Source organism: Ixodes scapularis, unplaced genomic scaffold (genome assembly GCF_016920785.2).
Source record: "Ixodes scapularis isolate PalLabHiFi unplaced genomic scaffold, ASM1692078v2 PGA_scaffold0__279_contigs__length_252992795, whole genome shotgun sequence".
Taxonomy (NCBI): Eukaryota; Metazoa; Arthropoda; class Arachnida; order Ixodida; family Ixodidae; genus Ixodes; species Ixodes scapularis.
The window spans coordinates 72,108,085-72,179,332 of NW_024609835.1; the positions used below are offsets into that span (position 1 = coordinate 72,108,085).

The window sequence follows — 71,248 nt, forward strand, 5'->3', positions numbered from 1 at the left end:
AGGGCCCTTAATAATGAAAAATCTAAGATATGTAGAAAAAAATTTCAAGTGCCACGTGCATGGTCGAATGCTCCAAAACTAAATCTAGTCATTACGCCAATTCAATTTTTGTTAGCAAATGTTGACTTTCCTAACAAAGTCAACACTTTGCTCATTTGAACTCATTTAATATTTATGCCAGTTTCACCTTTGCTAGCGATGTGTTGACGTTGTTTAAACTGGTTGTGTTTTGTTACGAACCATTTTTAGAAGAAAAGACCGCCTTCTTATTGTGTGGTTAATTTCTTTTACAAAATCTTAAACTTGCCACCAAGCACAATTTTTCTAATATACCAATTGTTGTATGTTGTAGAAAAATAACAGCAAAGAAGTATGACACGACACAGTTATCACTGCGTAGCTGCAAAACATATGGTAACGAATTATATATTGATATTTTTACTAACATTTACTGAAAAATATATCCTGATTCAAACCCGCTAAAAATTCAAAATATTGACATTCGTTCATAGTTGTTCTATTATACTCATAGTTGTTGAAGTTCTTAGCAGTTAGTGCGCTTTATACTTTTTAACGGCTTATTTGTACAAAAAAAAAAAAAGATTTTATAATAAAGAGTTTAGCCCCGAAGTTGACATTTGTTTGCCTTTCGCTATTTAGTTCCTTTTGGACTGTTCCTTCATGTAATTGGAGCCTGACGAGATCTCCCTCTCTCTTTCTTTGGGTTTTTAGACGCCAAAGATAAGTTTCCTAAAATCTTATACAAGTTGCACAGCTGCAAACAGCTTGCAGCTACTTAGTGCAATGTACCAGGCGTAACATGATTCACAACTGCCATTCGTATATGTGCGTAATTAGACATGAAGCGGCAAGTTGATCTTTCTTGAACTACTAAATTCGCCCAAAGCAGTACTTAGAGAGATTTAGTAGATCATTTTAGAGCTCCTATAACGATATCCGATAACGATATGATGCATGGGGGGCCGTGTGTTCATACGCTTATTACCGGCGTGCGTTTTCTTCACTCTCAAATAATGACGCCTTCTAGGCGCGTGAAATGTGCGTCATGGTTGAAACCTCTGGCCGCTGACATTGGGCTTTCTCGCATTTAGTATATCGTCCCAATAATCTTCGTTATTGGGACGATATACTAAATGCGAAAAAGCCCAATGCCCACGGCCAGAGGTCTCCACCGCGACGCGCATTTCACACGCCTAGGAGGCGCCATGTTCTAAGCGTGGAGAAAACGCACGCCGTAATAAGCGTGTAAACACAAGGGCCCCCTCACGCCTGCCAAGCGTTAAACCATAGCGCAGTTCACGCTTAGGGAGCGTGAATTCTAAGCGTTGAAAAACAGCACGCTTAGAACAAGCGTGTAAAAATTCGCTTTGCGTCACGCCTGCAAGCGTTAAACCTATGCACAGTTCACGCTTAGGGAGCGTGAATTCTAAGCGTTGAAAAACACCACGCTTAGAACAAGCGTGCAAAAAATCGCTTTGCGTCACGCTTGCTCTGCGTGACCATTTTTAGAGTGTGTTGATTGCGTCTTGAGATGTCTTAAATTCCAGAGATATTTTACTACTGAGAGTTTAATAGCCACTCTATTCACCAAAGGTGAAGCTGTGTTTGCTCTATATTCGTCACGTAAAGAAAAAAATAAGGTTTGAGCATTATTAACGCGCGTCATGATGTAGTTTTTAAAAGATTTGGTCGTTAAGGAAAGAATGATGTTTTAGCGTTCCAAACGTGTGCGTCTCGACAAGACGGCATAAAGCTAACGTAGGATGCTCCTAGATATATCCTAATTTAACAGATGACTCAGAAAATTAGTAACGTTTCGCGAAAAACCGATATTTTCTTACTATGGTAGTATAGGTGAAAGCGAGTGTGGGTGCAAATACATTTCGAAGAGGAGTGTACAATAACAGTGAATAATCTATATATATCGAGACAAAAGATTACTCGAGCAATGGTTAAACAAATCTTTTTTTTTTTTTTTTTTTTTTATTGACGACAGAGGACGCAGTCGAAATAACTCTGTTTATTGTGGCACTCCCGTCTGAGAATAATCACTGTTGTGGGAGTTTCGTTCTAGTCTAGCCATGTCGTTACTAGCGATCAGATAGGTACGTATGCATTACTAGTAACCAATTACTGCTGTCTAGTTACTGTTCCAGTCACGAGTAATGTATTTAGTTGCATTTGAATTAAAGGAATGAGTAACGTACTTAGCGACTTTTAGGGTCGGTAACGACGTTCTAGGTTACAAATGTTTTTTTTTTCGATTACTTTAGCAACTGCTGTTGTACCGGGCAACAAGTTGTTTGGTTCATGGATATGAAGATTGACAGCTACGACTTTTTGTCTTGTATTGTAGTAGATCTGGAAGAAATCGCTGCAGCCCAAGAAAATCTAAAATGAAAATTGACTTCAGGGGCCGACTCTATCTTATCCTTTATCATCAAGGGGTGTGGTCAGGTGTTCATACCCGTCTTAGGGCACATTTTTAACCTTTCTCTTAGTTCTGGAATTTTTCCATAATTATGAAAATCTTCGGTTGTTGTACAAATTTTTAAAAGGGGTGATCGATCTATTTCTAGTAACTATCAAATCACATTTTTATTGTGGGTGTTTTCCAAAATATTCGAGCGCGTTACACAGAAACGAATTCTTTTTTACTTCCTCCGGAAATTCAACACTTCCCAGTATGGTTTTCTGACTGGACGGTAGGTTGAAACTAACCTCGGGTGATTCTTTATTGATTCTGTCCCTGTTGTTACGAAAAGAGTGCAAATTGATTGTATTTATTTTCATATGTCAAAAGCATTTCATAAAGTGAACACCGAGTTGTTATTACGCAAATTGTCTTTATATGGTTGTTGCTCACAGGTGTGCAAATGGTTCCAAAGTTACCTGTCATGTCGTCCCAACAGCGTTCGCACAGATAACAGTCGCTCAAATACTTTCTTTTCGAATTCCGGTGTTCCTCAAAGGTCTATTCTTGGTCTTCTTCTGTTTCTTATTTTATTAAACGATCTATCGTCTAATGTGAAAAATGCGAGGTCTTGTTGTTTGCACATCACGTTAAGATTTTTATGAATGTTCGTACTCTCGCCGACTGCGATACTTTACAGCTTGACGTGTCGCGAAGAGTTCAGTGGTACAAATTGAATGACTTGTCTAGAAAGAAAGAAAGAAACACTCTAGAAAGAAAGGTTTCAACTTTGCGCAAACGTTATAATGTAATGCGTGATAGTTATCTATTCGAAGAGATTCCTATCGAACATGTATTTTCTGTAAGAGACCTTGGCGCGCGTATAGTTAGTGCATTGACGTTTATTCCACACGTGTCATCTACTGTTGCCAGAGTAACTAAGATGCCGGGACTGACATCTCCCATCACGCAGCAGTTTTAAAACCCAGGTTATATTATTCGTTTATTTTGTTCCCTAGTGAGATCAGAGCTGGAATTCGCATCTGCAGCATAACTCAATATCTGGAACGCAGTCAGCGAAAATTGAAACTCTGCAAAAGCGTTTAGCGCGTATTGTTTATGACCGCCATTTCCATGGTTGGTTTTGTTATGAATATTACTTTTTCGTTGAGAAGATTTTTCTAAAGGCCATTGCCCGAAAGAAGGGCCGAGCGTGACTTAATTTTTCTACATAAGGTAGTAAATGGGATGAGAGATACCGATATGCTTTTATCCAGAATTTACATTAATGTCCCTTCTCGGTTAGCTAGGAACCTTACTGCTTTTTACGTCAATACGATGTGTATATCCTCGCCCATGTCACGTATACAATATTTATGTAATCGCCTTAATGACACAAATATTGATATATTCATTGATATATCTGTGTACCCGATGCATTTCGAAGGGCTTTCAACACACCTTTGACCTGTGCTTTGCTTTGCTTGTACTGTGTTACTTTTTTTCTGTTCGATTAAAAATATAGATTATTATTATTACTATCATTATTAAGGACAAGTGACGAATAATGGTACTCCGTTGCATTTGGTGAGTAATGTGTGGAACGAAATTTAAACAGTCTCATTTTAATTCTAACATGGGAATGCGTCTACGAAAGCAGATGGTCAACCCCCCCCCCCCCCCCCCCCCCTCCAAAAAAAAATAGACTGAACAGTATGAGAGTTTAGCAATGTTTATCGCTGAAGACATAAGTCGAACTGTAGAGCTGGAATGTCCTTCACCCAGCAAGCACAATAATGTTCGTTGGTTGAACATTGTGGAATCGTGTACAGATCGAATGTAAGCCCAAACGGTAACATTCGATCAGAAGCGGGGAAACATATCTGATCAAAACTTCGAGAGTCAGCGACTGCTTAAAGAAGCTGTGCAACGATTTTAACGTTGATAGAATTGGCATCTTCTACTTTTGACATTGTTCACCTTGTCACAAATGACATAAAACACACCTCCTTTCATCGAAATGTTGCGATTCCGCCGCGTAATAGCGAGGCAAAAATTAGAATATTCCCCGACCTGCAGCCGCAAGCGGCGGCCATGAGAAACACGTGGCGTGACATCAATGGGATTCTTGTCGACAGATAGCAAGTTGTACGAATACCTGCTCGGTAAAAGGTAACTTTAATATAAATCTTGTCGTTTCAACACAAATATAATTGCGTCAAAAACCTGGTATCATCGATAAAACTTTTATTACACTGAGTTTTAGTGGCGCCATCTATTCTAGGTCCACAAAACCGTCACCTCTTTCGCCTACCGCGAACAGTCTCCAGAAGCCGGAGGGGGAGGGGGACAGGGCCGGACGCGTATGGCCGGACCCGTATGACACTTTCCTCCTTTCACCATATTTTTCGCTCTGCGCGCGCCAGCACGTGGTCACGCGGTCGCGAGCGGAAGAGTTCTCGCTGCTCGCTAATGGCTCTAGAGAGAACTTTACGGGAACCCCGCGCCTACCCCCTCGACGTCCCTGCGCACGTGACCCGGAAGAGGATGTAAGAGTTGAGAGGGGGCAAAAACCTGGATCTTTTTCATTTGTTTTAAATTAAACTAGGGTATCCAGACAAAATCTGTTTCCTGTAGTTCACTTCTGCAGTGTCAGGCATCAACTTTCACAATTATTTAACGAAAGCCCTAAAATTGTTGCACAACTCCTTTAAATGCAACGACTACTGAAAAAAAAAACATGCAACGAAAGGCAGTTGTGTTATTGGTTGTCTGAATAACGACAAAAGTTACTGGCTACATTTGAGGTAAAAATTGATGCGTTTCTTTTGAAAATCAGTAACGAGTAACGTATTTAGTTTCTTTTCGCGCGAGTAACGAGTAATGGTATTTAATAAACTTTTGGAGTAACGTGTACTTGTCTACTAGCGATATGTTACTAAGTTTAGTATCGGCACTTACAGTTGCTTTTGACACATATTAATGATCAAACTAATCAATTAAGATTGTAATTCTAAATATACACTTTTAAATGACAAATCGACCGTTTCTGTCACTGCCCACAGGTGCAAACATTTGCCATTCACGAGTCGTTTTCAGACTCGAACTTGTCCAACGATATAGCTCTGGTCAAGTTGGTTGACCCTTTTGACTTTACCGAGAGCAAGGGGCACATCGGCGCTATCTGCCTTCCCGCCAAGGATCACCCGTTTGAGAACAACCTTACTGTCACCGGCTGGGGAGACATATCATACGGTAAAGAAGGCTTCAGTTGTTACACCTATTAGATTGATGCCTATTGAGACAATGCTGCGGTTAGGTTTAGCACCTCCATTACTAGCCATTAAACTTTTTTTTCTTTAAGATAATATTGTAAAATCTCACAAACTGGGGAACGGGCGAGGCACAATTCTCACATTGAAGGCTTCCTAGATTCGGAGTTGTGCGACTGGCAAAGTGTAATCCATATAACATTTTATGTCTTGATGCAAGTGTGGTCAATGAGAGCATAAGAAAACCGGGGCGTGACTTGTCATGAGAAGGTTCTTTGGTTGTCAACTTTGCGAATTTTCTGCGCTTTGAGGTACGTAGACCTTGAATTACTTGCACGCCAAGGAGGCGCCCCAAAAAGACAAAATTTGGCGCTGGTTTTTTGTTTTTAATTTCTTGCTGGCGTGAGTTTAACTAGAATTTATTTTACATCACCAAACGTATGTAACCCGTCGGGAAGAAGCTGTGATGCCCCTATACTGCCCCATATTACGCAGCAGTAGATCTTCTCAGCGTCTCGGACTCATGTTGGACCTTTCAATAAATTCGCGAAAACATATTGTCACGATCTTTCTCGAACGTGGACGAAGGGGGCCGAAGCACCCGCCAAGGAGAGACGACACGCAGCCTGGTTGTGAGGGTGGACGATGTCTGGCCGGAGCACGTGCGCTCAACGGCGTTTATTGGTGCGGTGAACAATGTTGCCCGCCGAGCCAGGCGGCCGCAGACGGGCGGACTGGAGGGGGGCGCCACTAACTTGTCACACTCCTCCCCCCCCAGTTTGTTTCTCTAAAAACAAAATAACTAAATATACGACGCGCACGGCCGACACCAACTCGGCATCTGGTCGTGAAAAGTCCTGGCCGGTCGATGATGAAGATCACCCAGGCGAGTAGCGGTCAGGTGGTCTTCGCTGCCGCGTACTCCGCCTGGGCACTGGAGTTGACTGGCCAGGTGTGGCAACGCCGGGCGCTGCCTGTACAGGTCGCGCTCCACCCAGTAGAGCCGCAGGGACTGGATTTGGGTGTGGCACCGGTCCAACTGGTGCCACAGGACTGGCGACACTTGTCGCCTCCGGGGTGGATGGCGCTCCGCTGGCCGCTACTGGTGCTGTTGTTGGGCCCCATCTGCAGGCTGGTCCTCCGAAGCGACGGCCGAGGTTGGAAACCAGGTCCCGAGGCGAGGCCTGATATGGTTGGCGTGCCGGTGCCAGGTGGTCCCGTCGGGCATGCGGACGAGCAGCGATGAGGCGCTCGCTGGTGAAACCACATGTCCGGCAGACCAGGGTGGGCCAGGACGGAAGTTCCTGGCGTACACCGACGCTCCCGGCTCCGGCAAAGGCCCGGGACGGCACCCTCGGTCAGCAGCCAGCTTCTGCTTCAGCTGCTTCAGGAGCGCCGAGGACCGGAGGTCTGGGTGCAAGACGTTCAGGGGGGTCTTGACCATCCGGCCCAGCAGAAGCTCGCAGGGGGCACGGCCAGTGACCTCATGGGGTGTGGTCCGGTACTGAAACAGTACCCGGGCCACCTGCGTCCGGAAATCCCCGGGCTGGCTCCTCTTCAGCTTGTTCTTGAGGGTCTGTACCACCCACTCTGCTGCACCATTGAAGCGGGGTGGTACGGCGGATCCCATTCCTCTGTAGCCAGTCGAGGTACTTGGCGCTAGCGAAAGCGGGACCATTGTCGGACACAATAATGTCCGGCAATCCCTGCGCCGCGAAGACTGGCCGCAGCGCCGCAATGGTCGCGCTTGCCGAGGGACTGGTGACTGGCAGTGCCTCCACCCACTGGGAGAAGTCGTCCACTACCACCAGGAAGTAGTGGCCCTTGAAGGGTCCCGCATAGTCCACGTGCAAGCGGGACCACGGCCTCTGTGGGAACGGCCAGGGGGTGATCTCCACGTGGCGCGAGGCTCGCTGGTTCTCCTGGCAGACCTGGCAGCCTTGCACCTGGAGCACGATGTCCTGGTCCATGCCAGGCCACCAAACGTGCGACCGTGCCACCATTTTGGTCTTTTCAATGCCAGGATGCCTCGCGTGCAGCAGCTGCAGCACCTTGGCCCGCAGACTTTGTGGAATCACCACCCTGGAACCCCACAGGAGGCAGCCTTGCTCCAAGCTCAGCTCGGCGGTCTTGTGGCTGTAGACCTGGTGACGCAGCTCCTCCCCTCGGGCAACCGCCTTGACCACCTGGGACAGGACCGGGTCCCGGCTGGTCGCCTGCGCCACCGCAGTCCTGGTGAGCACCCCCGGGTAGGCCCGCTCCAGCAGGAACACGTCAGCTGGCTCTGGAACGGCAGCAGGCACCTCCGGCAGGGGCAGGCGGCTCAGGGCGTCTGCAGGTCCTAGGTCCTTCCCAGGGCGGTAGACCAGCTTGTACCTGTAGGCTGCCAGCGTCAAGGCCCAGCGTACCACACGAGGCGAGGCTTGCACTGGAACTGCCTTGTCAGGTCCCAGCAGCCCCAGCAGCGGCTTGTGGTCCGTGACTGCCTCGAACTGCCGGCCCCACAGGTACTGATGGAAGCGCTGGACCCCGAAGATGAGGGCCAAGCCTTCCTTGTCGAGCTGGCTGTAGCGTTGCTCTGCAGCATGAAGCCGACGAGAAGCAAACGCCACAGGGTGTTCCTGACCATCCTGACCCCGGTGCGACAGGACGGCTCCTACCCCGTACGGCGACGCATCCACGGTGAGGACTACAGGCTTGGCCGGGTCGAAGTGCACCAGCACTGGAGCCTCAACGACCAGCTCCTTGCTGCGCTGGAAGGCCAAGTCCTGCTCCTTCTTCCAGGCCCACTGCTGACCGTCACGAAGCAGTCGATGCAGCGGCTCCAGATGCGTCGGAAGGTTGGGCAGGAACCTCCTGTAGAAGTTGATGAGGCCGAGGTAGCTCTGAAGCTCCTTCTTCCTCTTGGGCTTCGGCGCCTTGAGCACGGCCTCAATCTTGCGGGGTGCCTGGGCCAGGCCAGCCTGGGAGATGATGTGTCCCAGGTACTCCACGCTGGGGGTCAGGAACACGCACTTGTCCAGCCTCAGCTTGAGACCGGCGTCCTGCAATCGTGCCAGGACCTTGCGCAGGTTCTGCAGGGGTTCCCCGTCGTCGGTACCGGTAACCAGGATGTCGTCCAAGTACACCGCCACGTGCCTCATGCCCCTGAAGAGGTTGTCCATCTCCCTCTGGAAGATGGCTGGGGCTGAGGCCACGCCGAATGGTAGGCGCGTGTACTGGAAGAGTCCCATGGTAGTCAAAATCGTGACATACTTCCGGGCGGCATCCTGGAGCACCAGCTGCTGGTAGGCATCTCGAAGGTCGAGCTTGGAGAACTTCTGTCCCCCGGACAGAGCCGACCAGAGATCTTCTACCCGAGGCAGCGGGTACTTCTCGATGGTAGCGACGGGGCGGATTGTGACCTTGAAGTCCCCGCAGATCCTGACGCGGCCGTCTCGCTTGAGGACTGGAACAATCGGTGCGGCCCACTCGGAAGACTTGACTGGCACCAGGATTCCTTCTCGCTGCAGCCGTTGCAGCTCCTGGGTGACCCCGTCCTTCATGGCGAACGGCAGCGGACGCGGCTTGAAGAACCGAGGCCGGGCTCCCTCGGGTACGTGGATGCCGACCGTCGTGCCGGCGAAGGTGCCTACCCCCGGCTGGAACAGGGACTGGAAGTCGGTCAGGAGGCTCGGGACGTCCTTCACCAAGTGCAGCGCAGCTTCTTGGTACTCCGACAGCCGAACACCCAGCGAGTGAATCCAGTTCCGGCCCAGCAGCGTCGGCGACGACCCCTTGGTTAAATAAAGGGGAAGGATTGCCTCCCTGTCGCCAAGGCGAACGCTGACTTGGGCCCGACCCTGGACCTGGGAAAGCTGCCCGGAGTAGCTGCGCAGCATGACGTCAGACGCCTCGATAGACACGCCGGGGAAGGTCCGCTTGAACAGCTTCCCGGTCATGACCGACACGCTGGCCCCTGTGTCCAGCTCCATGGTGATGGGGTTACCGCAGACTTCGACTGACACCAAGTAAGGTGGCACTGACGATGAAACTCTCCTGGTGTGCCACACGTCGAAAACCTGCGGGTCCTCGGCCACGACGTGGACCCTGGCTGAAGAGGTACCCGGACCTGGTGCCGCTCGTCCCCGCCGCGTTTTCTTGCGACGACCACCCTGGCCGCGGGCTTGGCTGGAACCCGGGCTTGAACCAGGCTGCTGCTGCTGGCCGCCGCTCGTCCTCCCCCCTCGGCAGACACGTGCGAGGTGCCCAGTTCTCCCGCACGTGAAACATTGTGCGTGGACGAACTGGCACTGTGAGGGGGAGTGGGCAGCACCGCAGCGGCTGCAGGCACCGCTCCTTGTCGCCATCTTGTGCACCGCCGCTTCCGTCGACGGTAAGCCGGCCGCACGCGCTATCTCGCTGGCGTCCTTCGCTGCTGCTTCCATCGCCAGCGCTGCCTTCACCACGTCGTCAGGAGTCGCGTCTGCATGGCAGGGTTGTTGATGCCGCAGACGAACCGGTCCCGGAGTAGCGAGTCCAACTGGTCGCCGAAGGCGCAGGTGTTCGCTAACCCTCGTAGCGCAGCTACGAACTGCCCGAGGGTCTCCCCGTCCTGGCGGCTCCGGTTGTTGAAGCGGAACCGCTCCATCAGCGTGGACGGCGCCGGGCTGAAGTGCGAGCGCAGCGTGGCGAGCAGCTCACCCAGCGTTTTGACGTGCGGCGTGGCCGGCTTGAGGAGGTCGAGAAGGAGGCTGAAGACGCGGGTCCCGCAGCTGGCCAAGAAGATGTCCCGTTGTTTCACCTCGGGCGTGTCGTTCGCCCGGAAGAACACGTGGACCTGTTCTTCGTATGCCGGCCAGGCGGACCCATCTCCCTCGAACGGCTCGAGCCTCCCGTACAGCGGCATGGCGACAGGAGCGGGGGGCGGTGTTGCGACTCTCTCGGCGGCGTGGGCCGAACCGTGCACGTCGGTGGCCTCCAGTGCCACGGTTCCTCGTCGCCAGTGTCACGATCTTTCTCGAACGTGGACGAAGGGGCCGAAGCACCCGCCGAGGAGAGACGACACGCAGCCTGGTCGTGAGGGTGGACGATGTCTGGCCGGAGCACGTGCGCTCAACGACGTTTATTGGTGCGGTGAACAATGTTGCCCGCCGAGCCAGGCGGCCGCAGACGGGCGGACTGGAGGGGGGCGCCACTAACTTGTCACAGATATTAATCTAACTTGCAATACGGATTGTTAGTTCAGGTCTGTCAGTAAATACGTGGAAGCAGTTTGAAGTAAATGAGTGACTAATAAAAATTTGCCAGAAGTAACGGCTGACGTAAACGCTTACGCTCAAGCTAGCGATCGTTCTGTGTGTTGACAATTTCAGGCAGTTGTATTTTGATGCCATTACAACTTGCCTTCACGTTTTGTTGCTGTCTCTTCTGGTCGCTTCACCTCGTCACAGTTGGCATACGAGAGCCCTTTCTACTCAGCATTGTGTTCCTATGCCGACGCTACGAGATGATGGGACAAATCAGGCAGCGTCAAAAGAGCACCATCATTACGTTTGTTATGTTTCTCCACGCGTTCTATCATCGCTGAACTAATGAGAAGCGGGTGGTTTCATTTGAAATCGAACACGCTTGTCGGGGTGGGTCTTTCGATTTTTTTTTTAAATATATGTAATCGCCCTAATTCTGGAAAAAACAAAACCGCTTTTCAAGATTTTTTTTTTTTTTTTAATATTACGCTTTACAAAATAATATTGATTGGAGCAGGGTGAAAATCTGTTTTTTACTCCGTGATTTTTCTACCCGATTCTGTACGCAGGTACGAATACGGGAAGCATACAAAACTCACAGTAAGTTTTTGTGCTTTTGTATGTTATTTGGACTATTTTTTAGTTTAAAAAAATACTTGTGTATTTTTGTTTATCGAGGTAAAAAAATTCCAAACATCGTCTCTTTTACAATCCAGTGACATCTTCAGAGCCTTTTAACTTATGAGTTATTATATTTGTCACTTATTAAATACTATGCGGGTGTAGCCCTATACATGAGCTATCGACGGGTATAAGTTTAGTTTATTTTATTTTCACTGAATTTTTTATATAAAATTTGAAATATCGTCGAAAATGAACTTAATTAATATTTTGAACCCACTTTATCGAAAAAGGTCATTTTTCATTTCTTTCATCTTTTTTTAATATTGCTGCCGATTATATGACATTTCAATTGGCTTCATGCGATCTCCCGCTTTGTTTGTTGTATCTTCTCTAGAAGTGACCGAAATCGCTCCCATGTGACAATAGGGTGACAACTTCAGAGCCTTGTAACTCATAAGTTAATATATTTGTCGCTTACCAAATATTATGCGGGTGTGGCCCTATACATGGAATATCGACGGGCATAAGTTTAGTTATTTTATTTTCACTGATTTTTTTATGTAAAATTTGAAATATCGTCGTAAATGAAATTAATTGATATATTGAACCCACTTTATTCCAAAAGGCCATTCATTATTTCGTTTAATCTTTTTTTTTTAATATTGTTGCCAATCATATGAAATTTCAATTGGCTTGATGCGATTTCCCCTTTTCTCGTTGTATCTTCTCAAGAAGTGATCGAAATCGCTCCCACGTTCTCTGGACGGCCAAACGCAGTTTGCGCAGGTCGGCTTCGCTACAAAGACTATACTGCTTATTTGTGTGTTCAAATGCAGCGGGTAAATTCATTTCGATTTAGAACACTCGTGCTTGGCTATATTGTATTTTATTAATTTTTAATGATGGAAACTGACATTCCTTAGTCTGATATTTAGTGTTGCAGCGGATGTTCCATTATCCAATGTTTAAAGCCAGGGCACAAAGGGCGGAGAAAACGGAACGAGCTCCTCATGTACTCAGACCGGGGTTATTTACCTGTTCGTGTTATACGCAGGTTGTAAGGCTTGAAGCACCTCGCCACAGTACACAATTTTCGTTCACAGGACGGCTCCTTAAGGCGGACGTCAAAGGACTTCGTTAAAAAAAAAATATTAAAACAATGAAAAGAAGCGCTCAGCTTTCGACTTACAGGAGAAAGAAATCGATATAGACAGGAAGCACAAAAAAGAGGAATGGGCCTCAGTAGGTGCTCGCACAGTATTACGTACCTCTCATGTGTGGTGCACAGTTCACGAGCGGGGCCAGGAAACTAAGGGGACATTAGCACGAGATGTACAGTCTCCGGCAATGTGAAAGACAGATTCGCCGATGCTGTTTATGCAGCGGTGCCAAGCCCGCCTTGGCCGAACGGGCTTTATTTCGAAGGAGAAAATAGAACAAACCTTTATTTATGCCCAAACCAAAGCAATGTGTGCCTAGCCAAAGCAAATCTACCGTAGCCACCAAAGATAAAATCGTCAAATCGCTTTTCCATATTCCCGAAGGCTGTACAATCTGTGCATTAAGCTGGGTGCGACAAAGTGGAGAAACTAAAAGTCTACAGATACATTAAGTGACTGCTTTCGCTGCCTTCTGTGCATGTGGTAGTCCTTGTTTCTTGGCATCAGAGATATAAATCAGTTTTGAACAAAACCCAACACTTCTATCTTTAACTGCACACGCTCGTTCAAACAGGAGGGCCACCGTCTCGGGTTCACCGCCCGCACGCATTGGCTTCAGTTATCGTTCTGTCCGTCTCGACTTACCAGGCTGTTGAACTTCTCGGCTGCATCCGACCGCTGTGGTACGAAGTCCAGCTCGCTCCCGCGCTCGATCGTCTCCACAGGCGAGCCGATACCGTTATCAAAGAGTTCCAATATTGCGTTGTTCGTGAACTGGACTATTTAAAGCACAACAACATATTGTTTTACAAGTGCATCCTAAATATATTAGCGTTAATTAATAAAAGTTACTATTTATCGCCAATTGGTGTTACTGCTCTGTAAAAAATTTTCTTCGCTTCATGTAAACTCAGTCCGTTTTCCTTACTTTTTTTTCTCCAAACTGCTTTTCCTTCTTAAAGAGGGGCATGCGATATTACATATTTCTGATATACCCACTGACAATAAAGAACAGGCGATTATATGATTATTTGATCGCACGCGACAAGACACATCATGGATTGGCGCCCGTGCCGGATGCTTCCTGGGTGTAACGGAGATGGGCCCATAGCGCGAAGGGTACGTGCCTTACAAGCTGTGCGAAGCACAAACAGATATATGACCCCGGTCTGGCTACATGAAGAGCTCGTTCCGTTTTTTCCGCCCTTTGTGCCCTGGCTTTAAACATCAGATAATTAAACATCCGCTGCACCGCTAAATATCAGACTAAGGAATGTCAGTTGCCACCATTAAAAATTAATAAAATACAATGTGGTCAAGCACGAGTGTTCTCAATCCAAATGAATTTACCCGCTGCATTTGAACACACAAATAAGCAGTATAGTTTTTGCAGCGAGCCCGACTTATGGAAACTGCGTTTGGCCGTTCAGAGAACGTGGGAGCGATTTCGATCACTTCTACAGAAGATACAACAAAAAAAGAGGGAAATCGCATCAAGCAAATTGAAATTTTATATGATCGGCAGCAATAATAATAAAAAAAAAACTAACGAAATTATAACTGGCCTTTTTCGATAAAGTGGGTTCAAAATATCGGTTAATTTCATTTTCGCCGATATTTCAAATTTTATATAAAAAATCTATGAAAATACAATAAAATAAACTTATGCCCGTCGATATTACATGTGTAGGGATACACCCGCATGGTATTTGGTAAGCGACAAATATAATAACTCATAAGTTACAAGGCTCTGAAGTTGTCACCGCATTGTCTCGTGGGAGCGATTTCGACCACTTCTAGAGAAGATACAACAAAAAAAAAGGGGGGGGGGGGGGGAAATCGCATCAAGCCAATTGAAAGTTCATATGATCGGCAGCAATAATAAAAAAAATTGAACGAAATAAAAAATGTCCTTTTTTGACGATATTTCAAATTTTATATAAAAATTCAGTGAAATAAAATAAACTAAACTTATGCTCGTCGATAGCCCATGTATAGGGCTACACCCACATAGTATTTAATAAGGTACAAATATACTAACACATCAGTTACAAGGCTCTGAAGATGTCACCGGATTGTCAAAGAGACGAAGTTTGGAATTTTTTACCTCAATAAATAAAGGTAAAAAGTATTTGCCTTTTAACTAAAAAATATTCCAAATAACATACAAGAGCACACAAAATTACTGTGAGTTTTCTATGCTCCCTGTATTCATACCAGCATACAGAACTGGGTAGAAAAATCACGGAGTAAGAAACAGATTTTCACCCTGCTCCACTCAATAATTTTTTGTGAAGCGAAATATTAAAAAAAAGAAAAAAATTGGAAAGCGGTTTTGTTCTTTCCAGAAATGGGGCAATTACATATATTGTTTCAGAAAAATCAAGTGGAAGTGGAAGTGGAAGACAAAGTTGACCTCAAGCATCGTTTTGAGATTGCGCTGCGAACAACGTACAACAAAATGGTGTCCAGTGAATATCCCTATAATAATACGATCTGTGTAAGTGTGTTATACGGCCAGGGCCAGGGGGATATAACATCGTCTTGATAAGCTGCTGAATGAACTATGATTCGTTTTTCGACTTCTTAATTATAGAAGATAAAGAAATAGTTTCAACCAGACACTTGCTGAGCATCGTCTAAAACCACTAAACAATGTTAGAAAAATTTGAGGTGCACGGCTAGCACGGTGGTGCGCTGAAGGTACCACTCCTGTAGCAGGCGCAAGGCTAGTGGTGCGAAAACGCGCCCGCGCTTTTTCCAGCGGGGCTGCATACGAGTCGTTGGTCAGGTTTCTTCGTCTTCGTCAACAGAACAGTAGACGACAGATCCAATAATCAAAAGAAACCCCCCTGCGCACCTTGTCACCGTTAGAGCGCGCCTTATCTTTTATTATGTTGTTTTATATTTGTTTCCACAAGTAAACCACTAAATAAGTATCAAAACCACGTGATAAACCACCTCTGTGGCACCGAGGCGAAGCGCCATTCTGCGGATTCACAGGTTGCGGATTGAATCCCTGCCGAGGTGCCTGCAATATGAGGAGGCTTATTGCGGAGAAGACGCCGTGTGACCGAACTTTCGGTTGCACGTCAAAAGACCCTCTTGTTGTGCAAATCAATCCTCAGTCCTTCATTGGGATGTGCTAGATGCCCGTCGTCGGTTTCGCACGTAGAACCCCCTTATTTGCCATAAAACCACGTGATAGATGATAAGCACGTAACTGCTCCCAGCATGCATCTCTCGCTAAAGATAGCGGTTGCATAGCTACCGCGGCAACGGCAGTGTACGAAGTCTTTCATATATTAAAAAGTATTGGTATAATGAGTTTACTTTTATTTCATCAATCATTTGGTATAGAGCCTGTTGAGATTTCATATGTCACCAGTGCTAGAAAATATAAATGCTACATGGACAACAAAGTTAGAGAATTAACGAGGGTCTTCGGCAGTACAATATTACATCTTGGAGGAGACAAGTTGTTTTACAAGAATACTCGAAACATTTTAACAGATCTCGCACTTCTCCGTTCCTTAGGCGTTTACCTGGACAATTGGTGGTTAAGCATCTCATCTTCATTTCAAACAGCGCTGTTGAGCTGGCCTCGTTGCTAAGTCAACTCGTCGTTTATTGGTTTTATAAACAGCAAGTTATCTGGGGCGTCAAAGACTAGAAACCACATAATGGTGGTTTTGCTAAAAAAAAAAAAAAGGTTTTATAGTGCAGTAGGCAATCGTTCCAGGTGATACCACAGCTTGGCTGTCCAACTTCCTTCATTATGTTAATTTGGAGCATTCATGTTTTTCCGTCTCTTACCATCCGCAGTTTCGCTCCACCAGCATTGCACTCATTGCACGATTGGTAATTTTAGCGCACCACCGCACTTCCTACGCGGCCCATATGTTTCTAATCTTTACTTATATAGTGGCTTTTGCAGACGCTAAGCAAGTTTCTATTGGAGACCATATGTTTATTTTCTCTAATTAGAAATATAATGAACGAGTTGTACTTAAATATTCCACGTATCGTGACGATTAGCTCCCTATATTATGTCCCCCTGGACACATGGGTCTCCCTCACAATTAGTAAACCTTTCACATGCTTTCTTTTTTTTAACAATTTATTAAAGCTGGAATGATCTAAGGATATAAGCATAACTCAGAAGTCAACTTAGTTTAATTTTTTTTAAGAAAAATTAAAAGGAAGACTTTTGGTGTCACTTTTGCGTATGACTTGGGCAGAAAGAGTTATGAGAAAGGATGTGATAATATTTAGCAGTGTGTATGGTCCCAGTAGAATGGCATGTGTTTTTTTATATTTGAGAGCGCAGCTCTTAGGCGCCCGTTCCGGGCCTGAGCGGCGTCGCCATCGGCGTCGGCTTCGGAGTAACCGCGCGTTGTATAATGGTACGTTTCCCTTAATGACGTCCCACGGACGCCACGTGCGACGTCACGAAGGTAACCCTCGTAAGAATTACGAGAGTTACCCTCACGAGGGTTATGAGGGTTACCCTCACGAGTGTCACGATTGTTCCCCTCACGAGGGTTACGAGGGTAACCCTCACGAGGGTCACAAACGTTGCCCTCACGAGGGTTACGAGGGTTACCCTCATGAGATTTACGATGGTTAATCTCAAGAGGGTCACGAGGGTTACCGTCACTAGAGTCACGAGGGTTACCGTAACGAGGGTTTTGAGGGTTACCCTCATGAGGGTTTCGAGGGTTAAACTCACGGCGATTACGTGGTTTACCCTCCCCACGAGGGTCGCAGGGGTTACCTTCAGAAGTGTCACGAGGGTTACTCTCACGAGGATCACGAAGCTTGCCCTCGCGAGGGTTACGAGGGTTACCCTCAAGAGGGTCACGGGGTTACCCTTACGAGTGCTACCCTCGTAACATCGCACGTGACGTTACGTGTGACCTCAAAATAGGAAGCACGTCACGTATGACGTAACGAGTAAAGTCGCGTGTCGTCGTACGCATCTAACATTGCCAATATTCCAACTAAATTTAGTGGATAAAGTTTTTCGCTAAATGTGGCGAAAAAAATTTCGGCTTTATTTACCATCGTGACATCACGTCTGACGTCACGAGGGTAAAATTTTCCCGCTAAATTTAGCGGGGAAGGAAGGGGGGATACCCTCCTACTCTTACCCTCCCTCCTCCTCCTCAGAAACTGCGCTGTAATTCGGCGTTACAGAATAATGTAAACGGCTTAAATTTTTATTCTTTTTTGCAGTTGGTTAGTTTTAATTTTGATAAATGGAGATTTTTCTCGTATAGCACAATACTACCTAAACTATACAAACTACCAAAGGTCTAGAACACGTGTAGCAGATTTTTTATAGAGAAATCTGGTACCCGCGTTTCTTTGAGACCGAAATACAGTCCTATTTAGTGATACCGAAAACATTGCTGAAGCTCGCGCTAGGTCATATTTCCTTGCAAGAACTATATCAAGCAATAGCTCAAGCGTTTCTGATGAAACTGACTGCTCCGGCTGGTATAGTTTATACCCTTTAGATGTTTTATTTATATTAACTTTCAGTTTTTCTTTGCTGACCTTATTTCCTACAGTTTGACCCTCAAAAGTTCTGCTTTTTTTCTTTTTTTACGTGTCGTATGGCCGCGGTGTTTCAGTAGTGCTTTTGCGTAGACTCATATGTATTTAGGTTCGTTTTAAAGTATACTTCTGTAAAAATGAAACTATATGTCACTTACTTTTTTACTCAAACATTCCCTGACTCGTTCATACATTTACATAATTTATTAGAGAAGATAAGAAGAGAACAAATATCGCTTCGTTGATGTTGATTCTTTATTTGCATATATCATGTGTCGTAACTGAATTTTACTCTTACGAATAAGGTTGTCGGTCAAGTTGTTGATTAACAGGAATGAAATAAGCAAAACAGACAAGTCGCACCCTTGGTTTACGGTCTCCGTGACGGGCATTTCTTTTGACATCCTTGGTTTCCCACCGCTCGCTGTCATATATCGTTCAGCTTTCGATTGTTTCTTAAGACGCGGACTTTCGTTGTCGCTGAAACAATATAAACAATAATTTTCGTGATTCAAAGAACCTTGATTCTTCCAGAAACCTTCCTTACAGCAGATACAAGTTTTGCGATTTAGAAATATAAAATGAAGCAAAGACGAACGGTCTTTTAAGTTGCGGGCCCACAAAGCGTGAACGCTCGATATCCTTCGACCGTTCTCAGAGTCTAGTATTTCCTTAATACTCTACTCTTGAAGGTATTTGGTGGTTTTTGGTTTTCTAGAATCTATGCCTATCTCATGAAAGCTATACCAAACTGTATTCACGAACATGATTGCTGCTTTCAAAGTTTCCTACAGACCACGAGAGGAAAAGAAATTCATCAGCAGCTGTACAATACCGTTACGTGAATCAGGTCTTTCTTAAGCTCTTATCGATAGCGATTTGGGATGATTACATATAAGGTTGAATTACGGCAGATGTTTCGCCAGCTCTGGCTATTTATTGGCAGGCAAGTCTGGCGTATTTCTGTTTCGCTAAACTTTCGGTATAAATAAGAACAGTATATTTTCATGGACGTTTTTCTGGATATGAAGGGAAATCTAATCTTGAGTTATCTTATTTCAGGCGGACCTGCGTCTTCGCATTTACTCGCTGTATCAGTTCCTATATTATCATCTGAGATCTGTGCGAGTGAGACTCATATCACTTACGATTCCAAGGTCATGTTCTGCGGCGGAACACCCGAAAAGGACTCGTGCAACGTAAGAGACATCTCGCATGTTCAGGCTTGGCTCGCGCGAATTCCAGTAGTACAGGGTTCCCGAAGCTCCTTGATTTAAATATGAAACTCCCAATCGAGGACCTACCACGGTTTTCACTTCACACAAATAACGGGCTACAAAGTGGCTTATTTAACTGCAATTAATCACATTTGGTTGATTCAAGGTTAATTTTTAGATGATCATAGAAAAAATCGTAAGGGTGCAGGCGAGCTGGTGAATATTAACCATGTTGAAATAACCTGAGACTGGGGTAGAGAAGAAGCATCAAATCGTAGAAGGGACAGAAAATAGACAGGACGACGTCTCAAACTCAGCTAACTTCATTTATTTTGTCCACCTCCTTATATAGTCCCAAACTCAAGGTCATCTCCACCAACACAAAAGGATGACTTTGAGTTTGGGACTATATAAGGAGGTGGACAAAATAAATGAAGTTAGCTGAGTTTGAGACGTCGTCCTGTCTATTTTCTGTCCCTTCTACGATTTGATGCTTCTTCTCTACCCCAGTCTCAGGTTATTTCAACATGGTTTCTAGATGATGTTTAAATGCAACAATACAATTTTAAGTAACGCGTTAGTTTTGAATTTACTTGGACATGTTGGTCAAAATTTACGGAGTGCGACCCAAGTGAATTCGTGAACTGGATGTACGTAGAGCATATTTGTTCTAAAATGCAAACATGAACGTCTAGTATTTGATACACTATATAGGATATATCGACAAAAATACTACAACGGTTTTTGCTTTTTTCATTTCATAAAAATAATATTTCAATTAAAGCTATATTGGGGTAGCATGAGCTCATATGGCAAGCAACTTAGTTGCTATCACTTACAGTTTGACATTACCTTCTGTGAGTGCAAGTAAACAAAGCAGCGGTGTCGCATTTGTATATAGCGGGACTCCGGCGGTCCAGCCGTGGAGAAGGAAAGCGGACCATCCATCCTCGTTGGCGTGGTCTCGTTCGGCCATCGCTGTGCCGAGGCTCCGGCGTTTGGCTTCTACACCAATGTACCGGTCTTCACTGAATGGATTGCAGAGAACATTGTCAAGCTACAGTCGTGACAGCAAACTCTGTGTCCGAAAAAGAGCAATACACATTCATTGATACATGGTGGAAAATAAATCGATAAAACGTTGAAAGGCTGCTGCGTCAATTATCCGTGGCCGCCTTATTTTGGGCATTACTTCTTGAGCATGCATTAAACTTGGGCCCAATCACGCAGTTCGCGCACGAAGCGCCGCCCAAAATATGGCCACTGCCACTGCATATTGATGGAAAAAGGTCTATTACTAAACTGTGCTTTGCCTATGAAGCATCCAAAGTTGGCAGGCAATGTACAGCGTTGAAACGCATCTAGTCGGGTTCACTCGCATACTTGCAAGATATAACCAGGGAGAGAAATGTCTCTAGCTCTAAAACTAAGTTTATTCGCGACATTTTTTTTACTTCATAGTGTGTGTAGTTATTCGCGACATAAAATTGATTTTGGGTAATCAATCTTAGATTAAGGCGAGGCAGTTGGAAAAGCAGCCACCTGCTCAAAAACGTTCCGGATCACTTTAGTTGAGGCGCGGCATCAAGCATCGCCGTGGTTTTAGAAGATTGTGTTTTTATTAAATATAAATAACCCTGCCTCTATAAACACAACTTGCAAGTCGTTTCTTCTCAATTTCAATAAGCAAGCAGTGACGCTTGTAATTTTTTTATTTAACAACAAGGCTGTAAAGACTATTTCCCTGTGTGTGTCTGAGTTGGCGTTCAAATAGCGAAAAAGGGTTACGTGTAAAGAGCAATTAATATCATGACTTCTCCTATCGAATTTAGGGGTCTGAACTCCACAAGCATGGCTAAGAATTTATATTTCGCAGATTTTCTAGAACTTATAAAATTAAAAGCGCTAACAAAGACAGGGACAAAAAGGCAGGCGAAAAGGACGAGCACCTACTCTCAATCGAACGTTTATTTAAAAACAGCTAAAACAAATTACTTTCGATAAAAAAAGAAAAAAAAACACTAACTCACCCAGTGGCATTTTTCAGCACCACTTGTCACTAAAATCATTCTCTTTTTGATGCACAAAAATTGACGCTGGCTGGCGCAGCCTTCAGTGCTCTCTTTCTTTATTGCAGACGCTTCGAGCACTTCCCTCGCAGCGTTTTCACGAGCCCTCCCCTCAGTCATGGTATTTTGAAAGTTGGGCTGGCAGAGACAATCTCTCCAATGAAGAGGCACCTAGGTGTCCTCCCGTTGTTGAAAACAAACACAGGTCATGTTCACATTTACGCACCGTCCTGTCTGGCCGATATGCACCCTACCGCCTTGCACAGATTCTCTGTGCCAGCGCAACTTTCGAAATACCACGATCGTGGGCAAGGCGCGTGAAAAAGCTGCGAGGGAAGTGCTTGAAGCACATGCTATAAAGTAGGAGAGCATTGAAGGCTGCATCAGCCAGCCGTTAATACTCGTGCCTCATTATTGACCCGTGGTGACGAGTGACGTCACTGAGTGATTCAGTGTATATTTTTTTTTTTGCCAGAGTTTGTTTGCTTTAGCTTTTTAAATAAATGTACAGTTGAAAGAAAGCGCTCGTCCTGTTCGCCTTCCTTCTTTGTTGTTGCCTTTGTTATCGCTTATAACCTTAGAAGTCATAAACGAACTCGCCCGCTTCGCCACTTTAGATCTTCTCGATCTTTCCATTACAATCTGAGACCTTATCGCATGTTCTTGTATAGAATGTTCTCGTTAACATAACCTTTACAAAAGTGGCCGTGGCTGACTTCACCCAGTGAGTTGCCTTTTCACCCCCGTCCGGGACGTACAGTGCGGTTTTGTGTTAATTGGAGGCACATGTTCGCTTTATTAAACACTAATAATAATTCTTCATGCATTCATTATTCTGTTTTATTCGTGGCAAGTTTGTTTTATATTTTCTAATGACACTCATAATTTTCTTATATTACAAAGGATCTTCCTAAAAAGCCTCCACATTCCTACGTTGCACGTTCTTCAAAAGATAAAGACCATGCACACCGAACGGCTAGGCGCATTTTATAAATTCCAGAAATCAATACAAAGAAATACGACTTCTTAACTGCATCTGAAGAAAAGGTCATTCTTTTTTAGCTATTAAACTAGACTTCGGATATTCTATCAAAACACAGCTCATTGCATATTCGTTGTTCCGGAAAATCATCGTCTTTTAATGGTAGCTACACTGACCAGGGAGAAGTAACAGCGAAAACGATATAACCACCGCGCAAATGCATACACGGTGATAACCTCGTTTCCGCTAGAAACAACGAGTATGCGCGCATTGACTTGCCCGGTTGTCTGTTATAGGTCGTATGCGAGTCGTCCACTTCGTGATCCCTAAGCCGTCCTTCTTTTAGGCGCATTACGGAGGCACATGAACGACCGCCCGAAGAATGGACCAAATATATTATAAAACTCCAACTAACAAGCACGGTCCGTCGTTGAGAAATAAATAAACAAAAAGTTGCGCCAAAACTCGGTTTTGTGGCAGCTGTCCGTGACAAGTTCTCAGTCCTTAACAAACCTAACACAATTGACCACTCAATCCGTTGCCACCTTCAAATAAGCGTCATGGCGGCAAGGCTAGGCCAGCTGACGGCCTTCATTCAGCAATGCCTCGAGCATCAGCAACGACTCAAGACAAAACTTACTCGGTCGCGCAAGTTGTTCGCCTACTCACATTTCCCTTTTAAAAACACAATGTTTCATACGTTGGAATGCGTCACGGCGCTCAGCTTCATCTACGCTGCTGTCACAGGTGGGTTCTTGATTTCAATACGTTCTGGATGTTGCACTTAATACCAGCTTCACTTGACGTATTAGACAAGTTAACAAGGCAGAGAAAGTTTAAAGTTCAACTTGGAGTAGCTGCTATAGCTCCAGCAGTTGAAATGTCATAGTAGCAAAATAAAAGGTCAGGGAAGGGTGGGAATGAAAGGAAAAACCGGATAACGAAGAAGTATTTAATATCAAAAATTTATTAAATAAAAATACATGGTGTCTTATTATGTCTATTAAAGCGAGAAAAAGCCTCTGATAATACTATTAACACAGAATGGACGTCAAGGAGAAATTAATACCTGATTGCGTGCTGCCAACTGGCTATCCGACGTGAAGCAATGAGCAATGAGACATGATGAAAAAGTAGTCTGACTTGCCTTGAGTTTAACGGATTTTATGTCTTAATAAAGACGAAAAAGTAACTGACATACATGGCTCGTTCTCTGTAAAAGTAAGTGAGTGTGACCGAGTTCATCTGGACACAACAAGAATCTTAAAGACGCTAAAAATGTTCAACCAGCCGCTTGTGTCCTGCGTGGTTCGTTTTGATACATAAAAAATACATCAAGGCAGCAAGGCAAGGTAGTATTTTAGGAGCAATATATAAGAAGTGGAACATTAAATAAGCTATTCGCCGAGTTTTATTTTTAAGTGATCATGTTGAAGGTCGCCGTTATTGTTTATTCGACTGTTCAGTGTAATCTCGACTGTGTACCTCAACATGACAAGCGGGCAAACAAATTGATTTAGGATCACGAGTTTCATTGACAGATTATTTTTTTTTTGTCGCCAAATTACAGTCAGAAAGCTGTTTCCCGGTTTAATTTTGTTTTCTATATCAGCAAGAAGTTTACCGCTTGACATGATCAGCGCTTGTGGCATTCGGATCGGCGATCTGCAGGACCGCCTGAATCGCTCATAAATAATCGGCGAATGACTCGGCCGGGGGCCTGCTTCGTCTCCTGTGATTTCCTGCGCAATTCGAGATTTATGAGGAGGTTCCGAAGCAATTTGTCGGGAACCTAAGGACTTTCAGTTGGCGCATTGGAATTCCGCCCAAGGTGCTCGTAATCTCACGAAGTTTTTCTTTTTTTTTTTTGGAAAAGGCATTATGTAAATGAGGTTTCAGTTTTAGATCAAAAGATCTCTACGCGGGTGGTCGAAATTAAAGGTATACTGAACCAAAATTTCGAGCTCACAAAAAATAAGGCTGGACGAATAGGTGGGATGCTGCAAAACCCCAAAACATCACTCATACAGCGATCTCTCTACCAGATCGCCATATTTCTGAAAAAAAAAAGTGCGCTATTGAACACGGCCGACGAGGCCGACGAGACAAATACGTCATGAGTTTCATTTCCTTTCTTCCTCGCTACGTCCCATCGAGCTGGTGAACCGAAGCGAAGGGGAGAGAAGCGAGGCCGCTTCCCTTCATCCTCAAATTCTCCTGGAGGACAACGACGTCAAAGACCTCGCTTTAACGCGCCCTTCTTTTACAAAAGTACAGCCATCCGTTTGAGACATCAATGTATGAGCAATGTTTTAGAGTTCGTAGTGTCCTGTTCAACGCTTCTGTTACCTCATTTTGCGAAATTTTAATTTCGGTTCAGTACCCCTTTAAGCTTCAGCCTTTCGTTCGGACATGTCAGATGTCTTGGTTGGTTTGGCACACAAGAGCCCCAACTGTGACTTTTCAACCGAGCTTTGACAATCTCTTCGTAGAGCGAGCGACTTCGCAGGATAACATGTAGCTTTACAATTGACCATGCAGTGGTGATCCTGCAAAACGCACGACGGCAGAAGACCAAGCCGAAACCGGCGGTAATGAGATTCCTTATAGTTTGAGTTTGTAGTATGACTCCCCCCCCCCCCCCCCCCCCCCCAAAGAAAAAAAAAACTCACTCACCCCTTGCAAACGAGCTGCATTGGTTTGCACGGCCGTCGTCAGGCATGTACTCGTTTGAACCTCGGAAGCAGCAGTAAAAAAAATGAGTATCTTACGGCGGAGCGCTACAAATTGGCCCCTTTATGTAATAAATGAAGGTACGGCACACTAAACGTTTCACACCTGTTAGTTTTTCAAAATAACGTTCCCTAGACTTACACCCACGGAACCATTCAGCATTCTTATCCCGCGTAATACCCTAACTGGAGGATGCTGTTGCAGGAACCACCCATCATTTCTGAAGGGTCTAATAAGTATCTGGAATGTGACACTGCTATACAGTGCGGCGAGGCGACAATACAGATGCTTCAGACAGGTTATATGGAAGATTTTAGTAATTACTATCTGTCGAATGATTATACTCATGTCTCGTCAATATGGACCCAGTTAACATGAATACCCCGCAATATGAACACGCTTTTCAGAGACAAACTGGGAAAATATATGCATCTTTGTTTCGTTAATATGAGCAACTCATAATATGGACGGTATTTGGGGAAATGGAGGTGTCCATATTAACGAGATATCACTCCATTGCCTGCACTTTGTCCTGCACTTGCCTTGTACAAAAATATACAATTCTTTAACTTCGAAAGCATGTGTGTCTTTTTGTGTGAAATATTAAAGAGGAAGAGTACCGTACCATATGCGTCCTAATTAAATACCAAGGCAGTCAAAGGCGGATGAGCACCTGTGAGTTGCCGAGTACTGCACAAGACGAAGTAAAATCGGGGTCGCGACATCAGTCTCGACTCTGCTGACCGTACATGAAGTGCAATCACAGAAAGCTGCAGGAAATCTCTTTGAAGTCGCAAGAATTGGCCTCCTGCGCTAAAGCTTTGAACAAACTGTGGCTTCCTCTCTTTGGGTAGCGCTCTAGGTAGTACAAGTTCACATGATTTTACCTAGCGCTACTTGTGACGCACTTTGTCAGCTTTTATATTCATTTTCTTGTAGTCCTAAAGGACGAAAAAACACATTTCGACATTTGAAACCAAATATGTTCAACACCGTAGAACAATCAAAAGTCCGAGATTGTTGGCACAAGCGCTACGGTACGCGTTTTCTATCTTTTGGGGGAGAGAGAGAGGAGGGGAAAAGGGTGACGTGTGCAACGCTCGCAGTGGTCTCAAATCTCACGGTACGTGAAAAACAGGGGGCGTCGCGACCGAAAGATGGCCATTAAAATACGTCATCTAGCGTCATCAGCGTCATGTCACCACCGGGGCGCCCTGTGCGAAAGGTGCGCTTCGCACTTCGTCTTTGCTCGCTGTGTGCTTCGTACGATGGACTGTGGAGAAAACCGCGACTACTTCTACGGCAAATACGCCACAGCCTCCTTAAGTGTCCTCCTCTAGGCGTCGTTCTTGACGTCATTTTAGACTTCGTCCTCTAGGCATCATTCTTGACACAACCCTTGTGGTCGTCCTTAAGGTCGTCCTAGAAGTCGTCCCAGACTTCCTCCTAGAAATCGTCCTAGACGACGTCCTTGACTAGATATCGTCCTAGACGTTGTGCTCTATGCGTCGTCCTTGAGTGACTTTCGCCTTCCTATATGTTAGCAGTCCTAAAGGGGCGGCGCAACGATATTCCATTGGAATGTTATTCACTTTAAACGAGCTTACTGCACTAGCGGAACTCAAGGGTACTGGTGGGTAATTCCACTGGCCAAAAACTTCTTTGTTCCGGTGTAATTTTAGGGACAAGGCAAGCGTTTTCGTTCAATATCTACTTTGCGAAACTTGATTACGTAGCTTGGGGATTAAACTATTCGCCAGATGGGATATTTTAATGCGACTCATAGATTCATCCCGAGCATTCCGTCGGCACCCGAGTTGGGCTCGACATAATTGATTGCTCCTGAAGCATTCGGATAATGGCCCATGTCCAATCGCTGCAATGACGACAACAGGCGAATCATAGCAATGTCTGAAAATCAGCGACTCTCCTGTTCTTTGCCAACCCCAGCGCGTGGCTATGATCAGCTCTGGCGGCCTAATATCGGCTCTAGATCACGTGGCCGCTTGTTCTGGCTGCGAGTTGAGGGGCTGAACGCTGCCCGTTTTTCTTTAATCTTTTCTGCGAGTTCGATTGCGTGCGGGTAAAAACGAAAGGGTGTCTTACAGGTCAATAACGCCAGGAGTCCGTTTGAAGCGGTATTTGCGCAAAGTACGAAAGTCGTTGCATCACCCCTTTAAGTGTACGCGTGTAATTTTTTGCAAATTGCACTATATTACATGGCCTTCAATTTTTTTTTATCGTCCGTATGCAGACAGAGTGAATTTTTAAGTATCGCGTAGTACACGGTCGGTACAGCTTTATCGTGTCCGCTCAAGACAGACCTGGCGGCAGCCAAGATTGTGCTCCGTGAGCTGGCGGCGACTCCGCTGGCGACGGTAGTCACCCTTTCCAGTCACAGACTCCCGTCTCGAACGAGCTCACGACACCTAGAAAGGTCAACGACATGACACCACTCGCCCGGACAACGGCGTCCCTCACCGTGGTCCGTCAATGCTACAGGGTACATTTTTGACGAGGCCACAAATCGTTAGGCCAAGCTGGTCTATGCGTGGACACCGTCTGCTACCATCGCGAAAACAACGACAGCCCGAAGGGTTCACTCCTCGACTTCGATTTTGACCATCTCGCGCCGCTAGTGCCGCTCCAGCTGAGTCTTAGCGGCTAAGCGGAAAAAGGCCTACTTGATCGGTGGCTCGTCGGGTGATACCTTCCCTTTTCGCCAAAGCCACATACGCTGAATTCCTCGAACACACGTAGCCGCTATACAATTATTTTTCTTTTTATTGAAAACGTGTTGACTTCCCTTTGTCTCTGATTCCTCACTTTTGGCTTTGAATTCTTCTTGACCTGGTCAACAGCAAGTTTGCTGAGTTTGTGTTGAAACTTTTCTGATGATTTTGTTTAGCCTGAGTCAAGAAAAATGCTGTTGATCTTTAATTGTCGTTACGCTGCTTTTTTTTTTTTTTTGCTGACTTCTTGATGACTTCGTTATCAGAAAGACTCCGAAACTTTGTTAATTTTTTGTTGAAAATGCTCAGTTGACTCCCAACTGAAAGTACGCACAGACTTTCTTTTAAGTTCCTATTGAACATAGTACATATTCAATATATATCATAAGTCACTAACTGCCTCTATAGACTCCGACAAGGGGAGAACGATAGGGAGGAGTTTCTGTTGTCTCGCCTCCAGCGCGAGCATTCTACCATTGGCAACACTTCAGCGTCTCTCGCACCTCGAACGCGCGTGCGAAGTCATTTCACGAAAAAAGGCGCGGGGCGCGTGCTGGAGGTAAGGCATTCGAAAGACGCGCCCTGCTGCTCTCTTTGCAAGTGACAATCGCAAATTTATTGACCCTATTAAACAAGTTAGCTAGTAAAGAAAGCTAAATGACTATTTAAAAGTGGTGCAACTGCCTGAAGTGGCTTCATCCTGAGTGGTACTATGCAGAGCAGCGATATCATTTCTTTTAGGAACCGTTTATGTGCACGTTGTTTATCGACTGTGCCGAATTATTATTAGCTGTACCAATGCTCTTTAGTAAAGGATCGAAATCAACACACGTCGAAACACAGTTTTCCCATTGACACGCTCGCGAGAAGGATATCGGATACTTGGATGTATCAGGCTCCGGAGCAATATGACAGCGGAACTGTAATTCAGGAGTTGAGTGCTTCATGGTGGTTGTGTCTTTGTTCGTTTCTCATGTGTATTTGTGGAATAGATGCAGTGACGTCATATACCACAGAAACATCATTTACTAACAAAATCCAAAATAAAAGTGTAAAATTCGCTGGTCTTCTTATTTACGTTATTTTGCGGCAGCAAATTTGGACCAGAGTGGAAAGCCGTAATAAGTATCGGCAACTTTGTTGAACGAATAGCTAAGGTGTAAAGCATTGTTTTTAACGGTTTTAGTTTTTCAATTTAAAAAGCACCTGGGAAGCGATTGATTTATTTCAAGATATCTTTAAGATATTTCCCGTCGCTTCCCTGACGCGAAAAAATATATAAAACGCGTGAGGTCACAAAGGTAGGTATAGAGGGCAACCAAAATTTGATCTAAGCTTTATGCTGCTCTCGAACGAAAGTAACTTCTTAAGGGGATATTCTCGTGACGCCAAATTTGAGTGCGCTGTTTATTGCACATGCTCAAAACGAGCTCATACTGCCACGCGCGTCTGCCAGCATGCGCGCCCGTGGCCGAATGGTTATTGTCCTTGGCTCCTTTTTTTTAATTTCTGTAAATATCACGTTCTGCTGAACTTGAGAGCATTCGTGTTTATTCTAGGTTCGCGTGTTCTACGCGTAAAACCTTCTACGCCGATGATTCCAGAATCCCACACGTGTACACAAGGTGCTTCACATGGCGAACCAGAGCAGCCTCGCGCGTTCTATCTTGCTGTTTTGCTGGCATCGATGCCTGCGGCGCTAGCCTTTGTTCATTTTTTTCGGGCACAAGTTCGCCCCATTAAACTTTTAGTTTCTTCAGTTCTTCGCCGCCTCATCCTTTGTCATTCGTGACATTTTGGTGGGCGTGCAGGGTGACGCATGCTCGTGAAGTGCACCCCTCCGAAGACACAACAGCCAGGTGAACTAGGCTAACCTTCAGAGAAAACACCCGACGCTCGAGAAAGCCGCCGTACCAAAGGCCAACTCCCGGAATTCGGGATGTTAAATTGGCTTGACCGAATACCCGCCTTAGATAGTTCGAGGCAGTTTGCAAAAGCACATTTAGATGGCGTTCCAAGTCTGTACGTATCATTACGTACGCGTTTGCTATACTAAAAGAGCGCGCTCGACGCGCTCCGTAACGTTATGTCGACAGCTAGCGTGCGTTGTACGCAGTACTGACACAAGGGTCTTTACGCTATTCTAAAACTTTCTAATATCCTTTATTACTGACGTCCGGGACCACAAGCGTCTCAGAATTCGGCTTTGCATGATTGGCCAGGCTAGCCAGGCTACGCATAGAAGAGTATCCTCAGACTGTGAACTTCGGCGGTGTTAGTTTCAGAACGCCATGGCTCTTGGCTCCACTGTGCAATTCAAACACACCATCAAACGTGTAGCTTGTACTCTTTATAAGTCGAAAGGGTAAAAACTCGTGACGTCAGGGCGAGACACATCCAAGGCAATTAACTCCTGCCCAAAATATAATCGTAGGCATTCGAACAAAACCAGAAACACACATTTGAAGAAGGACTCACCGAGCACTCGGCGCGTCGATTGACCAACTCAAAACATGAAGAGCGATGAGACCTTGTTGCCGGGCCGCCGAGCTTGTGCAACTAGAGTGGCTGGAGCTGTTATCGGGACGGTGCAGAGTACGCACGGGCAGTGCGCCACATATTGAGCGGTGTCTTGTGCCACCTGCTAATGTACGCATGCGGAGGCGCGGAGCGTTTTGCTAACGTCCCTCGCGCTGTCTGCTGGGCGACGTATATTATTTTGAGCTGAATTCGGCCTTATGATACGGCGTACGCGCCAACGTGCAGCAATAAAATATACATCGGAAGCCGACATATGACGCTGACGGGATGTTTCAAACTAAGAGCTTCCAGTTGACGCTGAGTAGCAGTTGTTTTTTGTTGTGTGTTTGTGTTTTTAGACTGATGGATATTTTTTCGGCTGCGCTGTCACATCGAACATCGTAACGACGAGTTGATCGGATGCCCAAAGCAGGGAGACACGCGTGTTTTTTCCAATGCCACATAGGGCCATCATGAAATATATGAACAGGCTTGTGTGTTGATATATTAACTCCAGGGCTAACTTCGAACATACAGAAAGCCAAGCACTTCCGCAAAAAGATGGCAACCGAAATAATAAAACAGCATACAATAGCCTCAAGCATATATCCTGATCTCTCCCACAGTCCCGCTAAAACGATCTTGATGGCTGTGGTGCTTTCACACAAAAGGTTGAGACAGACCATACAGGCCTCTAAAAAACTATGATGGGTCTCTTACACCTATTACGAAATTTCGAAGGGTACTTCAGGCCCTTTAGGAAACTTCAACGTAAGTGTAAGAGCCCTCAAACGTTCTTGAAGTGTACGTAGAAATGTTTCGTAAATCCTGGGGGGGGGGGGGGGGGGGGGGGTGGCAATAGGACGGATTTTTAATATAGTGTCCACCGATGCAGATTGGCTGCGATGTGTCATTTAAAAGGGGCATACCCTGACTGGCTGCGCAAATTTCTAATTTTCTTCCCAATGGTGAAGTAAAAGTATATCGATAAGAAAGGTGTTGACGGCTAGTCTCTCAGCGTTCCCACCTTGTTCATGTCTCTGCTGATTCTTAGTTCCACGGCCAAGGACGGAAGAGGCGGTGAAGATTGGCTATAGGCAGCCAGTAACTGTTGAATATGTAGAGCCCGTGGCCGTCGAGAAATCTACTTGTTGCCACAAGTTCTATTGTAGGCCTATTGAGTCGTGTTCTAAGGAAGCGATCTTTTTCTTGATGTACGGTCCGCATTATGCCGCCTTCCTCCCATAACCAATTTCTGTAGGAACTTTACTTACCACGGTGTGTGAACAATGCGCAAAACTTTTTTTTTTCTTGAGGTAACAATGTTTATATTCACTTGCCACTTCAAAGAAAAATGACGAATTCATGCATTCGATTCGGATGCGCAGATTTGTGAGTTGCTACAAGACGAACGGTTTCGGCTGATTTTAATGTGGTGAACGTGGACAGATTGGTCCTGTTTGCACGGATTCAAACCGTAACCGTAACAGGAACGAAACCGTTATTTAAAATTTCTAAAAACCGTAACCGTAACTGTAACCGAAAATTATAGACTGGTAGCCAATTTTAAGCGATAATAACTGAAAATAAAAGTATTAGTTCTTCTCAAGTATGGTCAGGAGGAGAGATCTTGAAATGTCGTGGACATTTGACAGAGTTACTGTCAGCGAGTGGGGCATCTGGTAATACATTTCTGTTGAATCTAGCTTTAGGACTAAGAATACTTAGTTGGAATTAGTGGTCGAGCTTATAATAAAAAAGTTCATACGTCTAAAGCCGCCACACTCGCACATCGCTACTTGTAAACAGTACGTGTCGTCTTCAGGGTATTAAATAATAAGTAATAATTTTCAGATGTCCATCCAACTCGATTCTATCAAAACCAACGATGTTCCTGACATGCACTAGCCAGTATGAAGAAACGAGGCAAATCGGACGTCATGCAGAGCTGGCGGAAAAGAAAATCTAGTATTCATTTAAACTGAAACTTGTCGCAAGTGCCGAGTTTGAAACAACACAGAAAGAAGAAAAAAAATGCAGAGGTTTGACATTGGAGTTTTGTATATATATATGCTCGGACTGAGTAAGGCGGAAGGAACGAGGAAACGGAGTTTTAGTAGATCGGTGTCAAGGGCACGCTACCGCTGCGGCGCGTGCTTCAGAGCATGCATCCGAGTGGCAGCGCGAGCTCCCGCTACGAAAAGCGGGGCCTAAACACACGATCTACTAAAACTCTCTAAGGTCGAAAGGGATTCAGAGTTTTCTTTTTCCTCCTTCTCGTTCCGAGACACTTTTTTGAACCGAGTGGCAGCCGCCGGCACAGCCACGCGTCTCAGCATGACAAGAACAAAAGCCAAGGAGAAGGATGTGTCGTCGTCGAACGCGCCAACGCACTTGGGCGCCGATGACGGAGCCGCCCTCGTCCAACAGACAGGGGATGCCACTTCTGTTTCATTCGCCTCAACCTTGAGAGCTGTACTGCTTCCAATCGTCGATGCCAAGGTCGGTTTCGCCCCACTTGGCCAGCCGTTTCGGCAGTTCCTGTCGCAGAACTCTGAACGCGAGCTATTCGAGCGTCGGCATGGTGAGCTCGAACATCCTCAGACGCGCCAAGAGATCGCTTCCAGCATCGCCGGAGCCCTCCCCCTGCTTCCGCCGTAGGTATGACTTCTCCGGGAATCATTTCTACCAGACCCTCCTGCCAATTCTTTCAACTATAAAATCTTTGCTCCACCCCTTGCCCCCCTGTCGGCGTCGTTCTCGACGTCGCCCTAGACCTCGTCCTTCAGGCGTCGTTCTCGACGTCGCCATAGACGTCGTCCTTGCGGTCGATCTACAGGTCGTCCTAGACGTCGTTCTTGACGTAGCACTAGATGTCGCCCTTGAAGTCGTCCTAGACGCCGTTCTTGAGGTCGTCCTAGAGGTCGTCCAATACGCCGTCCTCAAGGCGTCGTTCTGGACGTCGCCCTAGACGGCGTCCTTAAAGCGACACTGACAGGGTATTTATGCTCGCCGAGGTTTTTGTTGTACGTGACATATGAGAGCTCAACTACCCAGAACAGAATTTGCGGCTCGAAATTCGGTTTCTTTCCGCCCGAAAACCGCCGATCAAGAACTGGCCGGTTCGAGTCTCGCTCACTCTCTTTTCCGCGGTCACGGGCCGTTTTCTAAGGTATCGATGCGACCACCAAATTTAATCAAAGTCGCGGGTCACTGAAAGCACACACTTAATATTAAAAATAGAAAAAAATATAAAACCCATTTTTTGTGGCTTCTAAAAAGCTGCAAATACGTTGATTGAAAAAAAAGTTCCACAGACAACCGGAAGCATTCTGTGCGTGCGTCGTTTCGCGTATCGTGGGACTCGCAGGGACGGCGATGGCAGCGGACGACGGGCGTGGGACCTCTATTTCAGAACTGTCGTTCGCGGTACCGGCGAATTTTGTCTGCCTTTAAAAGAGAAATTTGAGACTGGTCAAAAGAATTGGTATTCATCCCGTACGACACGCCCGACCACCAAGCCGATTTGCACGAAGACGTCGCCGAGCCGTCGCTCCCTTGTGGCTGAAGACATCGCTCGCGCAAACGTCAAGCGCGACGTGTCTACTTCGAGTGGAATATGCACGCGTACGATTTCTTTACTAGGTGAGAATGTCGCCAATGCGTGGTGCATCCCGACTTCGACCCGGGAGTGCTTTTGCTAGAGGAAAATCGGCAGCAAACTTTCCAACTTACAGTTTATCGGCTGAATTATTACTCAGGAAAAAGATACCCCACTTTCGATGTGCCCCAGTAGCTTAGTGGGAAAGACGTCCATTTCACACCCGGTAGAGCCGGGTTCGATCCCCCGTGAAATTTTGTTTTTTTTTCTAAATATTTTTTTATGTCTACATTTCTTTTTTTTCTTTTTTTTTACAATTATTACTGAAGAAACAAAAAGAAATAAGAGACAAATGTTGTGGACGACACGTCGCTGAATTAGATGGTATGGGATATCCTTTCTGACAACTGCGAACTCAATGTAATCACTTTCCACAAAATGCAAGGAGCATATAAATCAGGTAGCGTCCGCTTTCCGACGTGCCCGTAAATGGTCTACAGGAATTGCAGCCAGCCATTGGTCCCGATCCCGTTGATCTTTCGGAAACTCTGTCGCACAATGCCACTTCTGTTTCGGACGCGGGACATGTGAGCCAGCTCTTCACGCAACATCTTGGGTGTATTCTTTTCGGAGCCGATCAAAATTCACCACGGGCACTCACTACTCATCTCCAACTCCTCAATGTACAAAACAACTCATCTTCGAGTAGAGAACAACGAGCGGAACAAACATAACTGCAAAAGAATCCCACAGCGAGCAGTTCCCATACGCCGCATGTCGTCTGCTACCGGGAAGGAGAAAAAAAAACAAAAAAAAAACACACGGTCGGGTGTAGCCACGTGACTTCCGCCACTCACTCTCTTCTCTCCACTTCTCCGACCTCCGTCGGGTTTCGGTTTCGGTTTCGAGCAGTTGCGTCTTTTGGCTTTATTAAAAAAATACGCTACTCTGTTTCAAAATCTTAATTGGGTAGTCCTCCGACACCATAATGAAGCGCCTGGCAAAAAATTAAAAAAAAATTTTGGGGGGTGTCAGTGTCCCTTTAAGGTCATCCTCGAGGTTGTCCTAGAAGTATTCCTATACGTCGTCCTTAAAATTATCCTTTAGGTTGTCCTAGAAGTCTTCCTACACGTCGTCTTGACCATCCTAGACTTCTGAGAGGTCGTCGTAGATGTCGTCTTTGACTTCGTCCTCGACGTCGTCCCAGAGGCCGTCCTAGATGCAGTAATTTGCGTCGATTTTTAGAATGTCGTTCGCGACGTCGTCCTAAACTTCAATACGCGTGGGAACATTACTCGACAACATTTCTCCCGCGGGACTATGATGCCGTCGCCTTCCGGCACTTAAGTAGTTTGAAGTGTACTCGTATAATTTTTAGTATATCTCGCTATTTGTTTAGATATTATACTATTCTCGCTTTTCGTTTTAATTTTAACGTCGGATTAGTCACATCAGCCACACCTCGTTTAAAACGTTATGCTTGATTTGCATTAAATAACATCTTGGGTAAAGTATTTTATAAAACAAAACATGTACACGTTACTGGTCGCGTTCTTAAGGAGGAGATCGAACAGTCGCGCCTCTAGCGGCAGGCTTCACTTGTCAGGACAGCAAACCAAATTTTATTATTTGTTTTTGATTGGAGAAAGCAGAGATGACGATTGGAAGATCGCTCCTCGTGGGACGAAAGCCCTGGTCAGGGCGAAGCGCTCTTGCCCAGATCGTGCCAGGCGGGCTTCAAATACATTATTATGCTGTGGGGATTATAGAATTATCATATTCTACGCTAGAGGTTCAACTGGCGCCAGTGTCTATGCCACTTCCGGAAGGTTAATTGAGACAGAGTGAAAGAGAGAGATAAGTGTTGAAAAGAAAGGCAGCCTGGAACTTATTAACCACACCGTCAATCGGGGGCAAGCCAGTTACAGGTTGGGATTGGGAAAAGATGGGATCAAAAAAAAAAATTTAGAAAGGTTAACACGGAATAGAGAAGGCAACTTGAATGAGGTCACAGTTACTTGATTAGGTTTGTCAACTACTGTATATCGATTCACAGCACCGTCGGCACTGTTACAAGCGGTCCAGCAGGATGGTATCTTTCTGGAATACATGAAGGTAAGAAAATGTTCTAGCGGCATCACGTACGAAGCCGGGGGGAAATAATCGACAGTTTTAGTGGACCGTACGCTATAGCTTTGCATACGCAAGGAGATTGCGGGTCGTGAGTGCGGATGCGCAGAACGCAATAGAAGGGCTAGCGTATTGCGTACGCAGGCAACGCAAGGGACTTTGCGTTGCTGGCTAGCCAGCCTTGCGGGACGCCCTTGAGAGATCTCGGATCCAACGAGAGCACCAGTTTGAAGATGGCGGTTGCCTCGACTGGCGCAGCAAGGGCGACGTGGTGTTTTCGAAGTTTTGTGGTACGTGAAATTGCGTGGTGTTTAGCTCGGCGATTCTTTCTGGGACCTACCGCGGCCGAATCAGATCGCCCTGTAGCTGAAGGAGTGCACAGTGGAAATGTTCGCTGCTCACAGTGTGTGTCGACGCTGCGATCTGCTCAACGCTAAGCCTATTCCCACAGTTCATCGCCGACGGACGAACGACTCTAAAAAAAATCGCCGAAGTTCTCGCTATGCACTGGACAGGGTCATGGATTTCATTCCACGATAGCATTGATAAAAGATGCCGTTTCCACGGGACGAGTGACGGAGGCTCCGTGATCGAATTTGGCTACGCACTCGTGCTCGTAGCCTCTGTATACGCAGAAAAGCGCGCTTGACAAGGCAGCTGTGGCTTGGTTTAATCTAAAATAAAATAATTGGACATTTTATTTGCAATATTTCTTTCCAGGAGCATGGTTGCGCTAGAAGCACGCGGAATTCTACGACTCTAAAAAATTTAACCAAGATCATGCGCGGTGTTCACTCGAAAACGTAACGCACAACTAAATAGGTGACCGGCGTTTGAGCCGGAAGTTTCGTCATCCGAAGCGAGGCACCACGTGACTTCACGCTTCCGGTTCGTCCGGTGCCGGTCGCGGTTCGTCCAGCTGCATCAAGAGCCCTTCTAGGCGTGCTGGCCGTGCTGTATTCGCGGTGGAAATGACTTACAGTTCCACGGTACGTTGTTCTAACGCAAGCCATAGAGGGAATAAGATGTTCCACTTCCCGTGTAACAAAGCATGGAAGCAACGATGGGCCGTCGCTGTTAAGCGAGTGAAAGAGCGAGATGACCTGTGACAGACAAACGTCGGTGACCGTTTATGCGCGGCCAATATTGTTACATGCCAGCAACGTGTTCTCTCTTTCTTCGGGTAGGGCCAGCGGGAAATAACGATCTCTAACAGTCTTTTGGCACCCACCAAAAGCGTCTCGATTATTCCACGAAGGGGTGAGCAGTGCTTGTCGTACAAGGCATCTGCGAGAACGCGGGATGAGATCTCGCAGGCAATCAGTTCATGGCAAGACGTTTCGTCAACATACAGTGCCATTGCCAGGCCGTTTAATCGTTACATCGACAGTTCGGATTAACATTTCCTGTGATGAGCCGCCGCAGACTGTTCCCGGGAAGCGGCGTGGATGGGTGGCTTGCTATAATATAAATAAACAAAAGGACAGGTAAGCTTTTTGTAATATAAAGAAACAAAAGCAAATGGGCAGGACCTTCATATTGACGGATAATAAAGCAGTAGCACGACCCTGCGTAGCTCATATAAAAATCGGTGCTCGTTTGTGTATGCTTTCTTACTCGACATCATAAAAAAAAAAAAAAAAAAACGTGCGGGAAGGGGAAAGGGGGGGGGGGGGGCGGGTTTTTGTAGTTCACGGGGGACAACTTAGTTGAAGTACCAAAAACGCGTGAGTGTTAAAAAGCAAGGATTGTCACGTAGTGAGATGTCGACGAAACTAACTTTCGCACGGAAGTGGCGTTTTAATCGCGCGAGAAAACATACTAGCTGAGTTTAAAACGCCGTCTGTCCGACTTCTTTCCCCGTCTTAAACTTTTGATTGCCTGAAGATTTTCTTACCCAGGCTTAGCTGTTCTAACAAAGAGAGAAAAGTATGCCAGACCTCCGACCGGGCATTTCAGCTGGCCGTGTCTTACGGCTTACATTCGCGCCTATTTCAGTCGGTGATGTGATCTAACGTAACCATCAAAAATAAACAGAACCCAAATGAAAAACGCTGGGTCAAAAGGAAAACGAAACAACCAACCTGAGTTTTCATGCGAAGATCCGGAAAGCGCGGTGCGAGTGCAGCTTGCCGCCGGCCGCACTCGCTCTGCGGTTTCGTGACCGTTCTCGATGCTTCTGCGTACCGATTAGTACTTAACATATCCGTAGAAGTAACTTGAGACGGTCAGAAGTGTGTAAGACACCCAGCAGCAGAGGAAGGTGGCCCGGATTGGTCGGGTTTCAACACCCGCACACGCTTCCTTAGCCGTCATGGGGCTGCGTCGGCTGCTAGCTACGAACCGGAAGTGAATATTACCCAGAGTTCTTTGAGGCTGCTGCCAAACGCCGGTCACCTATTCGGTCCGAGCAGGTCATTTTTAGCGTACGATATACTATTGCGTATTGCGTACGTAAGATCCAGCAACGTTATACTAAAACTGTCTAATGTCTTGTGTAGTAGAGCGGGCAACTTCCGCGTTCTGTAGTTCGTTGAAAAAGGTTTTTCTCTCGTCGCTTAATTGGGAAAGGCCCAAAAAAGATGGTCCACAACCCCAAGAGTGTCGCAAGTAAGGCCGTTTGGGCTCATCATTGCTTCAGTTCGATGGATGGCACATGCACTATGAGGCACAGCCTATGCGAAGCCGGTGTAGTACGGAGGCGCTTGCACATGGTAGCTTCGAAGGGACGCGTGGGAGTGGCCTCCCGTCAACGACCCGTGGGTCTAGACGATTCGGCGGTATCACTTGATAAATTAGCAGCTTGGCTTCATGAAGTTTTGGCACCGTAACAATGGGAGTTCCAAGCTGGTGTGCCGCAGCGGCAAGACGGTCGGCGGTTTCATTACCCAAAATTCTTACATTTGAGGGCAACCGTTGTAATATTTCCGTGCCCTTCGCTTGGAGGTTTCTTACAAGGTGTGGAATCTATCGGGCATATTGAGGGGCGTCATGAATATTATCGCGATGTTGTAGTGCTATTTTTGAGTCAGTAAGAAGCAAAGCTTTAGAGCAGTAACGGAGTTTTTAAAGGGCGTCAAGTTCAAGGAAAGGGCCACCAGCTGAGCGCTTGTTGATGTGGCCTGGAAGCTAAAGAACTGTGCAGTCGATGTATATTCGCATTCATCCCTGGTACGGAGTATCTATGTGACCCTTTGTAGTGGTCTGGGCAACGACCTGTGCTGTGTTGCGTTTGCTTTTGAGACTTGGAACAACCTCCTTTATTTTTCAAAGGACGGGCATACGGTGGCGGTCCCGGGTAGTCGGTGCCCGGATCACCAGTAGAGGCCATAAACTCCGTTACCAGATAACCAAGGCAAGAAAGTGGGCGTTAGCCAAGGCGATTCACAAGAGGAGCAGTTGAACAGCAGGCAGTTTGCCTCGCTATGTACCGGAGTGCCAGTTCTGTACCGTGAGTTTCGACTAGGTTGTGGGGTTATCCCCGTCCAGCTCCCCCCACCCCGAGTGACACAACACCACTCTTGATATAAACATTTAATCACTCACATTGAGGAGTTCTCCGTCGGTTGCACCTCACGGTATTCCCACGTCCGTTCCCTCTGCCGTCCGTCACACCACTCCCCTTGCACCACTCACGCGTCCCCTCACCGACCCTCCGAGCACTGCCGGTCTTTCCCTCGCACCCCTCTTTTCCCGGCGCCAGGCCGACGGGTGCCTTCATCCCGACGTGGGTGTCCTCCCGGCTCCCCATCCACGCCGTCCAGGCCCTTGGTGGTCTGGCTCCTTTGAAGGGGGGCTGAGGACGTCCGCCGCCGCCACCAGCCGGCCACGATAAGCTTCGATCGGCTACCGAGGGTGCCGACGGCTCGCCCTTGAGCCGCCCTCGGCCGCCGGAGTCTTGTACCAATCAGGCGGCGGCAGAGCGGCCCCCCCCCCCCCCCCCCCCCCCTCAATCCTCAGACCCCGACGCCGCCAAGAAAGAGTCCAGGTCAACGTCCATCAAGGACGGCGACGGCGGGGTCCGAGTGATAGGCCCTCCGGGCCCGGTGGCAGATGAGTCCGTCAGGGAGGTGCCAATGAACTCGGCAAGCCGGGCTGGCTCGGACTGCCTCAACGGCGGAAGCTCCAGGGCCCGTGGGATCGGCGCGGCAGGGGGGACCAAATCTGGGGCCGGAGTCAGGAGCCCCGGCCGCTCCCTCCGTAGCAGCTTGAGGCCGCCTCGGTGTCCTCCTCGGTGGCAGCGGCCGCAGCCGCTGCGTCTTTCTTCCGCTGGTCCCTCTCCGTGTGGAGCTTGCCCCTGGTGTGGGTCTCTTGGCACACCACCAAGACGTGGCAGACCGGACAGAGGGCCGCCTCCTCCTCTGCCGAGTAGACGGCCGGCGGCTCCTCGTCCCGGTCCGCCAGTGTCAAGCCCCGGAGAGGTGGCCTCACCTCGGACGGGTTGACCCCGCGGGAGGGGCGGTAATGGTCCCTCCACCTTGCGTGGGACGCGTAACCGACTGCCCCCCTCCCGGAGACCACCGTCCTTGTGGCAGCCGACCGCATCTTCTTGGCCTCCTCCAGGGGTTTAGGCCCAGCCGGAGGCGGTTGCGCGGAGTGGGAGCTCGAGCGTCCCTTCCGCGGCCCGACCGGACGCGCCTGAAGTCCTCGGGCGTCCCATTGTCGCCCCTCCGGTTCCGGGACCCGCGACCAGCCCTAGACACCGAGCGGGGGTATAGTAAACCCGCTCCGTCATCCAGGGCTGAGTTCGGCGTTCGCTGCGGTGGGGTCGGCCCCGTGCACCGCCGGTCGCAGACATTATGTGTGGAAAAAAGAGGTGGTTAACAAATGCGATACACTAGCGCCTTTTGGCCCTGAGATTGTATCTCCGGGGATTTTTCCCAGCGTTGCTTGTCCCGCCTGCCTCCCCGTCAGTATCGTCAGGATCGCGGAGGCAGTAGGTCTTCAAGTCGCCCACGTGCACCGAGCCGGACACTTCGCCCGTGTCGAGGCGATGAAGTCGGTAGGTCAAACGTGACAGTCGTGCCGCGACCCGGTACGGCCCTTCCCACCTGTGTGCCAAAGACGCCGCAAAACCTTGCGCCGCTTTGCTGAGAGGGTGTTTTCGCCTAAGGACCAGATCTCCAACGGCGTAAACCAGGTGGTGGTGCGTTTTGTCGTACTGGGCGGCCTGCTCCAGTGGGGCAGCGTCTAGGTTCTCCCTGGCCGTGCGGGGGGCGTCCCCGAGTCGGCCACGGAGTTCCAATGCGTAGCGAGAGATGGGGCGGGGGTCAGCCTGCCCACACTCTCGGAATCCATTTTCCAAGGGATACGTCAGCTCCTTTCCCAAGTTCAGGTACGCGGGTGTCAGTCCAGTTGATCGATTTACCGTCGTTCGGGTTGGAAAACCGAGCTCGGATATGTTCGCGTCCCAATCCTTATGCTTACCGGTGAGTGTCACTAGCATCGCCTTCAGGTTCCGGTTCACCCGCTCGGTGATGTTCGCCTGTGGGTGGTAAGGCGTTGTTCGCTTGTGCTGGATATTGAGTGACCGGCACGAATCCACAAAGACCTTAGTTGTGAACACCGACGCGTTATCTGTGATCAGAGAAGCAGGGAAACCGTAGCGACAAAATGTCTCCAACAGTGTTTCCCAGATTCTTGCAGACACTAGCTTCCCGAGTGGGAAAAGCTCGACCCACTTCGAGAAATGGTCCGTGACGACGAGTAGATACTGGTTTCCGCGTGGACTTCGGGGCAGTGGTCCAACAATGTCACACGCGACCGTCTCCTAAGGGCGCTGGCTGATGACAGGTTGCATCAGGCCGGGGGGCTTCCCTCCCCGGGGCTTCGCCACTTGGCACGCTGGACAGCTGCGGGCATACCAAAGTACCTCCCTCCTCATTCTTGGCCAGGTCACGACACGACAGAACTTTTTGTAAGTCTTCTTGCCGCTCCCGTGGCCTGCCAGGGCCGAGTCATAAAAATACCTCATAAGTTTCCGCCGTAGCTTCCGCGGAACGACAATTTTGAAGGGGGATGGGTCTCCCTCCTGTTCGTCCATTTCGGGGATGTACCTAAGCAACAAGTTGTTTTCACCCAACAGATAAGAATCGATCTCTCTATCGACCCTCGCACCTGCGTTCCCGGTGTCCGCTGCATCGCCCGTCAGCGTTTCTGACACCCGCTGTCCCGTGCCAGCGTTTCCAGCGTCTGCTGCATTATCCGCCAACTTTTCCGGCACTCGCTGACAGAAACCATCTGTTCTCTGGGCTTCCAACAACTCTTCCTTGCTCACAACAGTACCCCAAGCGTTTATCTGTTCATTTGTGGCATCACACACAGCCGCACAAGGCGGGGTATCACCTTTTCCGCCACCGCTCGCATTGCCGCGAGTCTTTTTCCCCGCGTGGATGGCTCCCCTGGAACCGGTTTCCGGCGCGTGACCGGGCGCTCTCTCCTTCTCGCCCGTTTCCTTTGCATTCCCGCAAGCTTGCTCTCGTAAGTGGAGGGTTGCCCGGGGCAGTTCCCCCGGGTCAGCTTCCGCGGGTGCGCGCGACAATGCGTCCGCGACCTGGTTCGCAGTGCCTCTGCGATACTCTATCTTGTAGGCGTAGCGCTGCAGAGTGAGCACCCAGCGGGCCAGTCTGCCGGCAGGTTGCTTCAGCCTCTGAATCCAGGCGAGAGCGTTGTGATCAGTTTGGATGGTAAAGATAGCGCCATCCAGGTAGAGATCGAACTTATGCAGGGCATACTTAATTGCCACTCCCTCTCGCTCGGTGGTGCTGTAGTTGCGTTCCGCCGGGGTGAGTGTGCGGCTCGCAAAGGCGACGGGCCTTAATTGGCCGTCGTGCTCTTGCAACAAGACCGCTCCCACGCCGTAATCGCTGGCGTCCGTTTGCCACGAACGGCAGGTTTAAATCCGGCAGTCGCAAACTGGCAGTCGCCGCGATCGCGCGAGTGAGAGAGATGAATGGCACCTCCTGTTCTCGTTGCCAGACGTACTTCGAGCCTTTGCGCAACAGCTGGTTAAGCGGGCGGGCTAGCTCGGCACAGTTGGGAATAAAATGGCGACAAAACCCAATCATTCCTAGAAATCTTTGGAGGCTTTTCACATCCTGCGGCCGAGGGAAATCAAGGATGGCCCTTAACTTCTCGTCGTTCGGTTTCAAGGTTCCCTCGTCGACTACAAACCCCAGCAGATCGATTTTCGGAGAAGCGAGCTGTACCTTCTTCGGGTTAATCGTCAAGCCCGCATCCCTCATTCGTCCGAGGATGATCCTCAGGTGAACGAGATGTTCGCTGAATGACTTGGAGAAGACCGGAGCATCATCCATGCAGGCCATTGAGAAATTAAACCTGGCGTCTCCAAAAACGATGTCCATAAATCGCTGGAAACTTGCCGGCGAGTTGGGCAGTCCGAAGGGAAGGCGAGTAAACTCAAATAACCCGCGATGGCAAGTGAAAGCTGTCTTCTCGACATCGGCAGGAGCGATTTGAATCTGCAAAAACCCCCAGCTGCAGTCTAGTATTGTAAACACTCGGGCGTTTCCCAAGGAATACATGATGGATTCGATCGACGGAAAAGGATACGCATCCCTCGTTGTCAGAAAATTAAGCTGGCGGTAGTCAACGCAAAGCCTGGCTGTCCCGTTCTTCTTTGGAGCTAGAACTACCGGAAAAGCCCAAGGACTTTTCAATCTCCTGACAGCGCCCGTGTCAATCATCTCGTCGAGGGCGGCGTCTAGGAGGTTTCTTTTGTGAACGCTAAGCGGCCGGGGACTGCAACCCCAGGGCTTAGCTTCGCCGGTGTCGATCCGGTGCTGTAGGACGTTAGTCATGTCCGGCCGTTCGGTGAATGTCGCCGAAAAGGGGCGCAAAACGTCCGCGAGTGCATGCTTCTGCTCGGTCGGGCCGTCGAAAAATGCGAGCACGGCCTCCAATTCCGCCGTTCCAACCTGCGTGACGAGCCCCTCTGGCTGGACCCAAGCAACCACTGGACATCCATCGGACATCCGATGGACATCCTTTTCGGATATATCGTACATCCGAGGGCCATCCGCGAAAATCCGAAGGACGTCCCGTGGACGTCCGACGGACGTACAAAGGTAAGAGTTTTGTACATCCGGAGGACATCCGAACAGGGATCCTCAGCGGACATACTTTGAATATCGCGCCTCAAAATCCCTAGGGATTAGGGCATTACGTCTAAAGGCCCGTTCACACTCTTGCGACCGAGTAAAACCGAGAGAGACCACACCGGTTTTTAAGCCTCTTGCGATCTCTTAGGACCAGCTCCGCTGCAGCGCATCCGGTCCTAAGAAGTCGCAAAAGGCTTAAAAACCGGTCTGGTCTCTCGGTCGCAAGAGTGTGAACGGCGCTTTATGCTTTACCCTTTACTTGGACAGCTATGAATGTTCAAAATGTCGTACCCTAGCCCGCATGCTGTGCCAATGAAAGACCATGAGCCAAATCTATATTGAAATAAGATGATAATTTTAATAGTATGCATTTTCTCCAGATCTTCTGGTGGCTCCACTCCTCGACAGTCGCCCTTTTTGTCAACTATGCAATACCTTTCTGCCCTGGAAAGCTCTTCTGCCATATATTTAGCAGCTGTCTTGCTGTTGTCTGACCCATGTCCTAGTCAGACCTTGGAGGGAGTGTCCGTCTGTAAACAAATGAAAGAAATATGCTTTAATTATATTAATTGGACTATATGAATGGCACTTGTGCCTAGAGACTTTTTCAGTATTTTTAGCCTATGTTATCTACCAGATTGGCTGTGTCGTGGAAAAGCAATCTCATGCCTAGCGAGAAAAGCTTAAGATACCAGTGCCGGTAACTATCGCAAATTAACCGGACGAGTGACGAAGTGCTAGTCCTCGGTGGAGGGAGGCCGCTACGGCTCCCCCTCTCCCCCGCCAAGCAAACAAATTGACGAAGGTATGAGTGCATATTCACAACACACTGAAACCTACCTGTAGATGACGGGGAAAAGCTATTCCCTGTCATCTAAAGGGAAGTTTAAGTGTGTTATGAACATATGGTGCAAAATCCAGGCATGGGGAGGTCCCTCTGCACCATGCAGCCGTAAGAAAACAAGTTGACAAAGGCATAAGTGAGGGCAATTATCACATACACTGTCAACGTACCTGTAGCTCACAGCGGCAGACTGGATGTGCTTGACCCAGGTGTGGGGAAACCCCTCTCCACCGTGCAGCCCTAAGAAAACAAGCTGACAAAGGCATGAGTGCGTGCAATTTTCACATACACCTTCAACGTACCTGTAGCTCACAGCGGCAGACTGGATGTGCTTGACCCAGGCGTGGGGAAACCCCTGTCCACCGTGCAGCACTAAGAAAACAAGTTGACAAAGGCATAAGTGAGGGCAATTGTCACGTACACTGTCAACGTACCTGTAGCTCACAGCGGCAGACTGGATGTGCTTGACCCAGGTGTGGGGAAACCCCTCTCCACCGTGCAGCCCTAAGAAAACAAGTTGACAAAGGCGTAAGTGAGGGCAATTATCACATACACCGTCAACGTACCTGTAGCTCACAGCGGCAGACTGGATGTGCTTGACCCAGGCGTGGGGAAGCCCCTCTCCACCGTGCAGACCTAAGAAAACAAGTTGACAAAGGCATAAGTGAGGGCAATTATCACACACACTGTCAACGTACCTGTAGCTCACAGCGGCAGACTGGATGTGCTTGACCCAGGTGTGGGGAAACCCCTCTCCACCGTGCAGCCCTAAGAAAACAAGTTGACAAAGGCATAAGTGAGGGCAATTATCACATACACCGTCAACGTACCTGTAGCTCACAGCGGCAGACTGGATGTGCTTGACCCAGGCGTGGGGAAGCCCCTCTCCACCGTGCAGACCTAAGAAAACAAGTTGACAAAGGCATAAGTGAGGGCAATTATCACATACACTGTCAACGTACCTGTAGCTCACAGCGGCAGACTGGATGTGCTTGACCCAGGTGTGGGGAAACCCCTCTCCACCGTGCAGCCCTAAGAAAACAAGTTTACAAAGGCATAAGTGAGGGCAATTATCACATACACCGTCAAGGTACCTGTAGCTCACAGCGGCAGACTGGATGTGCTTGACCCAGGCGTGGGGAAGCCCCTCTCCACCGTGCAGACTTAAGAAAACAAGTTGACAAAGGCATAAGTGAGGGCAATTTTCACGTACACCGTCAACGTACCTGTAGCTCACAGCGGCAGACTGGATGTGCTTGACGCAGGTGTGGGGAAACCCCTCTCCACCGCGCAGCCCTAAGAAAACAAGTTGAGAAAGGCATAAGTGAGGGCAATTTTCACGTACACCGTCAACGTACCTGTAGCTCACAGCGGCAGACTGGATGTGCTTGACCCAGGCGTGAGGAAGCCCCTCTCCACCGTGCAGACTTAAGAAAACAAGTTGACAAAGGCATAAGTGAGGGCAATTTTTACGTACACCTTCAACGTACCTGTAGCTCACAGCGGCAGACTGGATGTGCTTGACCCAGGCGTGGGGAAACCCCTGTGTTGACAAAGGCATAAGTGAGGGCAATTGTCACGTACACTGTCAACGTACCTGTAGCTCACAGCGGCAGACTGGATGTGCCTGACCCAGGCGTGGGGAAGCCCCTCTCCACCGTGCAGACTTAAGAAAACAAGTTGACAAAGGCATAAGTGAGGGCAATTTTCACGTACACCTTCAACGTACCTGTAGCTCACAGCGGCAGACTGGATGTGCTTGACCCAGGCGTGGGGAAACCCCTGTGTTGACAAAGGCATAAGTGAGGGCAATTTTCACGTACACCGTCAACGTACCTGTAGCTCACAGCGGCAGACTGGATGTGCTTGACCCAGGCGTGGGGAAGCCCCTCTCCACCGTGCAGACTTAAGAAAACAAGTTGACAAAGGCATAAGTGAGGGCAATTTTCACGTACACCGTCAACGTACCTGTAGCTCACAGCGGCAGACTGGATGTGCTTGACCCAGGTGTGGGGAAACCCCTCTCCACCGCGCAGCCCTAAGAAAACAAGTTGAGAAAGGCATAAGTGAGGGCAATTTTCACGTACACCGTCAACGTACCTGTAGCTCACAGCGGCAGACTGGATGTGCTTGACCCAGGCGTGAGGAAGCCCCTCTCCACCGTGCAGACTTAAGAAAACAAGTTGACAAAGGCATAAGTGAGGGCAATTTTCACGTACACCTTCAACGTACCTGTAGCTCACAGCGGCAGACTGGATGTGCTTGACCCAGGCGTGGGGAAACCCCTGTGTTGACAAAGGCATAAGTGAGGGCAATTGTCACGTACACTGTCAACGTACCTGTAGCTCACAGCGGCAGACTGGATGTGCTTGACCCAGGCGTGGGGAAGCCCCTCTCCACCGTGCAGACTTAAGAAAACAAGTTGACAAAGGCATAAGTGAGGGCAATTTTCACGTACACCTTCAACGTACCTGTAGCTCACAGCGGCAGACTGGATGTGCTTGACCCAGGCGTGGGGAAACCCCTGTGTTGACAAAGGCATAAGTGAGGGCAATTGTCACGTACACTGTCAACGTACCTGTAGCTCACAGCGGCAGACTGGATGTGCTTGACCCAGGCGTGGGGAAGCCCCTCTCCACCGTGCAGACTTAAGAAAACAAGTTGACAAAGGCATAAGTGAGGGCAATTTTCACGTACACATTCAACGTACCTGTAGCTCACAGCGGCAGACTGGATGTGCTTGACCCAGGCGTGGGGAAGCCCCTCTCCACCGTGCAGACTTAAGAAAACAAGTTGACAAAGGCATAAGTGAGGGCAATTTTCACGTACACCTTCAACGTACCTGTAGCTCACAGCGGCAGACTGGATGTGCTTGACCCAGGCGTGGGGAAGCCCCTCTCCACCGTGCAGACTTAAGAAAACAAGTTGACAAAGGCGTAAGTGAGGGCAATTATCACATACACCGTCAACGTACCTGTAGCTCACAGCGGCAGACTGGATGTGCCTGACCCAGGCGTGGGGAAGCCCCTCTCCACCGTGCAGACCTAAGAAAACAAGTTGACAAAGGCATGAGTGCGTGCAATTTTCACGTACACCGTCAACGTACCTGTAGCTCACAGTCGCAGACTGGATGTGCTTCCAGCCAGACAGGAACGGGCGAAGACGGAAAAAACAAAGCGTGGTACGGATGATATGCGCGAAATAACGAAGCGGTTCAGAATGAGACTAAACTAACTTTCCCAAAAATAGAAACAAGTAGGCCGTTCAACTATAGGTGAACGAAAGTTGTGAAACGCTAGCCAACATCTGTACTAGTCCTTTAGGACGCTACTTACGAAAACACGAACGGAATGAATTTCGAGTAACACAAAAAGAGAGGGGGATGGAAAAAAAGGACGTGGTATGGAAAGCAAGTACTAACCCGAAATGGACAACTCAAGCAGATAGTTCAACTAGACGAAAAGTTCTTCTGGAACATTGTCCAACGTGAGTACTGCCACACACGCACCATACTACTTAAAACAGAAATAAAAATATTTTAGTAACACCGTTGTATAACCGTTGACACGCGACAGCAACAACGTGGACACGGAAGAAACAAAGAAAAAGAACAAAACTCGAAAATCGGGTTGCCAGCCGAGACAGGTGAGGTCGCGAAGCTGGCTATACCGATCAGTGGTTAGTCGGTATATGATTCAATAAGAATATACTTCTCGCTACTTTTCTTGTTTGTTGTTAAAAATTAGGCATAATTATTTTACTGCTTGTTGCCGAGCGTGTTGGTGTAAACTGCAATTCATGAAATCAACGTAGGATAACACCAAGGATGACACCGACGGTACGACTGTGCTGTTATAATTTGTCTGTGGAGATTTGTTTAAATTGATAAGTCACCAAACTAATGTATGAATAAAACAAACGCTACCAATTTATTTATTTATTGATGTTTAACCCCGACGTCATGTAGTTTTCAACTTTTCTAGGTGCCGCTACTGTCACATATCCGTTAAAATCCATAGCCAACGAAATCCATCGATATTTGTGCATTGTCGGCTCTAGGAGCGCGTGGTTTGGACTCTGGTGTTACCACGACCGGGTTTTACGTTTTACTGTCGGTGAAAGCGACGGTACCGTGAAACCGCCGCCATTTCAGCAGCTCAAGGTAAATGTTTAGCTTTTGCATAACTTTTTAGATCCGGTGAGTGTTGATGACTTTCTCACATCAGTTTTTCTATTCATTTTCAGGGATGTATGCAATTGTGGAATTTACGATAACCCAAGAGATGGAGATCGTGCCTTGCACGTGGGTCACGGGAAACAACTGTTTATGGCCGAAGGTGTCAACCGATAAGGCTCAACAGCTGGTGCGAATTGGGGGGCCACCAGGACCAGGGTTTTCTGAGTTCGAGGTGACTGTGAAAGGACTATTCAGTGAGTGTATTGCATCTCTTTGTGCTTGCAGCCAGCGGCGTAGACTTTCCATTTCCCCGGCGGTGCAGGCTGAGAAGTTCTCCGAGGGGGGAGGGAGGGGGGGGGAATGGGGGGGGGGGAGGGGAGAGGGAGAGGAGAGGAGGGGGGATTTGTTTGTTTGCGCAATTTTAAACCGGCAATTAAGAGTAGTTTAATTTAGGGGGTATATTTTACAACGTATGTATATCTTCTTCAGCTATCATTGTAAGAGCAGTACTCTTGGTCCATTAATTTTTCTAATTTTTATTAACGACTTGCCAACTAATATTTTCTCACGCATGCGGCTCTCCGCGGTCGACTGCATCAACCATCGCTTCATTGGGCGCGTTAAGTTGTGACTCCACGAATCCAGTTCGGGTAACTCCGTCGGAGTCACTACTAAACGGACTTTTGGAACAGCTCCGGATGGAGTAGGCGCCCTCTGTATGAACTTCCACTTGTTTTATATATCTATTTTGTTTTGTTTTTCTGGTGGGACATCGCAAAATGGCAGGCTGCTGTAGAAGCAGACCAAGCGGACGTAAAAGGAATCGATGCCGCGTTACCTTCTCGCCAGAACTGGAGATTGAAGCTAACGAAAGCACGCTGGGATTCCATTTCCCATGCATTTTGTCAATAATGGCAACGTGGGCGTTATTTTGTTTACATGCCACTACTAGAAGCTCGTTACATGGCACGTAAACAGCGTCTCCGTAAGGATCATGGCCCGGGGGGGGGGGGGCTCTTCGGCCCCCCCCCCCCCGTCTTCCCCCAGATCTCACCAGGGGGGGCACGAGCCCCGATGCCCCTCCGTGGTAGTGGCATGTATGCTTGCAGCAGTGTTCATTAACTGTAAGTATGTTTTTCTTATGTAACTACAGGTTCCTACGAAGAAGGGCGCTCCAAGTTGGAGCGGTCGCGGTCAGTAAGTAGAAGTTTGCGACGCAATTCCTTGCCTTTTTAAGTTGTACTATAAGTGTCATCTATTGCTTTCAGATGCTGTAAAGCGGACAAAGTACTGCAAAGAGTCTACGAAAGAAGAGGTGGAAACGGAAGTCAAAGAGAGGCTTCACCGCGCAAAGGAGAGGTGCGCCCCTTCCAAGGGAGAGCAGGCATCTACCTTCAAGTGTGAGAAAGGTGCCTCTGCCCTGGCTCTGATTGCAAATAAAAAAGTATTCAGCTTTCTAACATTTTTGTTCTCTTTTATTTTACGAAACATAGGGCGAACTGGAGCTGCGAGATGACTACGTAAAAGGTAATGAAATGATTACAAAAATATTTTAAAGAGTAGTACACATGCATCACAATTAATTTGATTGCTTGTAGTCGAGAACATACGAGAATGTTTTTCCTTTTACAGCACAGAGTATCGGCTTGAAATGAGTTCACAATTCCGAGGTTCTACGTCTGTATTAAAGAACCTTCGGACAACACTTAAAACAAACGCATCCCTGAAAAATTACCGATGTGTCAACCTCTTTTTTTTGTCCCCTCATACCAACCGAAAAATGTAAGAGACCCCAGAAAGCATTTAATGCACCCCTTAAACCCTCAGGAAAAACTAAAGGGCCCATCAGACCTTGCAGAAAATTGTAAAGGGCCCCTTTAGAACTTCAGAAAAGACTGATGGGACCTCTTAAGACCGCAGGAAATCTTGAAGGGGCCATCAAATCTGTCAAAGAATCTTGGCGGCCCTCAAAAAATATCTTCATTATCCTCTGCACAAAAAGGTTCTGTTATCAACAAGCTTTTTGTGCAGAATGGGACCAATCTCTTCTGCCATATATTTAGCAGCTGTCTTGCTGTTGTCTGGCCCATGTCCTAGTCAGACCTTGGAGGGAGTGTCCGTCTGTAAAGAAATGAAAGAAATATTCTTTAATTATATTAATTGGACTATATGAATGGCACTTGTGCCTAGAAACTACCAGATTGGCTGTGTCGGGGAAAAGCAATCTCATGCCTAGCGAGAAAAGCTTAAGATACCAGTGCCGGTAACTGTCGCAAATTAACTGGACGAGTGACGAAGTGCTAGTCCTCGGCGGAGGGAGGCCGCTACGGCTCCCCCCCCCCCTCTCCCCCGCCAAGCAAACAAATTGACAAAGGTATGAGTGCATATTCACGTGCAATTTTCACGTACACCGTCAACGTACCTGTAGCTCACAGTGGCAGACTGGATGGTGCTTCGACGAGGCATGGGGAAATCCTTCTTGACCGTGCTGCCCTAAGAAAACAAATTGACAAAGGCATGAGTGCGGGCAATCCTCACAAACAACGTCAATGCACCTTAGCTTACAGCGGCAGACTGGATGGTGCTTGGCCGAGGCGTGGGGAAATCCTTCTTGACCGTGCTGCCCTAAGAAAACAAGTTGACAAAGTCATAAGTGCGGGCAATCGTCACGTACAACGCCAACGTACCTGTAGCTCACAGCGGCAGACTGGATGTGCTTGACCTAGGCGTGAGGGAAACCCCTCTCCACCGTGTAGCTCTAAGAAAACAAGTTGACAAAGGCATGAGTGAGGGTTGTTTTCACGTACACCATCAACATACCTGTAGCTCCCAGCAGCAGACTGGATGTGCTTGACCCAGGCGTGGGGAAACCCCTCTCCACCGTGCAGCTCTACGAAAACACGTTGACAAAGGCATGAGTGAGGGTTATTTTCACGTACACCGTCAACGTACCTGTAGCTTTCAGTGGCAGAATGGATGGTGCTGGCCCCAGGCGTGGAGTTAAAGTGTATGCAGCTGTGGAATGACCACCGATTTCGCTCCCCAAGGCAACCGGACCAATTTACGTACATTCTTCAATGACCAGCATTTTGTGTAAGAAGGCTGGGAGGCTACAAAAACACCAATGGTACCCGATAAAAATGGCTTATCATAGAAGTTTTCCTTTACGACGAGTTCTCGACCAATGATGCAAGGCGCCTGTGTAGATCTAGAGTGCGCAAAATTGTCTACGAGGACAATAGCGTCATCAATCATACAGCAGTTGTTGGCCAAGTCTACGGCGAGCACGAAATCAGCAAAGGTTGCAGACTTGTACTGGGGTGGTAACAATCGGGCGGGAGAGGCCCATCTGTATGCTGTTTTCCAAGCTGGACAGAATCCAGAGGTGTCTTGGCAGTCGCCGCCATGCCCTCACGCTCCTTCAGACGGTTATACAGTTGAGCCAGTGGAGTATTATGACTCTTGAGGAGTCGCTTCAGGCACTGCATGTTATTTTCGAAAGGAAACGCACTAAACGTATCTAGCGGACCTTGGTTGCGCACATCACTTGCAAGATGTAAGACACAGTGGATGTTGTAAGACACCTGGTCGTCTCCATAGAGTTTTGCGAACGTTTTCACGAAGTGCTGGAAAAGTGACTCTGCGTAATCTACGTACTGATGACACAAAGTTGGGCTCGATACGAGAAATGGGCCGCAGTGCAAAGCAAGGAAGTTGTTATAAAGGTCAGGGGACAGAACGGTCTTAAGTACTACCTGCCCAGTGTAAAGAAGGAAAAGTCTAAACTCTGTCGCCTTCCACCGGTCGACCTCCGCTGTGCCTCTCGGCTTACGTGCAAATTCTCCAGGCACGTGTGCAACTAAAGAAAGGTTTAGGTCAGACAATCGCTTTCGGCCTACAGGGCCAAGGCGCACATCTAAGGGCCCACCCAACCATAAGCCGAGCAGCTTCTTCTGAACACCGAGACATAGCAAATGCATGTAGTCAAGGGGCGCGGTGCTGATACAGTCGATTGGAAGCTCTGTCAGGGCTGAGACGTCATGATGATGATCGGGATCCGTCTGGCGCCTTATAGAATCATCAGTCCGCAGGGTGGAAATTTTGGATGGATAAAAAACCTTTTTGTTTGTATATGTGCCCTCTGCAATGCACTTCGGACATCCCGAGTATCCTGTGTGACCCTTAATGCTGTACACAAACGACCGTGCAGGTGCGTCACAAATAAAGCTCTTCACCGAGACCTCTATCATCTGCCCCTTGAAGCTCATTCCCTGAGACAAAAGCTGTAGCAGCTCGCCCACAACAGGAGCCAGGAAATTATTTGCCGATGCTGGCTTTGACTCTCCCGCAAAAACACCAACAACAAAAGGGGCTGCCTTGCCAAGTTCAATAACCATGCACTGGATGGGCCACAGCTGCATCTTTGTGCTTTTTGAAATGGGTAATCCATCGATGTTGAAAGACAGGGCAATAGACCTACCTTCAAAATGTGCATGTGAGAGGATATTTCTCAGCTGGTACTCCAGCCCGAAATGGCAGTAATCTCCCGGGGGCATCGCAGTTACAGCTGGAGTACGCATCGTGTCTCTAGGTGTACCGAGTAGAGTGCGAGCATCGTTCGGAAGACATGCTGGATCAAAAGGTCGTGACTTCAAGACCTTAAGGAGGGACGTTACAGCGGTCTGTGGAATATTCTCTTTGAGAGCCCAAGTCTTCAGTTCTGCAGCCAAATTACCAGATCCAGCAACTGGCTCCGTGTTTACGCAGCCAGAGAAAGTAGGCTTGGAATGAGGACTGTAACTCGCAAGAGCTGAGTAAGGCACACTATCCTCTATCTCCTCCGCATCCGAATACTCGATCTGTGCCACTTCTAAGGGCGTAATTGGTAGCCGAGCTGCTGCATCACCACCCTGAGCCACAGGTAGTCCCTCGTTGCTGCAATCTTGGCTGCCGCATGAATCTGAACTCAAAAGGGCAGAGACGCTGCCACTGCATGTGTGTGCTGCTGATGTACATGAGCCATTTTTGTCTATGGCATCCGTTAGCACAGGTAGTGTAACTTGCTGGAAGCAAGGGTGCCCAAAGTTTTCAAATATCTCCTTTGTTTTCTGTGAGGCTTTTTTGAGTGTGTAGGACTTTTCTTTGACTTTGGGCATGATTACCTGTGCATTAGAGATGATACGGGCGAAATACTCAAACTCCTTCAAATAACAAGACTAAACTAACTCCTCTAAATGGGCCGTCTGGTGAATGAAACTTGCCCGACACTGCCAGACGCGTGCACAAAGCCTCCAGGAGGCTACAAACGAAAGCACAAACGAAATGAAGTTCCAGCCAGACGGGAACGGGCGAGGGCGGAAAAAACAAAGCGTGGTACGGATGATATGCGCGAAATAACGAAGCGGTTCAGAATGAGACTAAACTTTCCTAAAAATGGATACAAGTAGGCCGTTCAACTAGGTGAACCAAAGTTCCGAAACGCTATCCAACGTCCGTATTACCCCTTCTTACGAAGACACGAACGGATTGAATTTCGAGCTACACAAAAACAGACGGGGACGGAAAAAAACAACGTGGTATGGAAAGCAAGTACTAACCCGAAATGGACAACTCAAGCAGATGGTTCAACTAGACGAACAGTTCTTCTGTAAAATTGTCCAACGTCAGTACTGCGACATAAACACAATACTACTTAAAACAGAAATAAAAAAATTTCGTGACACCGTTGTATCGACACGCGACAGCAACAACGTGGACACGAAAGCAACAAACAAAAAAGAACAAATTCGAAACTCGGGTTGCCAGCCAAGGCGGGAGTGGTTAGACGGGATATGATTCAATAAGAATATTCTTCTCGCTACTTTTCTTGTTTGTTGTTCAAAATTGGGCACGATTATTTTACTGCTTGTTGACGAGCGTGTTGGCGTAAACTGCAATTCAAGAAGTCAGCGCGTTATGCAACGCGTAGAGGGATGACGTTGACGATACGACCGTGCAGTGCGTGCAGTTATAATTTGTCTGTGGAGATTTGTTTAAATTTATGAGTCACCAAACTAATGTACGAATAAAACAAACGCTACCAATTTATTTATTTATTGATGTTTAACCCCGACGTCATGTACTTTTCAACTTTTCTAGGTGCCGCTAGTGTCACATATCCGTTAAAATCCATAGCCAACGAAATCCATCGATATTTGTGCATTGTCGGCTCTAGGAGCGCGTGGTTTGGACTCTGGTGTTACCACGACCGGGTTTTACGTTTTACTGTCGGTGAAAGCGACGGTACCGTGAAACCGCCACCATTTCAGCAGCTCAAGGTAAATGTTCAGCTTTTGCATAACTTTTTAGATCCGGTTAGTGTTGATGACTTTCTCACATCAGTTTTTCTGTTCATTTTCAGGGATGTATGCAATTGTGGAATTTACGCTAACCCAAGAGGTGGAGATCGTGCCTTGCACGTGGGTCACGGGAAACGAGTGTTTATGGCCGAAGGTGTCCACCGATAAGGCTGTCAAGCTAGTGCGAAAGGGGGGGCCACCAGGACCAGGGTTTTCTGAGTTCGAGGTGACTGTGAAAGGACTATTCAGTGAGTATATTGCATCTCTTCATGCGTGCAGCAGTGTTCATTATTTGTAAGTATTTTTTTCTTATGTAACTACAGATTCCTACGAAGAAGGGCGATCTAAGTTGGAGCGGTCGCGGTTCACATCTGATCTCTCGGACGAGGAGATACGCCCAAAGCGTAGGAGATTTCGCCCCACACGCTGGAGCGAGTCCGACTCAAGCTCGGATGAATTCCCGGAAGCCCCGATGCCGCTCTGCGCACGGCAGAACTCGCGTAACGCTATTTGATTTTTATTTTGTTCTGCAGCTGACAGCCTTGTTGACCGTTGCAACTGTTTCTTAACCTTTAGCTTAGAATTCGAACCTGGCACTTGATAAGTCTAGGGTGTGTCGTCAGACGTACTTGATCTGTCGTTTTACGTAAACAATGTGCTTATATAGGGGGTTGGGGCACAACTGCATTTTTTATATTTTGGGAGATCAATTTGTACTTTTTTCATCTTACAATTTGAGGTTTTCTGGTCGCTTTTCACAGCCAGTAGCCAGAGACTGGAATCACAGAGTGCGAGCCCGGCAAGATCAATACACAGTGAAATGTCGCAAGCTGCACTAATGCGAGGTACAGTTTCTCCTGAAAACCACTTATATTGTTTTTCGCTTTTTGTATTCTAATGTTACCAATTCCCAACTTAATCAGACATCTCCAAACAGGTGCTAGTGGTTCGTCGCAGTCGTCTAGCACTTCGATAAACACGCTGGCTCCCAGTCCACAAGATAAAGGTAGCTATAGGGTGTTTTCACTGACGTAATTTCGTCCACCATTTTGTTGTTGTGAGCTGTCTGGCGTGTGCCAAACTCGAGCATTCCAAGGATTGACACGCCCCCTCAAATGCGTAGAGCACCGCTGACATCATCTCAACCGGTTACGATGTAATCCTTCAATGTAGTAAATTTGTGTGAAAAAACAAGCTAACAACAAAATGCCAAATTGACGTTATGTGCGAACAACCTATAAGGTATGGCCATTTTACAAATGAGGGGCTATGCACATATTGCTGCAAGTTGAGGTGCAAAGCTTGCAGAACCAATTAACTTTAATTTCATTTCCGTGTGAGCGCTGAAGTTTTATATTTAATCAAATTTGGGCAAGCAAATATATGGAGCACCATGCCACCAAAAACAAGGTGGCTTTCTTCACATCTAGGAACCTAAATATGAGAAAAATCCATGTCACCATGTACCCTTCGTGCATGTAGCCCCTTCAATTGTCTTTATCTTCGCAGGTGCCTGTGGTTCGTTCCAGACACCTAAAACGTCAACAAGGACACCGGCTCCCAGTTCACGAAATAAAGGTACATTGCATGATCGTTTTACAAATAAAGAGCTACGCACACTAGCAGTGCAAATTCAAATGCAAAGCTTGCAAAAACAATCGCCATCTCTTTCATATCTTTCTGGGTGAAGTTTTATATTTAATCAAATTTGAGCAAGCAAATGTATGGAGCACCATACCGCCAAAAACGAAGTGACTTTTTCACATCTGGAAACTTTTCGGTAGGCTTTTAGCATATTAAATAAAGTGAACTCTCCAGAGGTGGATATTTTTTTGCCTGGAAGTTTTAGCGTGCGAGCCCTGCTCAAGGTATACATTGATTGTATGTTTTCCTTTCTGTTTTTTAAACAACAGATATGGGGGCAACAGGTTTCTGCGCTGTATGTTTTCCACTGTCGGAGGTCACATTCTGTTGATATTACATATGTAAATTTTTTTCCTACTTTTTTAGGCATGTTTTTTAATTTTGTATTCTGTGTCATTTGAGCTCTTGCATGTATGCATGGTGCACCCTCCTGTAGGCCCACGGGCTCTTCAAGGGCAGTTCAGAAGTACCAAATAAATAAATAACATAAATAAATATGAGAAGCAATCCAAGTCACCTTGTACCCTTATTGCATCTAGCGCCTGCAGTTGTCTTTATCTTCGTAGATGCCAGTGGTTTTTCAACCGCATCTCAAACATTGACAAGGATGTCGGCTCCCAGTCGATTAGATCAAGGTACTTTACTGCAGAATTGTGTTGCAGCTGCGTATTAAGATATTTTGTGTGTCCTTCATTAAATTTTTTCAGCACTGCAGGCTATGCAACACATGACGCCTAGCACCAGTGCTTCGACCTGCGGTAAGCTAATTTGATTTCAATTGTTTTTCTTTCACAGCATGGTTGCACAACTTTGAATAGTTTTGAAATGGCTAAGCTCTTGACTTTTTGCCATCTTTTTTTTTTCTTTTTAGCTGATCTGCGGGCCACTGCTAGGATCTTGAGTGCTGCTGGTAAGTAGGATGTTGTCTCCTGCCTGCACTAATTTTATTTGCCAATATTTATTTCAAGCCTTTCTTTGCATGCAGAGTTTCAGCGACGGGTGCTGAATGGGATGAGCGTCATGAGGAGCCAGCAGACGGAGATAATGGACATGATTTCGACATTGCTACGAGCGCGTGAGAGTTTCGTTGTAGAGCCCAGCCAGCCGATCCTCGTTGATCCCCTCGACACTCCTGAAGCAATTGAGGTGTTTGATGGCGCTCTTACAGATGCCACGAGTGAGGCTTTGGTAAGCAATTGCTGTTATCAATGCCTGCCCATACTCTAGTTTTTGTCACTTACTGAGGCAAGTATTGGTGTTTGCATTCTCTAGGCTTTGCTGTTATGTCTTATCCCTAGTGTGCAGCTAAGGTTAAGACATGCAGATAACAAATAAGCTAGGAGCAAGCTGTGATTTTAAATCGAGATGCATCGAAGGGGTGAGACTGCCTGTTCTCTGGTAAGCAACAAAGGTGTTTGTAATGGTGCTATACTTTAGCATTATTTCATGAGTGTAGAGCAAGCTCTGACTACTTCCGTATTTCTTCAAATGGCAACTCTGTCCCACAGTTCCAGATCTTAGAGCATGGGAAATGACTAATGAGATAGAACAATGACTAGGAGGTGTAAACAACTGCCCAAATAAAATAAAATTTGGGCCCTCACATTCCTTCAATCTTTCTCAAGGTATCACCAGTTCACTCATACTGGCCTCGGAGATAAAGAGGGGGTGTGAATTGGCTAATTGTAAAGCCTAGCCCAGTTAATACAAGCTGTAAACCCATTCATGCTCAGGTTCTTTCTATCCAGCTAACCTTGAATGCCAAACATTTTTGGCTATACTTGCTTTCTGGGTATCGTAATGCTCCTTATGTCATGTCTTACGTTCCCCAGGCACCAGCCCCACGTTTTATGTGCTCAAACACGGCATTGGCATTTTGCATGGACAGTGAATTGAGGATTGCATTTTCTTATAACCAAGGTTATTGCCCCAAGATGAACCCTTTCCGTGATATAAGTAGCTTTGGGGATAGCGTTTCACTGGTCAGAGTAAAACAGCGAAAACTGGCTATGTCTTTTTCGTATTAACTGTGTCGTGTCTATCAAAACCTGTCTATCAAAACCTGTCTATCAAAACAACTGTAAGGTCTATGCTTGCACACCTGATTAGTGACGAAGCTGCAGCCAAGTTCAGCATGGATGGGCGCAAAGGGAAGAAGGTTTTCCGTAGCCTTAAGCTGTACAAATTGATCTTTGGTAAGTAGAAGTTTGCAACGCAATTCCCTGCCTTTTTAAGTTGTACTATAAGGGTCATCTATTGCTTTCAGCTGCTATAAAGCGGACAAAGCACTGCAAAGAGTCTACGAAAAAAGAGGTGGAAACGGGAGTCAAGGAGTAGCTTCGCCGCGCAAAGGAGAGGTGCACCACTTCTAAGGGAGAGTAGGCATCTACCTTCAAGTGTGAGAAAGGTGCCTCTGCCCTGGTTCTGATTGCAAATAAAAAACTATTTTGCTGTCTAACATCCTTGTTTCCTTCTAGCTTACGAAACATAAGGCCAACTGGCACTGCGACATCACTACGTAAAATGTAATCAAATGATTGCAAAATTACTTTAAAAAGTAGTACACATGCATCACAATTCATTTGATTACTTGTAGTCGAGAACATACAATACTGTTTTTCTTTTTACCGCACACAGTATCAGCTTGAAAGGAGCTTACAATTCTAAGGTTCTAGGCCTCTATTAATGGACCTTCGGACAACACTTGAAAAAAAAAAAAACGAATTACCGATGTGTCCACCTCTTTTTTTCCCCGTCATACCTATTGAATGATCTTGGAGACCCCAGAAAGCATCTATTGCGCCCCTCAAACCCTTAGCAAATCCTAGAGGGCCCATCAGACTTTGCAGAAAATTGTGATGGGCCCCTATGGAACTTCAGGAAATACTGTGATGGGACCTCTTAAGACCTCAGGAAATCTTGAAGGGGCCATCAAATCTGTCAAAGAATCTTGGGGGGGGGGGGGGGGCCTCAAACCTATCTTCATTAGGGAAAGGTATATCCTCTGCACAAAAAGGTTCTGTTATGATAATCGTTTAGTGCAGAATGGGACCACTTTTAAGTAACTGTTTTTGAATGGTTTCCCAATACCTATTGGGATATGTTCGAACATCCACAAATGGACAGCCCTCGGACATCCATTTCTGTATATCCACAGGACGTCCACTATTAGTCCGAATTTGGACGTACGCATACGGATGTCCAGTGTACGTCCGACGGACGTCCTTCCCTGGCAATGGATATTCGGCTCTTGTTCGGACGTCCGACGGACATACGTGGTTGCTTGGGGAGCTTGGGGCAACCAGCGAGAGCCGTCGTACGTGGAGCGCAAGGAACACGGGGCGGTGGATCGGCGAAAGGTATCAGCGGAGTAGACGGGTCGTAACGGTACCCACTGTTCCGCAGGTCAACGATGATGCCTTTTCGAGAAAGGAAATCTCGCCCCAGTATGACCGGAGATGTGAGACCCCGAAGGTACACAAAACGTTGCCTCTTACATCGACCGTCAAACTCGACCTGAAGGCGTAGAGCCCCTCAGCCTCGTCACGCCCGTTGCCAAAGGCATGCAGAAGTCGACCGGTCTTAAACTTCTCCTCCTCTCGCGGCACGCTTCGTACACGTCGTCACCGATCAGACAAAGGGTAGCTCCTGTATCTATCAATGCTGAGAACTCCCTCCCAGCAACGTTAATCGTCATGTAGCGTCCAGAGGCAGAGAGTCCCGTCTGGGCTCTACATGCCAGTGGGGCAAACGCGTCCGCGACATCAGTGGGACATGTCGGTAACACGACTTCGTGGGGCTTCCCCCCGGTACCGCGTCGCCCCTCCCTTTCGCCACTGGCCAGCGGCGGGAACTTGGATGATCCGGTTAACGCCGCTGGCCCCGGGCGTTTCCCTGGCGCTGACCGTCGCGCTCGAGCTGCGGACAGTTACGTATGATGTGGCCAGGCTGGTCACACCGGAAACAACGCAGGGGTTGGCGGCCCGGACTCTGGCGACGCCCGTCCCTTTCATCTCGACCGAAACGGGACGCGTTATCTCCCTGCCTCGCGACACCACGAGCTCCGGCCGCGATGGCCCCGACCGAACTCGAAGGCCGATTCTCGCGGCCAGCGCAGCGTCTCTGCTCGTACGAGAAGGGGTCTAGCGCGCGAGCTGGAACGACTTCTCGCGCCTCGCGCCTAACAACCGCGGACACCCACGCTGCCTCGCCACGGGGGGCCGGGCTTTGGGACCCCGCCCACGCGCAACTGCGCTCAAGCGATTCCTCTGGCCCAGGCGGCGGCGCGTAGCGGAGCTCAGCAAGCAAGTCCGCCTGAACGACGCGCGCCTCTCGAGCCAGAGCCTCCAGGGTGTCGAAGCTGCGCCCACGAAGGTACGGCTTGAAGGACGGGTGGCACTGGCGGATTACTCGCGAAACTTGGTCCGCGTGACTCGCCGCGGGGTCTGCTCTCGAATAAAGTTCCTGAAGTGCGCGCACGTACTCCAAAAGGCTCTCGTCAGGATGCTGCGTGCGCGTGTTCAACTCCTCGCGGACGCGCCTCTCATAGTCCGGTGGCAGAAACTCGCTTCGGAAGCGCTCATGGAACGCGGCCATCGATGAGGGAGGCTCCTGAAGCCTCCACCAACGGGCGGCATCCCCGACGAGGGCGATTGGCAGGATCTGCCGGATGACGGTGTCATCCGACGCGCCAACGGCCGTTTGGTAGGCGCCCAGGCGCAACAGAAAGTCATGAACAGACCTCTCGTCTGCGTAACCCGAATACGTGGGCAACTCCATCGTAAGCCGCGGACGCGGAAGTGTCAATGGCGCGGGAGCAGTCGGGCTCTGGGCCGCAGCTAACTGCCGCGTGAGTGTAGCGAACAGAGCTGTCATTTGCTCCATGAGCTCAGCCGCATCCGAAGGCGCCTGCGGTTGCGCGATGGTCGGACTCTCAACCAGCGACGCAGTCGCCCCTGCGGGGTTAGCCTCAGGGGGAACGGCGGCTGGTTCCCGTCTGCTCGGCGCGGTCGCGCCGTTTGAACCTCCGTTTCCCTCGCGCCTGGACTTCGGCATCTCGACTTAAGTCAAAGCTCTCTGCCTAATCAAAACCCTTGCCAAACTGGCCCCCGCTCCAAAATTAAACACAAGTAAAGTGGTGACACCCGAGAAGAGGAATGGGACAAAGACAATTAATCGGGCCCCACGTTGGGCGCCAGTGTGTGGGGTTATCCCCGTCCAGCTCTCCCCCCCCCCCCCCTCCCCCGGGTGACACAACACTACTCTTGACATAAACATTTAATCACTCACATTGATGAGTTCTCCGTCGGGTGCACCTCACGGTATTCCCACGTCCGTTCCCTCTGCCGTCCGTCACACCACTCCCCTTGCACCACTCACGCGTCCCCCCACCGACCCTTCGAGCACCGCCGGTCTTTTCCTCGCACCCCTATTTTCCCGGCGCCAGGCCGACGGGTGCCTTCATCCCGACGTGGGTGTCCTCCCGGCTCCCCATCCACGCCGTCCAGGCCCTTGGGGGTCGGACTCCTTTGAAGGGGGCCGAGGACGTCCGCCGCCGCCACCAGCCTGCCACGATAAGCTTCGATCGGCTGCCGAGGGTGCCGACGGCTCGACCTTGAGCCGCCCTCGGCCGCCGGAGTCTTGTAACAATCAGGCGGCGGCAGAGCGGGCCCCCACAAGGTTTACCCTCGCTTCAACTAGTGTTGGGACGTTTGTTGAATATCTGGGTAATCCAAGGCACAGACGGACTGACACTCTGTGAAGAGTCTCAACAGCTGAGCTCTGAACATTGCTGAGGTGCTTCAGTGACAGAGTGTACAGCATCATTGAAAGAATAAGACCTCTGTACAGTTGCATGATCATTGCCTGTACGGTACCCCATCTGCTGCCAATAACTTTACGGATAGCATTGAGGTGTCGACGGCATCTGATAATGACTTCCTTGATAGCTGGTCGTCAGGAGACTCGATCATCTAGGAGGAAGCCTAGGTAGGAGTATGTTCAAACCCTTGTCCCGCTTGTCCCATTGATCATGTAAGTTCGGTTGATCGAAGATCTTTTGATCTTCGATCAACCGAAATCTGCCTCCGAACAGAAGAGCTGTTTTGGAGGCAGATAACGTAAGACCAAGCCGAGATATCACGTCAACTATAGCGTCGAGGCCTAGCTGGAGCGTTCGCTAGTTGGGGCAGTAGCCAAGAGCGCATTATCGTCTGCATTAATAGCGATATTTATGACTGGAGAGGGAATGTTCAAGGACTGCAGGGCCTCCAGCAGAGCTGCCATTGCTGCATTGAACAAAACTGGACTAATGACGCTGCCCTAAGGAACACCCTGGGCTACTTTCTGCTCCAACCAGCGCATACCTTTTAAGCGAACGCACATTGTACGCCCTGCCAGGAATGCACGAACGAAGGCGAGCGCATGGCCGGTAACACCAAGCGTGATTAGCTGAGCGAGAATAGTTTCGTGTGGGATAGAGTCAAAGGCCTTTTAGAGCGCAGCTCTTAGGGGCCCGTTTCCGGCTTCAGCGGCGTCGGCGTCGCCGTCGGCGTAACCGCGAGGTCACGTGACCCCCCGAGGTCACGTGACCCCTCCACCGAGGTCACGTGACACCCCTAGGTCACGTGACCCCCTGAAGTCACGTGACCCCCTTGAGGTCACGTGACCCCCTTAGGTCACCTGACCCCTTGAGGTCACGTGACCCCAGGAGTCACGTGACCGCCTTGAGGTCACGTGACCCCCTGAAGTCACGTGACTTCTGGGGATCACGTGACCCCCTAAGGTCATGTGACCCTTCAGGTCACGTGACCCCCGAGGTCACGTGAGCCCCTGAGGTCACGTGACCCCCGGAGGTCACGTGAGCCCCTGAAGTCACGTGACCCCCTTGAGGTCACGTGACCTCAAGGAGTCACCTATCCCTCAGTACGCTTCCATCTTCCTCCTCAAGAGCTGCGCTCTAACCGGCGTTACAGGGAATTGTAAACGGCTTTCATTTTTTGATATAAAATATATTGCCGAGTTGCCTTTGATTGTTTCATGTCTGACACAAGGTCACCAATTGAGTCTGTTGTCCACCGCCGTTCGCGGAAGCCAGATAATTGATGAAGTTGAGCGCTAGATGTAACAAGCTGCCAATCAAGGCGTGTTAGGACCATTCGCTCCAGAACCTTGCCGAGACAGCAGGTTGTGGAGAAAGGCCTGTCACCGGATGGCTTTCTTGGTTTGTGAATGGGAACTACGTCAGATGTGAGCCATGCGCGTGCCAGAATTGCCGAGCGCCAGATCTCATTAATATATTCAATAGGGCTCGGAAGGGCTGTTTCATCTAAATTGCTCAAGGCCTAAAAGGTGATTTCATCTTGCCCTGGAGCGGTGCGTTGGCGAGTAGAACGGCGAAGAGCATGTTGCAGTTCCTTCAACGTGAAGTCCACGGCTCTCGCGGCCGGTGTCGTTGGCAAAGTGTTATTAGTGGAGCTATGCACGGTATAGCCTTGGGGTGAGACGGAGACCGAGGTGAATTCATCGCTAAGGAATTATACTGGTTGAGCCACAGTGATGTTCTGGTCGATGACTCAACATGAACGGGTGACCGTGGAAAAGCGTGCCCGGCAAGGGCACGGACCACGCACCACGCTTGTTTTCCTCCATCAGAGAGTGAAGCGACTCGCAACGCTGCCGCCATTGTTTTTTTGTAATCGCTTGGTGTGCTTCCGGAATGCTCTGTTTATCTTTCGATATCGCTGAATATCCTCTTGCTTTGATGTTTTAAGTGCCTCGGCGCTGTGCCTAGTGTCGCGAGGCACGTAACTTGAGTTGTGTTAGGTCAGGATCTGGCCGATATATGGGAATGATTACGGTTCTGGTCGCTTTGGATAAGGCATTCCAGACGACTTTCGTGTAATCTATATTACCGAGATACATAATTTTATCAAAGATCATGCGGTAAGCATCCCATTTAGTCACTTTCAAGTCTTGTGCGTGGTGGGGCTTCCTCCTAGAGAAGTAATTTTGATTGGCATGTGGTTGCTGCCTCGGCTATCAGGTTTAGCTGACTGCAAGGCTCGTACTGGGGACGTAGTGAAGCTAAGGTCAAGTACACTTCCCCCCACGCCAGGTCGCACGAAGGTTGCTTGTCCGTCGTTCAAGCACTGAAGAGCAAGGGCACTTGCGATATTCTATAGCAGTCGCCCGCGAGGTTTTGTTTTTTTTGTCCCCCCAGGTCTTGTTGTAGGTGCTAAAATACTCAAGAAACAGGGTGGCCGGTGCGCATCGCGAGAGGATTTCACCCAAGGAGGATGGGTCACAGTGAACGTTAGCTCTAATGTAGACTGAGATGACAGTGACGTCTGAGTTCCCGTTTTTGATTGTCACGGTGACATATTCGACGATTTTATTGCACAAGTCCGACAGGTCCACTTCTCATTAAGGTAGAGCTCGGTGTACGCATAAAGAAACCTTTGGAGGATCTGCTGAGGTGATAGTTCTCCGAAGCGTACTATTGCAGATAACATAGGGCGACAGACGAATCGATTGTGGTTTGCATTTTGTTTCCCGGAGGGCTAGTACTTAAATTTGATGCCTTTGTAAATATTCCCGTAAGTTGTCTATCCGATTTCGTAGTCCATTAACACTCGATTGAGGAATCTGAGATATTAAACAGTGTCTTGCACAGCGAGGAAGTCGATTTTGCGTCGATTGCAGTTCGACCTTATTAAGGCGAGACTACTTAGAACAGGAGCAGGTAAATGGCGGGAGCATGTCGATTACTGTGACCAATACCTGAGCGAATGTAAAATTGAGAGACATGAGAACGGTACGTAGCTGTATAGCTAACGTACAAATCACTCTTCCGAGGCCTTGGGCCTTAGGTGTCGTATGATATTAGTTTAGTACCAGCAGGGTGGCTCATTGCGCCTTCGGGTTGGCCGGGCCAGACCTCTTGAAGGGCCTTTTTTGGCGGTAGCTGCTGAAGCGCTAGAAGACTGAGTTCTTGGTTCAGACTGTACTGGGGGAGCTGCTGAGGCGTCTGGAGAAGTTTTGCCTCTCAAATTTTTCAAAGGAGGGAAGTTATCCTCGTTATAAAGTGGAATACTTGCTTGCTTATCTTCTTTTGAACCTTGCGATTGTTTTTGAGGTGTCTAGTGTCTTCCAGTTCCGCAGGCCTCTTGGTCGTTTTTGATAGCAGATTTAGCGAACGTGTAGTTCACATTTTCCGATAGTTTTTAGTTGGTGATTTGTCTTTCTACCTTGTAGATGGCACAGACTTTTGATGCCGCATCATGGCGCTTCTTACAGTTGGTGCATTTAGGCTGCCCAGCTGCACAGTCATTTACACAGTGGTCGCCGTCACGACGACTGCAGCGCTGCGCCTCAAGACAGGTGCTCGCAATGTGTCCGAAGCGATTGCACCTCGGACACTGCGTTGCTTTTTTAAGGTAGGGAAGAACTTTGTAGCGTGTATGCCCCGCAGTGACAAATTTATGTCAGGATTTTGTTGCGAAGACCAGTTTGACAACCTCCGACTTTCCAATTATTCCCACCTGGGTTTCTTTCTCTCGCATGGATGCCAAGAGATCGGCGTCTCCGATGTCTGTAGATACTCCTCGAATAATACCCACAGATGCTGATAGTATGGGAGGTTCGTAAGTCTGAACTTGAACTGTTCCCAGGTTCTTCAGTTGCTGGAGTGCTTTGGTGGATTCTACATTTCTCGCATCGATGGCCAGAAGATTCATTTTGTAGTTGGGCCGAATCTGGGTGGACACCGTCCGGGCCCAAACTATCCACCTTTTGTTTTAGTACGAGAGGGTTCATGTTGGTGATGATCGTGGTCGGTTCGGTAGGTTTTAACAATGACTGTGAGATTATAACCCAGCTTGGTTATGATTGCCTCCTCACTTGAGTTTTGGCATTGTAGACTCTTCGGCGTTTGAGTTTTCCACCCAGCTTCCTCCTCAAAGTCTTCCATGACGCTATTATGAGAGTCTTTGGGCTTGTTATGTGGTTCGGCAGATCCAGATTCATCCTGGATAGGCTGTGGTGGATTCGGGAGGCTCATATTACGTGGCCTCCGTTCGACGGAGTCTAAGCTCCTGATTGAATGCACAAAGGAGACGTCTCCTTGAAAAATGAGGTTAAGATTGGGTTAATAAACCTTGAAGTAACCATAAGATAACGTAGGCTTGCTGGAGCGACACATTCGATCGTCCTGCCTGGGGGGCAAATCGAAGCAGATAGCAACCAGTCAACTTTTGCGGTGCTCCTGTGCTCACGCGCGTCATTCCTATGGAATAACGCGCGTGCATTTTTTTTATCTTCGCTGGAAATTAGCATAAAACTTGTTATTTCGGTTGTACCGGATACTGTGTACCCCTAGAAACATTGTAAAAGTGTATATGTTTAAGTTTCAGCATTTTTGTTTCCCATTGAATGACATTAAACTCACTCCAAACGTCTCTTCCCTAGCAGGTCTGTAAATAGGAACAACAGTTCTAAGCAAAATAACAATCGAACAGAATTTAGGGTCTGTTCATGGTTCGCCAGCAGCACGGTGGCGCTTATACATTTTTAATATGCCCGTCATGCCACTCTATAAAAGAGACCCTGTTGTGCATTTTTACGAGCTGTTAAAATTATTCAAGAAGTAAATATTAATGTGTCGGGGCTATGAAATGTTTGTTTATTATATATATATATATATTTTATGTCGGGCAACATTTGTTGAGCAGCTCTTCTCTGGTGTTTCCCTATTTTCAAGGATTTCGCACGTGCCGGTGCTCTTTCTAACGAAGAACGCGCATCTTCGCATGTATTCATGAGCAGAAAGAATAAAGGAGAACTTATTTATCGCGAATCATACTATATTAAATGGCCTTCAATTTCTTTTGGTCGTCTGAATTTACAAGGAGTTATTGATTCAAAGTTATTACGGAGTTTGCGCTGTCTCCCTTGGTTTCCCAGATGACCTTCATTCGTTTGGAACGCATATCCCTACTGTTGAAAAACGCCGTCCGTGTTAAGAGTGTCCGACAGTGCATTAAATTCATGAATAGAGCTGTTTTGGCACTGTGTTTAATTCCAGGAATGTGAACGAAACACGACGAACTAACCAATTAAATCGTCTGAATGACTGAAAAATGTTCCAATCTACGTGCAAAATATTCGTGATATATGCTCTTATAATCACGCGCAGTGAGAATATGCGCTCGCTTTTTCGGAAATCAATTCCCGACTGGTTGCTGTCTGCTTCAGTTTGCGAAAGCACACTATAGCGCCGTATAAACCTTTAACGTAGATTATAATAACTCTATTGTGGGGACAACAAGCTCGATAAAGCGTACCCCATAGTTTGAAATGCTGGCCAATAGAAAGAAAACAATATGATTTTTCTCATTGCCCGCAAACCAAACCATCCCACCGCTCCCATAGGAGAGATCATCTTTCACAGCTGCAATCACGAGCGCACCGGCTCTTCGTGGAATGCGGGATATGTGCCCCGAAGAGCCGTATATTAGTAGAGTTTGATCTTTAAAGGAGCAGAGGCCGCCGCCAGCGCCGAATATTTCCCTCGTGGTTAGAGCGTGAACTAAAAGTGCGACACAATGTCGACCAATCAGCAGGCCTTGACGTCGCAATATTAGAAATGACATTTAAAACGCGAAATAGAAGTGTTCAATCTCGCGGAAGCAATCATCGCAACTACGCAGTTTTTGTGGTTTGGGATGCGCATTCGTTTATTCTACGATTGAATATAGACATGACGAAAACATCAAACACGCCAAGTTTGCAGTCACGAAGTTTTACTCTAGCTACGCTGAAACCTCTTAAAATAGTCGAGTCGCACTTTTAGAGCTCCCTACCACCACTAGGGGCTGTTTGCCACAAAGTGTTCGCCTATTAGCGGCGAGATGTTTGGAAGGAGCCCTCTCATGGTTACCTCTCGTGACGTCTTTACCCTGTGAGGAACAAGTTTGATGGTGTTTGTAATTAGCATGGTGGAAGCTGGAAATCACCGAGCTTTTAAACCAATACTGCCAACACCGTCCACGTCGAGGTTCTTACATCACTCTTATTTCCGTCGATGAGCAACCCTTTGCTGACGTCAAAGAAAGCATTCGGCAATCGTGGAGGGCCGACCGCCCCGACGCTTTCGATTCTTACAATACAAGGCTCTGATGTCGCGTATTCCGGCCATTACCTCAAAACAACAATTTGGTATCGCTGTTAGTACGCGCCGAGAACGGGACAGACGCAGATACAGTCGGTCGCCGACGCAAACAGAAGCTACAGCCCCCCAAGTCTCGCTCTCCCAAGCTCGAGCTTGGGAGCACGCGCTTCGCGCAGCGTCCCTGCCAAGCACGCGCGCTCGAGCAGTGTTAGGACCACATGCTCGCGCTTGCAGCATCGGCAGCATCGGCTGCATCGGTGGCGTTTGAACTCAAAGGGGTCATGAAACGCTTTCGTGTTGGAATGTTCATAACTTTACAGAGACATACGGGTCCTAGTCTGGCCAAGTATATAAATGCACGGACCGCCAAAGTCCAATTTGGCAGTTTTACGTGCCACACCAATGAAGGGCATCTGGCACGCCCCAGCGGAGGACTGAGGAATAGTTTCGACCACCTTGGGATCTTTTGACGTGCAACCGAAAGCTCGGTAACACGGCGCCTTCTCCGCAATAAGCCTCCGTCAGATTGCGGGCACCTCTACCGGGTTTCGAATCAGCCACATGGGGATCCGTAGGCCGGCGCTCTCGCCTCGGAGCCACCGAGGTGGCGCACGGACCGCCAATGATTCAGAAGCATCTTGGTCGTGGCCAAAATGCGAGGAAAAAATGGAAATGTTTGCTTTTAGTCTTGCCTTCGCAAAGCTTGATAACGTAATTGTGGGATCGAAACTACCTGCTTGACGACAGGCGTGCTTTGTTCAATGATTGGACATGAAGACTGCGCGAGTTCTCTGCTAATAACGATCAATGCCTCGGCATTCGCCCGAGTAATAGCTCGTATCCAACCGTTGCGGTTCTAAAAAATACCCGAATTATAACAATGCCTGGAGCTCAGCACGCGTTCTCTACTTTGGCGAGCCCAGTGTGTGCCCATGATGAACAATGGCGACATACACTCTCACAAAATAATGGTCGTTCCTCCTAAAAGATGAAACTATCATGCTAAATACTTATTCTTACAAAAAAATTGTTTCTATTGAAAGGAGAAACGATCTTGTAACCTATTTTTTTTTAGAAAGGGTGAAACTTTCGTATTGAACGCAAAAGAGCCAAGTTCATCCGTCGCCTGCATCTCATTGTGGCTGGCCCGAATCGAGCAAAAGTAGCTCAATAAAGGCCTGTTCACACATACAGCGGAGCGCTAAGTTAGCGCTACGTGAGCGCTCCAAGGAGCGCTAATGTGGCGCTTCCTAGCGCGTGACTTCGGTCTAACATAGCGCGCGATTAGCGCTTCTGTAGCGCCTTGTTAGCGCTCCAGTAGCGCTTTGTTAGCGCTCCAGTAGCGCTTTGTTAGCGCTCCAGTAGCGCTTTGTTAGCGCTCCAGTAGCGCTTCTTGTACCGCGGTGCTTCGGATTAGCGCGTGCACTGCGGTACCGGTTCTTGTGGTTGGGTGTGCGTCAGCAGCACCATAGCGGACATGTGGGATGCTGAAACAGAAATGCGACAAATGCTCTTAGATACGTGATTAGTGCATACGGTGTGGACGGCTTAACGCCCAGAAGAGCCTTCTGGGTGCGCGAAGTCTCTCGCCATCGAGATACCGACGGGTACCCGGCGAACCTTGTTCCCAGGCTGAGGGACCGAGACGCAGAGGTCTTTCGAAGGCGATTATTTTTAACTGCGTGTCTTTGA

At 47.9% G+C, this 71,248-nt stretch overlaps 1 protein-coding gene and 3 long non-coding RNA genes across 7 annotated transcripts; 2 read left to right on the forward strand and 2 right to left on the reverse strand.

The window, feature by feature from the left end:
- Positions 1 to 32,751: 32,751 nt before the first annotated feature.
- Positions 32,752 to 59,328, forward strand: LOC120843800. 4 transcript variants are annotated; one of them, XM_040215233.1, is made up of 12 exons: positions 32,752 to 32,770; positions 49,336 to 49,390; positions 49,474 to 49,565; positions 55,898 to 55,991; positions 56,067 to 56,243; positions 56,505 to 56,588; positions 56,681 to 56,749; positions 57,253 to 57,321; positions 57,927 to 58,022; positions 58,095 to 58,145; positions 58,259 to 58,297; positions 58,373 to 59,328. In XM_040215233.1, exons 3-12 carry the CDS (start codon positions 49,476 to 49,478, stop codon positions 58,612 to 58,614), a joined length of 1,011 nt encoding a protein of 336 aa, XP_040071167.1. In that variant the 5' UTR covers positions 32,752 to 32,770; positions 49,336 to 49,390; positions 49,474 to 49,475; the 3' UTR covers positions 58,615 to 59,328. The 4 variants fall into 4 exon arrangements, with proteins under 4 accessions (XP_040071167.1, XP_040071169.1, XP_040071170.1 ...); XM_040215235.1 differs by lacking the exon at positions 32,752 to 32,770 and having other exon boundaries at positions 49,231 to 49,390; positions 57,954 to 58,022; XM_040215236.1 differs by lacking the exons at positions 32,752 to 32,770; positions 57,927 to 58,022 and having other exon boundaries at positions 49,231 to 49,390.
- LOC120843801 lies at positions 44,719 to 49,213 on the reverse strand. The gene is made up of 3 exons (XR_005716263.1): positions 48,335 to 49,213; positions 48,203 to 48,272; positions 44,719 to 44,914 (listed from the first exon to the last, which is right to left on the reverse strand). It is a non-coding gene; the product is annotated as an uncharacterized LOC120843801 (long non-coding RNA).
- Positions 51,440 to 52,116, reverse strand: LOC120843802. Its single transcript, XR_005716264.2, has 4 exons — positions 52,104 to 52,116; positions 51,961 to 52,030; positions 51,828 to 51,898; positions 51,440 to 51,526 (listed from the first exon to the last, which is right to left on the reverse strand). It is a non-coding gene; the product is annotated as an uncharacterized LOC120843802 (long non-coding RNA).
- A 120-nt stretch (positions 59,329 to 59,448) lies between the features above and the next one.
- LOC120843823 lies at positions 59,449 to 59,690 on the forward strand. The gene is made up of 2 exons (XR_005716271.2): positions 59,449 to 59,582; positions 59,654 to 59,690. It is a non-coding gene; the product is annotated as an uncharacterized LOC120843823 (long non-coding RNA).
- Positions 59,691 to 71,248: the final 11,558 nt, after the last annotated feature.

Coding starts and splice junctions, on each gene's coding strand:
- LOC120843800 (XM_040215233.1), top strand. CDS start 49,476: ATGTATGCAATTGTGGAATTTACGATAACCCAAGAGATGGAGATCGTG. Junction 55,992..56,066: donor GACTGTGAAAGGACTATTCA/GTGAGTATATTG, acceptor ATGTAACTACAG/ATTCCTACGAAGAAGGGCGA. Junction 56,750..57,252: donor TCCCAGTCCACAAGATAAAG/GTAGCTATAGGG, acceptor TTATCTTCGCAG/GTGCCTGTGGTTCGTTCCAG.